Raw genomic sequence first — 67,249 nt, forward strand, 5'->3', positions numbered from 1 at the left:
AACTTTGTCCTGAGCTGCTGGATATACTCAGAGCCGAGAGGCAGCCCAAGAAAGTCTCCTTTTCTACAAGAACCTGCTTGAACTGTTTTCACTGCTGTTTCTATAACCTGGAGGACAAACTTTTTTGCCTTTGTCCATAGGTAGGATAAGGTTTCTTCTGGTACTAAAAATGGAAGCCTAGTGTTGGGAGTGTATGTATACTTTGGACATCCTTGATTGCCTATAATAAAATGTGCTGAGTTTTATGGGTTGCTAGTGTGTTTTCATCGGAGTGCACAGCCCACTTATTTCCAGCATTTCAATATCTGTTTCTTTCCCCATCGCCATATCCAAGTCATGGCATGTGACAGACATGTCTCTCATCAAGGGGTTCTATAGCTTATGGCTTCACAGTGCTTAATATATTGGAAAGAAAATGGAGTGCAAAGGGTTCAGATCACAGGGACTCGGGTTGACATGAAGAACAATGGGATGAATGGACAGGAGACTGGTAGAGTCAGAGAGAAAATTATATGCATTTCTAAGTGATGATTTGGCATCAGAGAAATAATTAATACTTGTAAATGTTGTTCTGGTAGCTTTTAAAGGTAGTGTGGGACCCAGTAACCTGGAGGAGTATTGTCTGGTGTTCTTCACAGTTAGTGATTTTTCAGGACACAGTGCATTAAGAATACCAGGAATTTTTTTTTTCCATGACAGGGTTTCTCTGTGTAGCTTTGAGCCTTTCCTGGAACTCTGTAGTCTAGGCTGGCCTCTAACTCACAGATATCTGCCTGCCTCTGCCTCCCGAGTGCTGGGATTAAAGGTGTGCACCACCACTGCCCGGCAAATACCAGGAATTTTAATCATGCAGGGATGTCTCCTCAGTGGGGATAAAAAAATCAATACCTACATTCCATCTTGAAAACCCAGAGTGGATTTTGTTGAGGACCTAGAGAGCTTTAGCTATAGAGGCAGACTTCACCCAAATTCCCCAGAATGATTATCCCAGACTACAGGTCACATATACTTTACGGCCTGCTAACCTCTATGCTATTGGTCCAAGATCACACCAGATATGGGCCTTTTAGCTATAGAACCCATCATCATGGTCATGTGTACTTTGTAAGAAAGTTTCTATGTAGTCACACCCTAAGCTTTATTTTGCATCTGGAATTGGACAGATTGGACTGGTTGCTGTCTGGAACAGTTGCCTAAATTGTACTATGTTTTCAATGGGCTGCCAGTGAACAGTCTGGCAATAGACTCCCCAAAGTCTGATCCAGGTTGACAAAGTCAAATATGCACTGAGTTTTCATTCTTTGCAGATTATGATATCCACTGAGACTTGAGTGGGGCCCTTACAAGGGACCACCTTCAAACAAAACCCTCCAATAGTTGAACAAATGTCATACTCTTGACCTCAAAACTTAGTTCTGTATCTTAAACCTGTAATTGTGATTTCTGTCTGTATTTTGGTGTGGCTGTCCCTGAAGCTGTGACATATGTTCTCTCTCTCTCTCTCTCTCTCTCTCTCTCTCTCTCTCTCTCTCTCTCTCTCAAGATTAATTTATTTATTATGTATACAGTATTCTGCCTGCATGCATCCCTGCAGGCCAGAAGAGAGCACTAGATCTCATTACAGATGGTTGTGAGCCACCATGTGGTTGCTGGGAATTAAACTCAGGACCTTTGGAAGAGCAGCCAGTGCTCTTAACCTCTAGGCCATTTTTCCAACCAACATATGTTCTCTTTTGCCTGTACATTTAGATAACAATAAGAGAATTGGTATCCAAATATTTCTTCCTCAAATTGTTTATTCAAAATAGAGACAAGAGAGTTTCCATTGCACTAGGTTTCTAGCTCTTCCCAGAAATGTTTCTCCCAGTACTCTTTCCCTCCATCCCCGCCATCCTCATGACCCTCCTGTTCTCATCCCCACACCCCTATCCAGATGTCTCACCCTGTTCACTGGTGTTGTCTTTTCTATTTCTCCTTCACAGTGAGATCCATGCATTGCCCCTTGATCCTTTCTTCTTATTTAGTTTCTCTGGGTCTATATTTAGCGTGCTTACATACCATGTTTGTCTTTCTGGGTCTGAGTTATCTCTCTCAGGATGATCTTTTCTAGTTTCATCCATTTGTTTTTAACAGCTGAGTAATACTCTATTGGGTAAATGTACCACATTTTCTTTATTCATTCTTCAGTTGAGGCACATCTAGGTTGTTTCCAGTTTCTGGCTATTACAAATAAAAATGCTGTGAACATAGTTGAACAAATGTCCTTGTGGTAGGATGGAGCATTCTTTGGGTATATGCCCAGTAGTAGTATAACTGGGTCTTGAGATAGATCAATTTCCATTTTTCTGAGAAACTACCATATTGATACCAAAATGGCTTTACAATTTTATATTCCCAGCATCAGTTGAGGAGTGTTCCCCTTGCTCCACATACTCACCAGCATGAGCTGTCACTTGTGATTTTTTTTTTTATCTATGCCAGTCCTACAGGTATAAGATAGTTTGGACCCTTTTCTCCTGCTTTGTCTCTCAGCCTTAATAAGAGAAGAGGTGCCTAGTCTCACTGCTACTTGATATAGCATGGATATTAGAGATCCATGGGAGGCATCTCTTTTTCTGAAGAGAAATGGAGAAGTGGGTATTTGGGTGCTAGGAAGAGAAGTGAAAGGAAAAATGAAGTTGGGTTACAAAATCAATAAAATAAGAAGTAGAGATCAGAAGTCTTGTACTTGATAATCATCATTGTGGTTGTGTGCAGACTGTCATGATTTCTAAGACAAGGACATTTCAGACACAATGCCAATGTAAGCAGCCCTTGATGGAAGTAGGACTTGGCAGTTATCAACACTCAAACCTAATATCACAGTAAGAAGGGCACAGTAGGACCATGAGCTGTCTCTTCCCAGTGTGTCGTCACTTATTACTCTCAAAGTTTGCCTCTTAGTTTGGTGGTACTTACCCACTGCACCATTTAAAGCCTGAGGAAGCAAAACTGTCAGCTTAAGACAACAGGGTTGAAGTCACTGTCTCAAAGCCAGTGTGCAAAGAACATAAACTTTCATACATGATAGAGCCACACAAGTACACTCAGAACACCTAGAAAGCTTGAACTCTGAGACAGGGTCATTCCTGTGACACTGGATACTTCTAGCTTTAAATCTACTTCTAATAAGTAAACTTATCAAATCTGTTTATTTATATTCCAGATAAAGGCCAATACTCTTACATTATCCTGGGTGTATTTCTCCCAAACCAAAGATGTACATGAGAGTGGTTCATGCTAAGATGTTCAGTTGGATCATAAAGTTGGCTGAAGGAAAATTAAAACATAGAACAAAGGGAATGGGGTCTCTCCACACTACTCTTTTTTTCTTTCATTTTTCTTTTTCTTAATAGCCTCATAACCCATACTTTCCTTTGAACTTCTGACCTTTAATTCTGGTCCTCCTGAATGCTGAGATCACTAATATATATATATATAATATATATATTTGGTTTTTTGAGACATTTGGAGCCTGTCTTGGAACTTGCTCTGTAGACCATGCTGGCCTCGAACTCACAGAGATCCACCTGGCTCTGCCTCCTGAGTGTTGGAATTAAAGGTGTGCACCACCACCACCCAGCTTCATGTCTACTTTTTTTTTTTTAATTTATTATGTATACAGTGCACATATCCCTGCAGGCCAGAAGAGGGCTCTAGAGGCCATTAAGACTAGTGGGAGACTTTTGCCGGACATAAGACAGTCAACTTGGTTTACTACATATTTAATTTGTATGTGTAGGCAAGGAGACAACTTGTGTGAGCTGACACTCTCTCTCCTTCCACCAACTGTATTGGTCCTAAAAGTTTAACTCAGTTTTTTTCTGCAGGGCAGCAGGCACCTTTATCAGGAGCCATCCTTGCTGGCTGAGGTGATTTAGTTTAAGTAAATTAAGATTCAGAATACTGTTTGTCTATTCATTTTTTCTGATAATCTTAAATGGGATAAAGGCAAAATTAGTATTACAGCTTTGCAAAAGCTCATTTCAGATATGTGTGTGCTCCAGGTATGCCCCCCCCCCCCAGAAGAACAGAGGTAGACAGATCTCTGTTCTCTTTTCCTCCTACCAAGTGGTTCCCCAAGGGACACTCTTTCCTTTACCTGTTTAAAGATTAACCAGTTCCTTAAATTGTTTCTATTGCTATTGTAGCACCAGGCTTTCTACAGAGGATAGTCTAAGTCATTTCAAGAAGCTGCAAGCTGCCACCTGAGAGATCGGATCCCTGGCCCTTTGACTGAGTTAATTGCTTTAAATGAGATCCACCTTCATGGGCTCCATGTTCCAACAGGTGTTCCACAGACTTAAGACGTTAAATAATCTCTGGATGTATGTGTCTGAAAAGCTAGAAATTAGCTTACTATTTCAGTTTCTCTCTGTGTGTATTCTTTTGTCGATAGTTATTTATTTTATTTAGCTTGTTTATGGGGTGGGGAGGGAGGTTGTTCTGGAACTGTTTATGAACACCTGGTTTATCTAGAACTCACAGAGATCCACCTTCCAGAGGCCTTAGGACACCATGCCTGATTGTCAATGCCAGGATTAAAGGCTTCGGCTACCAAGCCTCCTTTGTTTTGGTTTGGTTTCTGGAAGTTTCTCTATGCTTTGTTTAATGTGTGTATTTGTTTTTGTTTTATTTGCTTAATAATCTTACTATGTAGCCCTGGCTGTCCTGGCACTCACAAAGATCTACATCTCTGTGCTGAGATAAAAGAGCTTACCCATCTCCTTTGGCTATTTTTACTTAATTGATTTTTTAAAGTTATGGTCTGGTCTCAAGCTCTCAGTGTTATAGAGAATGTTCTTGAATTTCTGATTTTCCTGCTTCCACCTCCTGAGGATTGAGACTACAGGAGTGTAGTCAATCCATATAGATTTGTCAGTCAAAGAAAACACTAAAGGCAAAAAAGTCTACTGAATCTACCAGGCTGAGCTGAATCCCCAGGGAGACCTTGCTTTGAATGAGGTAGGAATGGGAGGAGGATTGGGGAGGAAGGCTGGCAGGTGGGAGGAGGGAGGACAGGGGGATATGTGGCTGATATGTAAAGTTAAATTAACTATAAAATTTTAAAAAGTGGACAAAAAATATCCAGGAAATTTGAAACACCATGAAAAGACCAAATGTATGAATAATAAGGATAGAAGAAGGAGAAGAATACCAACTCAATGGCACAGAAAATATATTCAACAAAATCATAGAAAACTTTCCCAATATAAAGAAAGAAATACCTATGAAGATAAAAGAAGCTTACCGAACAACAAATAGGTTGGATCCAAATAAATAAAAAAATGTCCCCTAACCATGTAATAATCAAACCACTAAACATACAGAAAAAAGAAAAAAATATTAAGAGATGCAAAGAAAAAAGGCCAAGGAACATATAAAGGCAGACCCATCAGAGTAACACCAGACATCTCAGTGAAGACTAGGAAGGTCCTGGACAAATGTTATGCAGACACTATAGACCACGGTTGACAACCCAGTCTATTTTACCCAGCAAAACTCTCAATCACCATAGACTGAGTAGCAAAATATTCCATGATAAAACCAGATTTAAATAATACCTACCCACGAATCCAACCCTATAGAAAGCACTAGAAGGAAAAATCCAACCTAAGGAAATTTATCACACCCATGAAAACTCAGGCAATAGATAATCCCCACACCAAAAAAAATACCAAAGAAGGGAAACAAAATATTACCACCAAAAAATAACAGGAATTAACTAACAATCACTGGTCATTAATATCCATCAATATCAATGGTCTCAACTCACCTACAAAAATACACAGGCTAACAGAATGAATACAAAAGCAGAATCTATCCTTCTACTGCATACAAGAAACACACCTAAACTTCAAAGAAAGACACTACTTGGGAAAAGAATTTCCAATCAAATGGACTTAAAAAACAAGCTGGTGTAGCTATCCTAATATCTAGTAAAATAGATTTCAAACTAAAATCAATCCAAAGAGATCAGGAAGGACATTACCTATTTATCACAGGGAAAATCCACCAAGATGAAGTTTCAATTCTAAACATTTATGCCGCAAATACAAGGGCACACACATTTGTAAAAGAAATATTATTAAAGCTTAAATCACATATCAAACCCCACACATTAGTAGTGGGAGTTTTCAACACCCCACTCTCACCAATGGACAGATCAACCAGACTGAAACTTAACAGAGAAATAAAGGACCTACTAGATATTATTACTCAAATGGACTTAATAGATATCTACAGAACATTCCACCCTAACACAAAAGTTTACACCTTCTTCTCAGCACCCCATGGAACATTTCAACCACATGCTTGGTCACAAAGCAAATCTCAACAGATACAAAAACATTGGAATAACCTCCTGTATTTTATCAGACCACCATGGCTTAATGTTAGATTTCAACAACAAAAACTACGGAAAGTCTACAATCTCCTGGAAACTGAATAATGCTCAACTGAAGAACCAATGGGTCAAGGAAGAAATAAAGAAATCAAAGTTTTCCTAGAATTCAATGACAATGAAAGTACAACATACCCAAACTAATGGGACACTATGAAAGCAGTGCTAAGAGGAAAACACATAGCACTAAATGCACACATAAAGAAGTAGGAGAAATCTCACACTAATGACTTAACAGCACACCTCAAAGCTCTAGAACAAAAAGAAACAAACTCACCCAGGAGGAATAGATGCCAGGAAAAAAATTGAGAGCTGAAATCAATGAAACAGAAACAAAGAGAACAATATAAAGAATCAATGAAACAAAGAGTTGGTTCTTTGAAAAAAATCAACAAGATAGACAAACCCCTAGCCAAATTAATCAAAAGGCAGAGAGAGAGCACCCAAATTTAGCAAAATCAGAAATGAAAAGGGAGACATAACAACAGCAACAGGAGGAAATCCAGAGAATCATCAGGTCATACTTCAAAAACCTGTAGTCCACAAAAATGGAAAATCTGGAAGAAATGGACAGTTTTCTGGATAGGTACCACATGCCAAAGTTAAATCAAGACCAGATAAACAATTTAAATAGACCAATAAACCCCTGAGGAAACAGAAACAGTCATTAAAAGTCTCTCATCCAAAGAAAGCCCAGGACCAGATGGTTTCAGCGCAGAATTCTACCAGAATTACAAAGAAGAGCTAATTTCAATACTCTTCACATTGTTCCACACAATAGAAACAGAAGGAACATTACCAAGCTCTTCTTATGAGGCTACAGTTACCCTGATTCCCAAACCACACACAGACCAATCTCCCTCATGAACATTGATGCAAAAATGCTCAACAAAATATTGGCAAACTGAATCCAAGAACATATCAAAAAAAAATTTCCAACATGATCAAGTAGGCTTCATCCCAGGGATGCAAGAATGGTTCAACATAAGAAAGTCTGTCAATGTAATACACCACATAAACAAACTGAAAAAAAAAGTATGATTTTTTCATTGGATGCTGAAACAGCCCTTGACAAAATCTAACAACCCTTCATGAAAAAAGTCCTAGAGAGATGAGGAATATAAGGAACATACCTAAACAAAATAAAGCGAATTTCCAGCAAGCCAACAGCCAACATCAAATTAAATGGAGAGAAACTCAAAGCGATTCTACTAAAAACAGGAACAAGACAAGGCTGTCCACTTTAGTGGGTATCCATTCCAGCTTTGATCTGGAAGTTCCAACCCGCATTGAGGCTTGGTAACAGTCACGCCTTCATGGCAGAGCCAAGAGAGACCCTTGAAGACCCAGGATCCAGATGGGCTGCCTCTCTTGGTTCCTGGACCCTGGATGCTGGAGGTAGACCTGAGCAGAGTTCTCCAGAGAACACCACCGGACTGTACTACACCTTTCCCAGACCCTATTACCTATCCCTTCATTTGTGAGTTACCCCACAAAATAAACCTCCCTTTTAACTACATGGAGTTGCCTTAATAATTTCGCCAATAGTTCACTCTCCCCATATTTATTCAATATAGTACTTGAAGGTCTACATAGAGCAATAAAACAACAACAGGAGATCAAAGGAATAGAAATTGGAAAGGAAGCAGTCAATCTTTCACTAAATTCTATCAGGGAACACCTCCAGCTGATAAACTCCTTCAGGAAAGTGGCCGGATACAAGATCGACTAAAAAAAAAAAATCAGTAGCCCTCCTATACACAAATGATAAAAGGGCTGAGAAAGAAATCATGATACATCACAACAGCCACAAATGGTATAAAATAACTTGGGGGTAACACTAACTAAGCAAGTGAAAGACCTGTAAGACAAGAACTGTAAGTCTCTGAAGAAAGAAAATTGGAGAAGATATCAGAAAATGGAAAGAACTCCCATGCTCATGAATAGGTAGAATTAAGAAAGTTAAAAAAAAAAAAAAAAGGCAATCTTACTTCAAAAGCAATCTACAGGTACAATGTAATCCCCATCAAAATTCCAACAAAATTCTTCACAGACCTCAAAAGAACAATACTCTACTTTATGTGGAAAACAGAAAACCCAGGATAGCTAAAAGAATTCTGTACAATAAAGTTACCCCTGGAAGCATCACCATCCCTGACCTCAAGATGTACTATAGACCTATAGTAATAAAAACAGCTTGGTACTGGCATAAAAACTGACATATGGACCAATGGAATTGAATTGAAGATTCTGACATTAATCCACACACATGTGAAATCCTGATTTTGGACAGAGAAGCTAAAACTATACAATGGAAAAAAAGTATCTTCAACAAAAGGTGTTGGCATAACTGGATGTCAACATAGTAAAATATGGCGAAAAATCTATATCTGTTACCATGAACAAAACTCAAGTCGAAGTGCATCAAAGACCTCAACATAAATCCAGTTACACTGAATTTGATAGAAGAGAAAGTAGGAAGTACTCTTGAATGCATTGGCACAGGAGACCACTTCCTAAATATAACACCAGTAGCACAGACACTGAGAGCAACAATTAATAAATGGGACCTCTCGAAACTGAGACTCTTTTGTAGGGCAAAGACACGGTCAATAAGACAAAAAGACAGTCTACAGAATGGGAAAATATGGTGATATTTTATTTGTACTGAAATGTGATTTTAATTTTATGTTAATAAATAAAGTTGCCCTGGGGTCAGAGCTATTAGAGCCATAGCAAGAACGTGGTGGTTAGAAGAGCTAGGTAGATTTCTGTGTGTTCAGGGATACAGCTAGTATTGGAGACATACGCCTTTAAGACCTGGAGGGCGGTACTTACAGGCAGTGACAAGGCAGTCATGTGGTTGGGTTTACAACCAATGAGAAGGCAGAACAGAAAGACTATTTAAAGACAGACAAACAGGAAGAAGCTCTCTCTCGGGGAAGTTAGGAGCACTGCAGGAGGTAAAATTTTATCTCTGAGCTCTGACCTCTCGGCTTTCTCTTTTACATTGGCTCTGTGTTTCTTATTTTAATAAGAAGATTGGTTACATCTACATCTGGCGCCCAACGTGGGGCATCTGTATAAAATGTACGAACTCCAGATATGGGTTTTTGCCATACACTCTCTAGCCGTTTTTAATGGATTCTTGTCACGTTGGGCGCCCAATGTGGGGCACGAACCCATGACCCTGGGATTAAGAGTCCCAAGAGGTGTGAGGAGCTAGAGCGAATATTGGTGTACCTGGTGCAGGAAATTACCAGAGCTGATATTCCCCTGCCTGAGGGAGAGCCCAGTCCCCCCACACCACCTCTTAAACACGTTCTAGAAATGCAGGAACAGCTTTAGAAAAACTTGTTAAACCTGTAAAAATTCAGACAGAAGAAATTAAAAGTGAAGTTTGTTCATGTTTGGATCATAAGGTTACAGAAAGAAAGCCTGTTTTCACACAGTCACCCTTAATTTATCCTGTAACCGTACAGCAGATGCCTGATCAAATGGCTACACAAAATATTTGGGCTCCAATTGAACTGATGGATTTTAAAAGGTTTAAGGAGGCAATAGTATCTTATGGCATGCATTCCCCATATGTAAAGCAAATGTTAAACTCTTGGTCAACATATAATAGGATTGTACCGCAGGACTGGCAGGACCTTGCACAAGCTGTTCTGGAACCCAGCCAGAGACTTCAGTTTCTAACATGGTTTAAGGAGGAAGCTAGAAACGTAGAAAAACAATGGAGGGATAAAGGAATACAAGTTTGTCAGGATCAGCTTATTGGAGAAGGCCAATATGCTTCGGTACAAACACAATGTTTATATGATGTCCAAACCCTAATTTTATGTTGAATGGCAGCCTTGAATGCATGGGACATTCTGTTGCCATTGTTCCTAGAAGCAATGTTTCTTCAAGGAACAATGGCAACAGGAAAAGATCTTCACCAACCCCCCATCTGACAGAGGACTGATCTCCAAAGTATATAAAGAATTCAAGAAACTAGATATCAAAATAACAAACAATCCAATTTAAAAATGAGCTACAGAGCCAAACAGAGAATTCCCAAAAGAAGAATCTCACATGGCTGAAAGACATTTAAAGAAATGCTCAACATGCTTATTCATCAGAGAAATGTAAATCAAGACGACTCTGGGATACCACCTTACACCTGTCAGAATGGCTATGATCAAAAACACTAATGACAGTCTTGGTTGGAGAGGATATGGAGCAAAGGGAACACTCCTCCACTGTTGGTGGGAGTGCAAACTTGCACAACCACAGTGGAAATCAGTATGGTGGTTTCTCAGAAAACTCGGAATCAATCTACCTCAAGACCAAGCCATATCACGCTTATATCCAAGGAACACTCTAACATACCACAATGACACATGCTCAACTCTGTTCATAGCAGCATTATTCATAATAGCCAGAACCTGGAAACAACCTAGATGACTGTCACCTGAAGAATGGATTAAGAAAATGTATATATACACAATGGAGTACTACTCCACAGAGAAAAACAATGACATCATAAAATTTGCAGGCAAATGGATGGAACTAGAAAATATCCTTCTGAGTGAGGTAACCCAGACTCAGAAGGACAAACATGGTATGTACTCACTCATAAGTGGATAATAGATATAAAACAAAGGACAATCAGACTGCAACCCACAAATCCAGGGAGGCTACCTAGCAGGGAGGACCGTAGGATGACTGTGGCTTATAATAAGCTTTGATTTTGCCTAATCACTGGGCAAGCTTTAGTGAGACAGTTCATTATTAGGATAAGAATTTGTACCTTATGAATCTGATGAAAGAATATGCGGGCTGTACAGGAGGGGAGGCTAAAATCTTTTCAGATTATGGATTAGCCTATAGAAAAATGTCTGCCGTAAATCAAACAGTGAAAGGGAAGATGAATAGAAATCTCATTTATACAACTTAAGTAAAACATAGCTCTTTGAACAGATGAAGATATTCCAGAATCTAATCAATATTTATATGTATAATTCAGTTTTTATTTGGCTTAAATGGGCTTATTGGGAAATGTTATCATTTTTACTATTTTCTACAGAGAAAATGTGTTCCAGTTTCAAATAACCCTGGACTCTTGAATAACAACCAGTTTTTATATTCAATCTATCTGTGCATTATTTCTCCTGCAGTTGTACATAAAATGTTTTTACATTTAAAAAAGGACAAATACTATAGAATTGTATTACATGAAATATATAGAATATATAAATTCATAGAGACAGAAGGATTAGATGTTATCTCGAGATGGATAAGAAAGGAATATAGAGCCATGATTTTCTGGATAGGTATTGTTTAAATCTGGCTTTGTCTTCGAATGTCTTGTTCCTTCTGTCTATGATGATTGAAAGTTTTGCTGGGTATATTAGTCTAGGCTGACATCCATGGTCTCTTAGTGTCTGCATTACATCTGTCCAGGTCCTTCTGGCTTTCAAAGTCTCCATTGAGAAATCGGGTGTTATTCTGATGGGTTTACCTTTATAGGTCACTTGGCCTTTTTCCTTTGCTGCTCTTAATATTCTTTCTTTATTCTGTACATTTAGTTGTTTAATTATTATGTGTTGAGGGGACTTTTTTGGTGGGTCTAGTCTGTTTGGTGTTCTATAGGCTTCTTGTATCTTCATAGGCATTTCCTTCTTTAAGTTGGGAAAGTTTTCTTCTATAATTTGTTGAATATATTTTCTGTGCCTTTGAGTTGGTATTCTTCACCTTCTTCTATCCCTATAATTCATAGGTTTGGTCTTTTCATGGTGTCCCAAATTTCTTGGACATTTTGGTTTATGACTTTGTTGGCTTTAGTGTTTCCTTCGACTGATGAAACTATTTCTTCTACTGTATCTTCAATGCCAGAGATCCTCTCTTCCATCTCTTGCATTCTGTTGGTTATACTTGCATCTGAAGTTCCCGATCTTTTACTCAGGTTTTCTATTTCCAGCATTCCCTCTGTTTGTGTCTTCTTTATTTTTTCAATTTCCCTTTTCAGGTCTTGGACTGTTTTCTTTATTTGTTTCATTGCTTTTTCATGATTTTCTTTCAGTACTTTATTGTTTTCTTCTAATTTGTTTGCCCTTTCCTCTAGTTGTTTACAGCATTCTTCCCATTTTTTTTGTCTTTTTCTCTACACAAGCCTCTACCTTCTTCATGATGTTACTCATAAGGCTATTTTCTTCTGCTTCTTCCAATTTTTGATGTTCAGGTCTAGATGCTGGAGGCGGGCTAGGTTCTGGTGATGCTGTATTGCTTTTCATTTTGTTGTATGTACTTCTGCCTTGATGTCTGCCCATCTCCTTGTGGTTCCTTCTTGGTCTTATCAGTGTACTTGGATCAGAAAGAGCTGACAGATTCAGGAAGTCTCTCTCTCTTGTCCAGATGGGAGTTCTCTTGTCCAAATGGGAACTCTGGGGCAGGATGGAAGCTCTTATCTGGACCCGAAGTCTCTGGTCCAGAAGGGAAGTTGGGGGCTGAGCCATGATTTTCTAAGTACAGAGTTTGTGTGATGGAAAAGCCCCACAAATGGACAATAGTATCAGGACATAATATCATGAATATAATAAATCAATACAATTAATGTAATTAATGAATATCATAAATATAGCTTTGAATGAAACTGCGAATCTAATCAATGAATACTGTAAATGTAATTAATATCATGAGTGTAATTAATGAATATCATGAGTGTGATTAATATCTTGAATGTAATTCCTGCCACTGAATTGTGAACTTAAAAGTGGTTACAATTGCAAATACAATGTTCATTAAAAAATAAGATGGAATGTAATCACCATACATTATATGTGTGTATGAAATTGAAGACAGAGATGTTCTAAAATAGAAAGTGGTTATGGAGTCATGGGCCTATGAGGATGCTAGACTAAAGTCTATTAAATTGTGCAAACAGCCAAATTTTATACTATGTGAATTATTTGTCAATAAAGATTTTATAAAACGTTAAAAAAAAGAACTTGGCAATGCTTATAGCAAAAACAGCCATGTTTGCCTTTTGACCTTCACATCACTTCCAGGAGCCCATCCTAAAGATCCACTGCAAACAATACCAAAAGTCTGGAGACAAGGTCATTTACCGAAGTTCTCTGTGACAGCCAAGGCCTGGGAAGAAGCCAAGTCCAGGATAAGAGAGTGGATATAACAAGCACATCACACAGCAGACTGCTCTGTGGCCATGGAAGGAACAAGGAAGATCGCTACAAACAAATACAAGTCGGGCCGGCACCTTGTTAAAGGGAAAAACGTGATGGAGAAAAGTGGGAGAGAGGCACCCAGAAACAAGTGTTTGTCTAGACAGGAAGAAGACAAAAAGCAAATTTGAAAATGTAGATACATACATCTTCATAAACATGGGTGGCTTAAATAGAGTAGTGTAAAGAGACCCTAGAATTCTTAAATATACCTTATTTTTGTATGTGGCATGATTCTATTTGTTTTACCTAATCATAAAATTATATTAGGTGCTGGAGAAAAACAAATAAAGAGCAACAACTTCTGTAAAATATTTTACATTGCTATAGATTTCAGTTTATTGATACAATTTAAAGTTAATTTTGAATACTCTATGTATATTTCTACTCTCTGTGTACCCATGGCTGTCCTGGAACTCACTTTATAGTCCAGGCTCAGAGATTCACCTGCCTCTGCTCCCAAGTGCTGGGACTAAAGGTGTGAACCTCCACCACCTGGCAGGATTGGATGTTTTGTTTTGTTTTTTAAGTAATTTTCCCATTTTTGGTTTTCAAGACAGTTTTTCTTCATAGCCCTGGCTGTCCTGGAACTTACTCTAATGTAGTCCAGGCTGGCCTTGAACTCAACAGTGAGACCCTGTTTTAGTAGTAGTAGTAGTAGTAGTAGTAGTAGTAGTAGTAGTAGTAGTCGTAGTCGTAGTCGTAGTCGTAGTCGTAGTAGTAAATCAACAAGTAAAGCATGTAGCTTAAAGTGTGTGTGTTTATGGTTGGGAGCTGGAGAGATGGCTCAGCAGTTAAGAGTAGTGGGTGTTCTTCCAGAGGTCCTGAGTGCAATTCCCAGCAACCACATGGTGGCTCACAACCATCTATAATGAGATCTGGTGCCCTCTTAATTAGTCCAATTAAAAAATGGGCTAAAGAGCTAAACAGAGAATTCACAAAACAAGAACTACAAATGGCTGAAAGACATTTAAAGAAATGCTCAACATCCTTAATCATCAGAGAAATGCAAATCAAAACGACTCTGAGATACCACCTTACACCTGTCAGAATGGCTACGATCAAAAACACAAATGACAGCCAATGTTGGAGAGGATGTGGAGCAAAGGGAACACTCCTCCACTGTTGGTGGGAATGTAAACTTGTACAACCACTGTGGAAATCAGTATGGCGGTTTCTCAGAAAATTAGGAATCGAACTACCTCAAGACCCAGCCATCCCACTCTTGGGCATATACCCAAGGAATGCTGATTCATACCATAAAGATACATGCTCAGCTATGTTCATAGCAGCACTATTTGTAATAGCCAGAACCTGGAAACAACCTAGATGACCGTCACCTGAAGAATGGATGGAAAAAATGTGGTACATATACACAATGGAGTATTACTCAGCAGAGAAAAACAATGAAAGCATGAAATTTGCAGGCAAATGGATGGAACTAGAAAAAATCATCCTGAGTGAGGTAACCCAAACCCAGAAAGACAGTCATGGTATGTACTCACTCATAAGTGGATTCTAGATATAAAATAAAGAAAAATCAGACCACAGCCCATAGAACCATAGAGGCTATATATATAATATGGAGGTTCCTAGGACGACTATGGCTTATAATAAATTTCGGTTCTACTCAATTATTGAAAAAAAAAATAGCCAAATGAATGGAAACACATGAACTATGAACCAAAGGCTGAAGGGCCCCCAGCTGGATCAGGCCCTCTGAATAGGTGAGACAGTTGAATGGCTTGATTAGTTTGGGAGGCAACTAGGCAGTGGGACCGAGTCCTGTGCTTGTTGCATGAGTTGGCTGTTTGAAACCTGGAGCTTATGCAGGGACACTTGGCTCAGTCTGGGAGGAAGGGACTGGACCTGCCTGGACTGAGTCTACCAGGTTGATTGCAGTCCTCGGGGGAGGATTTGCCCTGGAGGAGGTGGGAATGGGGGGTAGGCTGGGGGTAAGGGGAGAGTGTGGGAGGGGGGAGAATAGGGGAACCCGTGGCTAATATGTAGAACTGAATGGTAATAAACAAACAAACAAACAAAAAGACACTACCAGTTAAAAAGGAAAGAAAAAAAAAAAAAAAAAAAGAGTAGTGGCTGTTCTTCCAGAGGTTCTGGTGCCCTCTTCTGGCCTACAGGCATACATGAACACAGAACACTATACACAATAAATAAATAAATCGTAAAATTTTTCTTAATTATTACATTTATTTAGTGTGTGTGTGTGTGTGTGTGTGTGTGTGTGTGTGTGTGTATGTGTTTGTGAGTGTGTGCATGCTGAGGCACAGGTATGGATGTCAGAGAACTATGAGAATTCTCCACACCACGTGGGTCTTGGTGATTGAACCCAGGTCCTCAGGCTTGGTGGCAAGTGCCTTTACCTGCTGAGCCACCTCACCTGCCAAAACAATTATTTTTTAATTTTAATAAAAGTGGTGGTGTGAAGCTTGCTAGTGCAGTATTGCATTCTAAGCACAAAAAAGAAGACATTGGAAATGTCTGCTTCAGGTCTGCTGTAAATTTTTATTTTATTTTTTAGAAAGGGACTCTCCTTGGCAGCCCTGGCCTGGCCTCCAACTTAGAGATCCTTCTGCTTCTGCCTCCCAGGGGCTGAGATTAAAGACCATCGTCACACCTTGGCAGTTTTCTGTAATTTTTTTTCTTAGAGACAGGGTTTCTCTGTAGCTTTGGAGACTATTCTGGAACTCATTCTGTAGACTAGGCTGTCCTCGAACTCACAGAGATCTGCCTGCCTCAGCCTCCCCAGTGCTGGGATTAAAGGCCTGGGCCACCATCTCCCAGCAAGTTTTCTATAAATTTAAAAATTTGCACCTTAGCTGGTGCTGCTTGTCTGTAATACCAGTTCATGAGGCTGAGGCAGGAGGATTTCCCTGAGTTTGAGACTAGCCTGAACTACATAGTGAGTTTCATGTAGGCTATAAAGTGAAACCGCTTCTATCTAAAAAACAAAGTTCAGAGTTCCAAGTTGTAAGCCTCCCAGTGACTTGGTTTCTGTCCATGCTGAACTTTCAAGACCATGGCTCCACCCACCCCCATACTGGACATAGCATTTAAACAGCTTCCTGTTCCATACTTTCAAAGTCATTATCTCCCTTCATGTCTAGCTTCTCATTCTTGAAAATAAGTGTTATCAAGTGATGTAATGTTGTCATCAGAAATCTACCAAAGATCAACAGAATGCTACCCCGACTAACCAAAATGTTCCAAGCCTTGGAAGAACATTGTTCGTAGAGGATCTATGTTCGATTCCCAACACCTACATACCTCTGCTATCTGTAACTGCAGTTCCAATGGATGCAAAACCCCCTTCTGGCATCTTTGGGCTGTAGATGTAACCAATCGTATTATTAAAATAAGAAACACAGAGCCAAGGTAAAAGAGAAAAGCCGAGAGGTCAGAGCTCAGAGATAAAATCTTACCTCCTGCCTTGCTCCTAGCTTCCCCGAGAGAGGGAGGTACTTCCTGTGTCCCTGTTTAAATAATCTTTCTGTTCTGCCTTCTCATTGGTTGTAAACCCAACCACATGACTGCCTCATCACTGCCTGTAAGTACCGCCCTCCAGGTCTTAAAGGCGTATGTCTCCAATACTGGCTGTATCCCTGAACACACAGAAATCTACCTAGCTCTTCTAACCACCATGCTCTTACTATGGCTCTAATAGCTCTGACCCCAGGGCAACTTTATTTATTAACATAAAATTAAAATAACATTTCAATACAAATAAAATATCACCACATTTCCCCTTTTCTATTTTAATAAAAAGAAAAAAGGCAAAAGGTTATAACTAACAAAAGAAAAACTATATACAAAAGTACAATAACTATATACAATATATACAAGTAACAAATACCTAAACGATGTCTAGTCCATTTGTATTTGACAAATCAGAGAAAATAATTCCCTTATCTATCCTATTTTAGTAAGTCCAAAATGTATCTAATTCACTTTCTATCCTAATTAATCTTCAACTATAACTAACTAATCTTCAACTCCCTCAGAGACCCAAGAAGGAAATAATATTAGCTAACAAAAATAAAAACAGGAAGTGCACAAAAGCAACTTCCAAAAATTTTGTGAGTTGACAGAAACAGCCAGCTGCCTGGACAGTCACCTGAGGTTTCTCCACAGTGTTGGGGCATCATCTTCAGCCTATAGGCTTATCGTATCTGACAGACTCATTTGTGAAGTAGGTTGTACACAAGGTCAACAGTTCAACCTCACACTGGGTGAGAGCAGTCCATGTACCAGAAACACCTGAATTCCACTAGTGTCATGTCATGATTCAGGATTTTAAATTCTGGAAATTGTTGATGGTTTTTGAATTCAGCTGTCCATTCTTCTTGGCTATGTATATATGGCTTCATCTAAGCATGCCCTTCTCCACATACCTCTATTAAATGCCAGTCTACTATTGAGAGGCGTGAGCTTTCAGTTGCTGTTCCATTGCACAACAGAAGCCATCGGCCCACTGCCTGTTCAGCTGCCTTCAAAGAAAAGGGCACTGTACCTTTTCCAGATTGTGAAGGCCACTTCAGGGATGGTGCCATATTGTCCTGGCCTCAGAAGATGCCGTCTGATAAAGCCATAACCACACTTGTTTTGGCAGGAATCGGTAGTCCTTTGTTTCGTGTTCTGTCTGTCCATTTTGTCCTGTTGATACGAGGATAATTTGTTGTCCAGTGGCTAACTTTTGCCACAATGAAAATTAACTCCATATGCAGTTTCTTCAATGCCCATATTTTCTCTGAAGTAAATTGGTACTGCCAGGAGCCGACATGTCTCAAAAAAGAAAAATTTCTAAGTTATTAAAACATTTTAAATGCCATATTCTGTAGATCTCTGAAGGGTTTGAAGATGACCTGTCTAAAATATATCTGCTCAATTTTTAAAACATATCTAATATGACTACAATTTCTATTGTAATGTCTAACTACTAACTTTCATTTCTTTATATCCTAATAGTTGGTAATAATGTAAAGTATTTAAAACTAGTAATTGTCTTTTTCTTTTCTTTCTTTCTTTCTTTCTTTTTTTTTTTTTTTAAACAAGAACCTTAAATCTAATCTCCTTTGCTTAGCCTTTTTCCTAACCCTTGACAACAACTTGTAACCAACCCCCCTAAACAATGAAAATTATCCCAGACCCAAAACCCATTAAAAGAACCAAAAAACCACCCGCCCCACACCACTTCTTTGGCAATGTGGGTGTCATATTCTTAAAATTGCTTCCTGCTGGGTATGGGTGAAGTTATCTTTATCCTGAAAGAAAAATTTAGTTTAATTGTCAAATTCTAGGAAAGGTAACTATATCCTTCATTATTATCCAGTCTGTGTATAAAGCCAAAGTTCAGGGTTTATCTCAAGTCCTTATTCAAGTAGTCTTTGAGACTGGATCATCTCAGCTAGTCATCTCAAAATTGTTCTGAGCACCTTGTAGTTCAAAGCTGATCTGTAGATGATGTTTGTCATCTTAGTGATATTATTATTGTCCATGTGGAATTGTTGTTGTTGTTGTTGTTGTGGGGCCCCATCTTCTTTCCGGAGACTTCAGTTGATGTTAGGCCTGGCCGTGATTTCCTGCAGAAAACTGATAAGAGACTCGAACACAAAGACATATATATGCAGCTAACTGAAGCCTTTTTTCTAGAATTAGTTAGTACTCTATATGACCATTCATATCTTAACAAAGTTTAAAATGTATATATATATTAATCTTGTAAATTTTGATATAAAATTTATACTTTAAGAAAAGTTTAAAGAATCAGAATAGAATCAAAGAGTTGAGATTAGTAATAGAATAGTCCCTTAATTAATTTGGCTTTTGTCCTGTCCCATAGCAGAAAATGGCTCTTTTATTCTGTCATGATACAGGGAGTTTGTATTTTCATTTTAACAACATGCTTGAGTTTAAAGAAGGAGAGAGCCATTCTCCAACTCCAAAGTCAGCTTTAAATTTTAATTGAACTGGGACTATTAGAAAACCAATAGTGTTAAATCTTTAGAGAAAAGCAGAAACAAACATTTAAGAAGACATAAAATTTTTTAGATAATATATACCCATATGCCATATACTCCAATATACTCTGTTTCCTGGGATAGATGATTTGTCCCTTTTCTTCAGTTGTCTCATTTGTCTTGTGTCCTTCAGATTCCTTAACCTTCATTCTCCTAAAAGACAAAAACAAAAACCTTCCCCCAAGACTAATTTTGGGGATGTTCCTTTTTGGCAAGTTATTATCTGATTAAATGAAAAGACATGTGTTACAGGTACAAGTTAGTTTAAATTGGATGTTCATGCTGATTGATGAACTATCACCTCCTCTAATTAAGAGGTTTCTCTTGTTCAAATCGAACCTTTATCAATTTTGATGGTACCCACAGCTTATCTTCTCCTATAGAAACAAAAGCAAAACCTCGTCCCCAACGTAATATATACCCTGGCTTCCATTCTGAGGTCAGCACATCCTTAAAGTATATAGGCTGATTTAATTCTGTAGTTTTTTCTATTACCCAATGTCTCTCTGCAGCTGTTGTTCCTTTCTCATTGGCATTGAGAAAATTCAAAGTTAATAGAGCATTATGCAGTCTATTTCTGGGGGTTTTTGTTACTCCTTTCTGTTTATTTAGCAAATCCTTTAGAGTTCTGTTTGACCTTTCTATAACTGCTTGACCTGTAGGATTATGTGGTATACCTGTAATATGCTTTATATTGTAATAAGCAAAAAACTGTTTCATTTTAACAGAGACATATGATGGAGCATTGTCAGTTTTGATTTGTGCAGGTATACCCATGATGGCCATAACTTCTAGCAAATGAGTGATTACAGAATCAGCTTTTTCAGAACTCAAAGCAGTTGCCCATTGAAATCCTGAATAAGTATCGATAGTGTGGTGTACATATTTCAGTTTTCCAAATTCTGCAAAGTGAAACACATCCATCTGCCAGATTTCATTTCTCTGAGTACCCTTTGGGTTACATCCTGCTGGTAATGGCGTTTGATTATAGAAGGAACAAGTAGGACATTTCTTTACTATTTCTTTGGCTTGTTGCCAGGTTATGGAAAAATCTTTTTTTAAACCTTTACTGTTGACATGATGTTTTTTATGAAATTCTGAGGCCTCCAGCACATTTCCTACCAATAATTTATCAATCTCATCATTGCCTTGTGCTAGAGGGCCTGGCAGACCAGTATGAGATCGGATGTGAGTTATATATAAAGGATGACTCCTTTTCCTGATTGTATCTTGTAATTGAATAAATAGTGAAGTTAATTCTGAAGCATCAGGGATAAATTCTGCAGTCTCAATATGTAATACCACTCTTTCAGCATACTGAGAGTCAGTTACTATGTTGAGAGGTTCTGAAAAATCCATTAATACCAACAGAATAGCATACAATTCTGATTTTTGCACTGAATTATAAGGACTTTGTACCACTTTACTTAAATTTTCTGATTTGTAACCTGCCTTTCCTTGTTTGTTGGCATCTGTATAAAATGTACGAACTCCAGATATGGGTTTTTGCCGTACAATTCGAGGCAAGATCCAATCAGCTCTCTTTATAAAATCAATTCTGTTGCTTTTGGGATATTTGCTGTTAATTTCTCCCAAAAAATTACTGCAAGCTCTTTGCCAAGGTTCACTTTCTGTCCATAATTTTTCAATGTCCTCCTTAGTTAAAGGTACGACAATTTCTGCTGGGTCTATTCCTGCTAATTGACGAAGTCTCAATTTTCCTTTCCAAATCAAGTCTGAGATTTTTTCCCCATAAGTTTTTAATTTTTTATTTGGTTTATTTGGTAAAAATATCCATTCCAATATAATATCTTCCCTCTGCATTAATATTCCAGTAGGGGAATGCCTAGAAGGTAAAATAACCAAAATGCAATCCAGCTTTGGATCAATACGATCCACGTGCCCTTCATGTACTTTCTTTTCTACCAAGGCCAATTCTTTCTCAGCTTCAGGTGATAATTCTCTTGGACTATTTAAGTCCTTGTCACCTTCTAAGGTTTTGAACAAATTAGTCAGTTCATCATTTTTTACCCCAACAATAGTTCGTAGATGAGAAATATCTCCAAATAATCTTTGAAAGTCATTAAGAGTCTGTAGTCTATCTCTCCTAATTTGCACCTTTTGGGGTCTAATTTTTTGTAGCTCTATTTTATATCCTAAATAATTAATAGAATCTCCTCTTTGTATTTTTTCAGGAGCAATTTGTAATCCCCAGCAAGGCAAAATTTTCTTTACTTCTTCAAACATTCTTTCTAAAGTATCTGCATTTGAGTCAGCTAGTAAAATATCATCCATATAATGATAAATTATAGATTTAGGAAATTTTTTACGTATCACTTCCAATGGCTGTTGTACAAAATATTGGCACAGAGTTGGGCTATTTAACATTCCCTGTGGGAGGACCCTCCATTGAAATCTTTTAACCGGTTGAGAATTATTATAAGTAGGCACTGTAAAAGCAAATCTTTCTTTGTCTTTTTCTTGTAAGGGTATTGAAAAGAAACAGTCTTTTAAATCAATAACTATGAGAGGCCATCCTTTTGGTAACAGAGTAGGCAAAGGAATTCCAGATTGTAGAGAGCCCATCGGCTGAATTACTTTGTTAATTGCTCTAAGGTCTGTTACCATTCTCCATTTACCAGATTTCTTTTTAATAACAAATACAGGAGAATTCCAAGGGCTGGTTGACTGTTCAATATGCTGAGCATTTAGCTGTTCTTCTACCAGCTCTTCTAAAGCCTGGAGTTTCTCTGTTGTTAAAGGCCATTGCTGAACCCATACAGGCTTGTCTGTTAACCATTTTAAAGGTAGAGCTGTTGGTATTTTTGGAAGATTATCAGTTGTTGTGCCCTGTTCCTGTATAATATGGATGGCTGGTGACCACTCAAAATAATGCCTTCTAATATTTCTCTCAGAAACATGTGCTAGTTTATGATTTGTTTCTGAGATTGGAGGGATTTTAATCTGAGTATTCCATTGTTGCAACAAGTCTCGACCCCACAGGTTCATAGCTATGTTAGCGACATATGGTTTTAATTTTCCTCTCTGTCCTTCTGGACCTATACATTCCAGCCATCTTGCACTCTGTTTCACTCCAGATAATGTCCCAATTCCTAACAGTTGAACGTTTACCTCCTGAAGAGGCCAAGCTGGATGCCAAAATTCTGGTGCAATTATGGTAATGTCCGCACCTGTGTCTACCAGACCAGACAACAAAACACCATTTATTTTTATCGTTAATTTTGGTCTCTGTTCATTAATAGAAGTTTGCCAAAAAATTTTGTTTATGTTTTCTCCTGAATTTTCTATTCTCTCTTTTTCATCATCCTGACCAGCCTGATTTATTCCAATAGTCATTTGGTTATTTAATCGCTCAGAGCAGGGATTTCCTCTACAGCTGCAGGAAAGGTTTGAACTGGTTTTGCTATGGGGGCCTGCATGAGGCCCCTCCGGGAGTTTCCCGAAAACTGAGGCAAAGGATTACCCTGTCTGTCCTTTGTTGATCTACATTCATTGGTCCAGTGTTTTCCCTTACCACACCTTCTGCATACTCCAGAAGGAAGGGGCATTCTGTTGCCATTGTTCCTTGAAGAAACATTGCTTCTAGGATTGACCTGTTTACAGTCCCTTTTAAAATGTCCTTGCTTTCCACACCCAAAACATCTAACACTCCTCAAACCTTTTGAAATTACTTCTCCTACCCACGTATCATGCTCATCAACCTCAACATTGTTTCTCTAATCCAATCTTCCAAAGGTGCAGATCTTGCCCTTAACGGCCTGATTATTCTTTTGCATGCTGCATTCGCATTCTCAAATGCCAAAGCTTCAATTATTGCCTTACTAGCTTCTGATCCTGAGACCATTCTGTTTACTGCTGAAGCCAGTCTTTCTAAAAAATCTGTGAAAGATTCTTTAGGGCCTTGCATAACCTTTGTGAATGACTCATGTTTTTTTCCTGGTTCATCAACTCTGTCCCATGCATTCAAGGCTGCCATTCGACATAAAATTACGGTTTGAACATCATATAAACATTGTGTTTGTATTGAAGCATATTGGCCTTCTCCAATAAGCTGATCCTGACAAACTTGTATTCCTTTATCCCTCCATTGTGTTTCTACGTTTCTAGCTTCCTCCTTAAACCAAGTCAGAAATTGAATTCTCTGGCTGGGTTCCAGAACAGCTTGTGCAAGGTCCCGCCAGTCCTGTGGTATAATCCTATTATATGTTGACCAAGAGTTTAACATTTGCTTTACATATGGGGAATGCATGCCATAAGATACTATTGCCTCCTTAAACCTTTTAAAATCCATCAGTTCAATTGGAGCCCAGATATTTTGTGTAGCCATTTGATCAGGCATCTGCTGTACGGTTACAGGATAAATTAAGGATGACTGTGTGAAAACAGGCTTTCTTTCTGTAACCTTATGATCCAAACTTGAACCAACTTCACTGTTAAAATTAACAGGTTTTTCTAAAGCTGTTATCCTGGCACTTAAATCGACTATCTTTTTAAATAGTAAAATGAGAATAAGCATGGTGATTAACTGCATAATTCCCATAATACTAATCTTTTCATATAGTTGTTCCATTGTCAGACTGCCTAAAATTTCAAACAAAACCCAATTTTCTTCCAATGTACACAGGAAACCCATTTTTTTAAATGTGGAAAAAATTTGTCTTTTAAATAGTTTCCTTTATGACTTACCAAATCTGCGTAGAACAGTAGAAATCCGAGCGAATTTCAAAACAGCCACCTAGAGTCCTAGGTGTAAATCCAGAGAGAGAGAGAGAGAGAGAGAGAGAGAGAGAGAGAGAGAGAGAGAGAGAGAAACAGAGAGACAGAGAGAAAGCAAGAGAGAAAGCAAAAGCGAAAGTGAAAGTGAAAGTGAAAGTGAAAGCGAAGGGGTAGCCGGCTAAAGCTTAAAGCCAGCCACTTGTTCCCTCTGAGCCGAGTCAAGGCTTGGCTTTACAGCCAGGGGCCCTGTTTAGCAGGGCAGGCCTGAGCTGTTTGTAGCACTGGCTTTAAGCAAGCAGCTCACAGTCCAGCCTGAGCCCAAGCAGACCTGGGCTGGGGCTAGGGAGCCGGCTGCTCCGGCTAGGGAGCCGGCCCCAAGCAGTTTTTAATGGATTCTTGTCACGTTGGGCGCCAGATGTAGATGTAACCAATCGTATTATTAAAATAAGAAACACAGAGCCAAGGTAAAAGAGAAAAGCCGAGAGGTCAGAGCTCAGAGATAAAATCTTACCTCCTGCCTTGCTCCTAGCTTCCCCGAGAGAGGGAGGTACTTCCTGTGTCCCTGTTTAAATAATCTTTCTGTTCTGCCTTCTCATTGGTTGTAAACCCAACCACATGACTGCCTCATCACTGCCTGTAAGTACCGCCCTCCAGGTCTTAAAGGCGTATGTCTCCAATACTGGCTGTATCCCTGAACACACAGAAATCTACCTAGCTCTTCTAACCACCATGCTCTTACTATGGCTCTAATAGCTCTGACCCCAGGGCAACTTTATTTATTAACATAAAATTAAAATAACATTTCAATACAAATAAAATATCACCACATTGGGCAGTACATGAACATCATGCACAGAGACACACTCAGTCAAAACACTCAAACACATAATAAAAACAAGTATTTAAAATGCCTTAATTTAGACAAGTCTTCAATCTCAACACTGGTAGGACAGAAGCAGGGATTAAAGTTACCTTTGAGTTGTGGTCAGCCTGGTCTACAGAGTGAGTTCCAGGACAGCCAGGGCTACAAAGAGAAACCCTGTCTTGAAAAACCAACCAAACAAAAAAATCAGTAAAGTAAAAATCTTCTACACACAGTAGAAGAAACATCTTTGTTAGTCTTAAGGTGCCCATGTCAAAGCTAACCACTGCAAACAGACCGTATTCATCATATGACCTCTGTTGGGTCTATAGAGGTTACAGGCCTCTTGATTTAAGTGACTGGTTCTATTGCACTGGGGGTGGGTGGCTATCAGTAATACTACTGCAGGATTAAATGTAGGACTTTGTGCATGTTAGGCAAATGCTCTACCATTATGAACCCTTAAAGCATTATTACACTGCTCTGTGTGTATATTGGATTTAGGGGAATTTTCATTGTTTAAATAAATGTGTGACAAAGAATTATTTGTGTTTTGGTTATTTGGGTTTTTTTGTGTTTGTTTGTTTGTTTGTTTGTTTTGAGACAGAGTCTCTCTACATAGCCTAGGCTGTCCTGGAACTCAGTATGTAGATCAGGCTGGCATCCGAATCCTAGAGATCTGCTTGCCTCTGTCTCCCAAGAACTAGGATTAAAAGCTGCACCACTAGCAGTAAGAAGTCTTGGTATGTGTGGACCATACTGGACTTGAACTCAGGGTACTGATAGACATCAGACCCAGGGTACTACCTTCTCGGTTGGGTGTCCCAAGAACCTAGACTCCGGTGCTGTTGATGCAAACAGCAAGAGGTTTATTGATGCCACTGTACAGTGGCTCCTCTTGTCCTGAGAGCAAGAGTCGTGCCTACTGCAGCCACATGGGTACTTTTAAAGGAAAAAACCCACAAAGGCCATAAGATTACAATTTCCATACAATTTCCTTTCAACTGATTTATGTCTAGAGGATAATTTCACAAGATCATGGCCTGATAGCAGGGTGGGTACAATCATGTCTGCTTGCACATTCTTCCCAAAACCTCAAGGTGGGTATGAGGGTGGGAATGAAGGTTACACAAAGGTTACAGTGGTCTTTCCTGGAACACTTGCAATTATCCCAGTCACAGTTGAGCCCATCTCTTAACAGAAATCTCTTTACATTGTTACATTGTGGCAGGGGTGGGTGAGTAATGGATGAGTCAGTTTGCCCTTGGAACTAGCTCTTTAGTTCCTCTCTCTCCTGGGGTTTGAGGGGTGTAAGAATGAAGGATTAGGGTCTTTCAGGACTACTCCTGCCTTAGCCCCCACCAAGATCACCACAGTGTTTGGATTAGGAAAGTGACCCACCACACCTGACTTGGAATGTTGTGGTTTCAGTAATTCTCTCCCATTGTCAACTTCTCTCTTGGCTATCCATGGCCGTCCTTTGAGTTCATACACACATGTACAATTGAAGATCTACTCTCCAGAGTAGTTTGTTTGGGAAACACAGAGGATTGCAGCCTGAGATGTGCATACTTGGCTAACATGGGTGTATCTAAGGAGGTAAAGGGGTGTTTTGAAAGGGAAGAGAAATGCAAGTTACCCACTGTGAGGGACAGCTCACTAGTTCCATGGATTTGTGGCAGTGTTGGTGCTAATTCTTTGGTGATGGTGTCTGTTGTCAGGCATGCTACCCCACTGAAGGCAGCTTATTTGGGACAGGGTCGCTATGAGGAATTCTCACAGGCACAGGGCTCTATCTTTATATCCTGGTTCCATGCTGGTAGGGCTTGATGTAAATTAATCCATGTGAATTCAGGTAATTTACACTAGGGCACACACAAAACCTTCCCACTCGTGTTGTAGACTCCCAGCTAGCTAGAGCCTCTAGACCTCTGCAAACCATGCCTCTGGTCCTACCAGGTTGCAACCTTTCTTGGCCTACACTAGTTATGGCTGGTAAAATTAACCAGATTCCCTTTGAATCAAATACTAACATTACATAAGCATGGACACTTTATTAAGAGATCTATCTTATTAAAATATTGTATCCTTTTGGGATTCTATCATATCAACAAAAAAAATCTTTCTACATAAAGTGTTTTTCTACTTCCTATCAAGAAAAACAAGCCATTACTTTATTACTACTGACAAGATCTCAAGTAGAACTCATGTAGCCAAAGATGACCTTGAACTTCTGACATCCTTTGACCTCTACCTCCCAAGTGCTGGGATTACAGGCATGTGCCACCACACCGAGATTATGCAGTGCAGAGGACTGAACCTAGGCATTCACACATCAAATGAGCTGCAAATCTAGCCCCAGAGCAAGTTGGGTTGTTTTTTTTTTAAAGATTTATTTATTTCATTTTACATGTATAATCGGTTTGCCTGCATGTGCACCATGTTTATGCAGTGCCCACAGTGGACAGAAGAGGGGATCAGATCCCTTGGAACTAAAGTTATAAACAGTTATGACCTGCCATGTGGATTCTGGGAACTGAACCTTGGACCCCACCAAGAGCAGCAAGTGCTCCTATCCACAGAACCATCTCTCCAGCCCCCTGGAGCTAGTTTTGAGATGACACAGTATCCAAGGATGACTAATAACAAGGTGCCTGTGGTCAATTGTGGCTCTAAATAAAGGATTCCTGCTGAGTTCCCCAGCTGAGGCCTGATGGTGATGGGCAGGGGACCTGAAGTAAGAGCCTCAGTAACTCAACATCAGATGAGGATATTGAGCCACACCTAGATGATGGGGCCCTTCTAGGAACCAATGTACTGATGCAGGTTTAGGGCTTGGTGTACACTGAAAGCTCAAGAAATGCATCTCTTTCTTCCTTTATCCCTTCTCCATGCTTCAGTTTACTGTTTCTGAGAAACAAAAAGAAGGCAGAGACATGAGAACAGAATGGAACTGAGCTTTGACATGTGGCCTCCCTTAAATCACTCCTCACCCCAAAAGCAGAACAGCTCCTTCTTCAGTGAGTTTGAGAAAAATTGACAAGTTGTGCCGTTTGAACACCATCGTCTGATAGGTCAAAGCAAATGGCATAAATTAACATTAGAAGGACTGCATGGTAATTAAAAACACTGTTACTGAGTAGCACATGGTGGCCTAGACCTTTAATTTCAGCACTCAGGAGGCAGAGGCAGGCTGATTTCTGTGAGTTCCAGACCAGCCTGGTCCAAATAGTGAGTTCTAGGCAAGCCAGGGCTATAGCAACACATTTCTGTGTCTGTCTGTCTGACAGAATGGAAGGCCAACTTCAGGACTGGAATAAAACACGGGCAAGATATTGTGTCCTGGCTCAGCTGCTGAGGCTCTTTTCTGTTTTCCCCACAGGCAGGACAAACTGGAAGTGCTGGATCTACGGTCTGTGTGTCAGAACTACTTGGATATGTGGCTTTGGTCCATGGATAACTGGTTACCACAGACCTCAAGTGAGACTCAAGCACTGGCAGGCCATTCGAAGGCGGGAGTGAAGAAGCCCTTGAAGGTGGTGGTGGACTCCTTTTTCATGGAAGGCCCCCTTACCCAGATCTAAGGGTACCTCCTTGAGTGGAGTGATAAGAGGAAAGGCTTGTTACAGCTGTACTGTAATGAGCTTCAGATTGGTCAGCATCCCGTTTTAAACACAAGAAGCTCTCAGAAAAGGTGAACCTGGAGTATGTAGAAACACTGGGCCTGCATGATGCTTTCTGCAATCCAGTTTTCTTGATTAACTTGGCTTCTTACCTGGGCTGCATGAGGAACCTGCACAAGCTCTCTCTCACCAACACCCAAGGAGATAACTTTATTTCCCCAGAGGAGAAGAGCTATATCATTATCCAGTTCACCTCGCAGTTCCTCAAGCTGGAGTGTCTCCAGAAGATGCATCTGGAAACTGTTCCCTTCCTTGAGGGCCACCTGCACCAGCTACTTGGGTAAAGACAGATGCTCTGTAGAGCAGAACAAAGTCCTGTACCTTTATATTAGTGGGCACCTGCTCCCTGTGCCCACTAGTGGATTGACAGTGCTGAGGCATTAGAAATGTCAAGGCAGGCTGGAGAGGTGGCTCAGAGGTTAAGAGCACTGCTTGCTCTTCCAAAGATCCTGAGTTCAATTCCCAGCAATGACATGGTGGCTCACAACCATCTGTAATGAGATCTGGTGCCCTCTTCTGGCCTGCAGAGATACGTGCAGACAGAACACTGTATACATAATAAATAAATAAATCTTAAAAAAAAAAAAAAGAAAGAAAGAAAAGAAATGTCAAGGCATTGTTTCCTGTCTGCTCTGGCCTGGAGAGAGCTCTCACATAACCAGTGGTGCAAAGGATCAAGGTTAAGCTGGGGTTGATGGTCTGGAAAGGCACCCATGTTGTTTAGCCAGTTATGAAGCAATGAGATCTAGTGAGTGGATTCTAGTTTCTTCCTTAGCTGGTGTGTTCAAGAAAGCTGAAGACACAGGAGGGCATTGATGAAAGCATGTCACACCTGCATTAGTTCCCAATCTGTGCTCTATTCAGCCCCCATGTATATGGACACAGCAGGCTGCCTACTATTTCCCATTAAGGAAAGGCTGGGGTTTTTCTTTTTCTTAACTGAAAAGATGCTTTTTACTTTAAGTTAAACTATAGAAATGGATGAAAACTTAAAATAGTGCTTACCAGACATTTCCCTTGGAGCCAAGCTGAAGTAAGTTCATATTGCCTGACTTGATTCCAGGCAAGTTAGCTGGCCTAAATATTTTCCTTTTCTTAATAAGTAGATTTATATAATTATACAATTAAGTCAAATAGTGAAGTAATGACAATCAAGTAACTTTTGCATCTGAAAAGTACAGATTTAGAATTGATGGTAATATCTGAATTTTTTGAGCAGAAATTAGCAGTTTGCCTTCTTTGAAGAAATAAGGAAATTTTGCCCTATAGATCTCCTGAAGTTTCATATGTATATGTTTGTGGGCCTGAGCCAATGTTTGCATACCATGTGTTAGGTGCCTGTGGAGATCAGAAGAGGGCATCAGTTTGCTCCCTGGGTACTGTTTCAGGGGATTTTGAGCCACCATGTTGGGAACAGAATCCATATCCTTTATAAGAACAACAAACGTTCTTAACTACTGAGCAGTATCTCTAACCTCACTTTTTTTTTTTTTTTTTGAAAAACAGTGTTTCTCTGTATAGCCCCACCTGTCTCTGAACTTGCTCTGAAAACCAGGTTGGCCTTGAACTCATGGACTTCAGCTTGTCCCTGCCTCCAGAGAGGCTGGGATTAAAGGCATGAGCCACCTTCATTCTATTTTAATTTATTTGTGTTATGTGTTTCAGTGGGGTGGGGAGGGAGATCCATGGCATACTTGTGGAGGTCAGAGGATAACTTGCATCAGTTTCCTCCTTCAACCATGTTGGATCCCAAGGATCCAAATCAGATTGTCAGCCTTGGTGACAGGTGCTTTCATCTGCTAAGCACTCTCACTCTGAATGGACTGGTTTTGTTTGTTTGTTTGTTTTCTGAAAGAGTTTCTCTGTATCCTTGGCTGTCCTGGGACTTGTGTAGTCAGAAGTTTTCCTGTGTCCCACCTGGTCCCACAGCCACTCAGTCCCAAGTAAACATACAGAGACTTATTAATTAGAAACTGTATGGTCTATGCCTCAGGCTTTCTGTTAGCTAGTTCTTATAACTTAACCTAGTCCTGTTAATCTGTTTTGCCACGTTGCTCATGGCTGTGCCGTTACTGGTCTGCTGAAATGTTGTTGCTCCTTCCATGGCCGGCTTGCATCTCCCTCATCCCACCTTTCTCTTTCCTGTATCTCTGCTTGGATTTTCTGCCTGCCTCTCAGCTACCTTGCCATAGGTCAAAGCAGCTTATTTATTAACTAACGGGAATAGAAATACATCCCATAGTAGACTTTGTTCTGTAAACCAGGGTGGCCTTGAACTCTGCCTCCCAAGTGCTAGGATTAAAGGCATGTGCTACCACCACCCATCAGGAATGGTCTGTTTCTAAGATTACTTCTTTTTTTTTTTTTTTAAAAAAAGATTGCGTCTTACTATGTTGCCTAGATTGACCTTGAACTCATTGGTTGTATAGCCTCAGCTTCCAGGTATCAATATTATAGGTGTGTACCCCAATACTCAGCTTGCTACCCTGCTTCCTACCAAGGCAGGACCTAGCTATGTAACTCTGGCTGTCTTGGAATGTATACCAGGCTGGCCTCCTACTCGAGGAGATCCACTCGTCTCTGCCTCCCAAGTGCTAGGATTAAAGATGGACACCACTATGCCCAGTTACCATACCCAGTTTTGATGGTTTTAAGCCTGTGTAGGTGATGGGTAGTTGGGAAAAGTGTGGCACTGAAGTTAATTGAAGGAAGGGTGCACAGGTAAGCACAGAGAAAGGAACGGAGAAGATGTGCTTGAGGGGTGGTGACATTGGATTGTTCCCAGATCTTGCCTGGGTTGGTCCTCCTTGGTCTTTGCTGTATGTGCCCTGTTAGTCTAGCCAGCATTTGGGTCTTGCTTGATAGTGAGGGGAGGATGTGTAGTTAAGGATGGTGCCAGGCCTCAGTACAGATTTTAGTGTGTAGACAGTCATGCAGCATCATGGGCACTGATCTGCCATACAATTAGAAATATTTTGACCCACACTGTCCTCTTCTGTGTTATTACTGGTCATCTTCTATATTAGCCATCATTTCTAAGAACTGTCTGTTTTCCTAATTAGGTCCTTGAAGACCCCCTTGGATGACCTGGATGTGACTCACTGTACACTCTCAGCATCAGAATGGGACAGTCTTTCTGAGTTCCCATGTGTCAGTCAATTGCAACAACTGAACTTGCAAAATGTCAGATTGACGGATCTAAGTCCTGAACCCCTCCAAGTTCTATTAGTAAAAGCTGGAGCCACCCTGGTGACCCTGGACTTAGAGGACTGTCAAATTGAGGATCAATATCTCCATGACATCTTACCTGCACTGAGCAGCTGTCTTCAGCTCACCAAGTTCAGCTTTTATGGGAACCAAATCTCCTTGCATGCCCTGAGGGACCTACTACACCATACTGCCAGGTTGAAAAAGCTAAGGATGGAGTGGAGCTGTACCCTGTTCCTCAGGAGAGCTATGACAACAGTGGTACTCTCCACATGCAACTCACAAGAGAACATTGTGATGAGCTTATGGATATTCTGAAAGCCATTAGGGAGTCAGGGAAGGTTGTCTTTGGTACTAAACGCTGCTGAGATTGTGACGATCGATAGATCTACAACAAAACCCCATTGTGTGAGTGTCGGTGTTATTACTAGTTGTGTGTAAATATCAACCTTCCTGTGGAAGCTGGGAGACGAAAAACAAGGCACACGTGTCTGGTTAGAGTACACACAACACATGGTTTTAGACTGATGTTCCTGGGTGGGAGGGAAAAGTTAGATGATGCTGGAGGGAATTTTTCAAGAGGAGGGAAAAATTTGACTTGGGCATGTTGACAGGTGTCATGGGAGTAGATTCTGGCAGGTTGGATATATAAGGATGTTACCCCAGCATGGAGATTATAAAGTCATGTTCGGAATTTTGAAATGTGTGTCTTCCTATCTTGATGATTAGCATGGTTTACAGTTTTAAATCTAAAAAGTCCTGTGAACATCCCCATAAAATGAAGTAGAGTTACTCTAACATTCTCTCTCATGCTTTCTGAGACTGTCACATCTCAAATGTGTGGCTAGTTATGGCAGATCCATGCATCCAAGGTTGTCATCTAGAGATGGTGGTAATCTCTAGTGTGTTGCAGATGTAATCCAGGATGCTCAGGGTTATGAGGGACCCATAGGCACACTGAAGAGTTTGACACATGAGGAAAAGGAATTGAGGTTTAAGCCACAGTTCCATAGGGTTATATTTTTGGGGCCCTACAAAATAAGTATTTTAACAATTTTTGTGAGGACTTATTTTATAGTATGTGTGTCTTACTTGCGTGCATGCGTGCGTGCGTGCGTGCATCTGTGTGTGTCTGTGTTTCCTGAATATGCCTGGTGCTTATGGAGGCTGGAAGAGGGGATCAGATCCCATGGAACTGGAGTTACATGTATACCATGTGGGTACTGGGAACAATGCCCATGTGCTCTGCAGAGGCAGAAAATGCTCTTAACCACTGAGTCATTTCTCTAGTCCCTTAAAAATTTTCAGGTTTTTTTTTTTGTTTTGTTTTTATGCTGGGTGTGGTGGTAAATGCCTACATATGGCTCTTTGAATTACTGGCCAGTCATTGCTATAAAGTGAGACTCTACCTAATTATATATAAAATTTGTGGGACATGAATGCAGGTTCTAAAAGAGGCCAGAAAAAGGGTATGGCTTGTAGCTGGAGTTATAGTTATACTGTGAGGAGTCTGAGGATACTAGGAATGGGTTGGGGTCCTCTAGAAGAACAGCAATGGCTCTTAACCCCTAAGCCACCTCCAACCCCCCAAATTTTATTTTTCAGTCACATTTCTTTGGAGTATGTGCTACAGTACTTGTGGAACTCAGAACAAATGCGGTTCTCTTATTCAATTATCTGGTTCTTTGGTTAAAGTCAAGTCTCAGCCTTGATGGTAAGTTCCTTTACCAGATGAGCCACCTCACCAGACCTGGTTTGAGTTTTGTGTTATATTATATTTTATTTTTTTTGTGGGGTGTGTATTTTTGAAGCAAGTCTCTCCTTTTAGCCCCTGCTGACCTGGAACATGCTATGTAGCTCAGACTGGTCTCAAACTCCAGCAATCCTTGTCTCAGCTTTCCAAGGTCCAGGAGGCAACAGCTGCTTTACACTTTGGATTTCTCATTCTGATACAATCCAACTCTGTTAGCATCATAATCCTGCCTCGTCATCTTGGATGAGTGCACCATCACATGAAGTTACACCTTTTAGTTTCTTTCTTTCTTTCATTCTTTTTTAACCTTTTAGTGTCTTAAAATTTATAATTTTATTTGGGGAGGGCAGGAGGAGTGATGGTGTGAGTGTGCCTGTGAGTGTCGGTGCCCTGGAGCCCCAGAAGAAGACATTTCTTGGAACTAGAGCTGGCCTTGCAGACCTTTGTGAGGGACCTGCATGGAAGTTGGGAGCCAAACTCTAGTCCTCTGCCAGAGCAACACATGCTTGAACAGCTGAGCCATCTCTCCAGTCCCTCCCCTTCCCCCTTTAGTTTCTCAACTCCACTCAGGAGACTTTATTCCCTTGTTTATATGTGGGTACTTGGTGCCATGGTATGTGTGTGGAGGTCAGAGGACAACTAGGTGTTTTTTTTCCCATCATATGTGTCATGGGGATTGAAACAAGTTATTAGTATAAACAAGTATTTTGTATTGTGCCATCTCCCTGGCCCACAAATGCTTTAAAAAAATTCTCGTATATAGTGTGTGTTTGTGTGTGTGTGTGTGTGTGTGTGTGTGTATGTGAATATGTGTATTAAATGATATATAAAAATGTATATTCAGATAGTCCCTTGAGAGTTCCATGCATGAATGTAATGTCCTTTGATCATCATTCTCATCCATTCCCTCCTGACTTTCCTGGAGACTTTTTCCAACACATCTTCAAAGCTTTTCTTAACTCCATGTCCTTGGATGGAGAGCTAGCTCAGAGGTTAAGAGCACTTGTTGTTCATGCAGAGTACCCAGGTTCAGTCCCTAACACCTTTCACAATCAACTGACTAAGTTCCACCGTATGTGATGTCATCTTCTAAACTCCATGAGCTCTAGGCACACGTGAGAAGCACACATTTTGGGCAGAGAAAACACTTATGCACAAACTATGAGTTCAATTAGTGTGATCTATATGAGCTGTTGTGTGGGGCCATCCATTTGATCATGGGCAACCAGACTCCAAGAAAATGAGTCTCCTTTCTCCTGCAAGAATCATACCAGCAGTTCCTCAGCTAAGGGTGGGACTTACAAGCTCCTCCCCTACGTATAAGGACTTTTCACTGGCTTGGTCTTGTGTAACTGCTCATAAGTATGACAGTCATGAGATTGCATTTCACAGCACAGCTTCCACCTGGGTCTGACATTCGTTTTGGCTCTCCTGTGATGTTCTTGACACAGCTCTGCCATGCAGGGATAAGCTATTGGATCAGTTGGGTCTCATATTAAGTGTACCCATTGCAAAGAGAAGGTTCTCTGATCAAGGTTGGGAGCAGCACTAATCTATGGGTATAAAAATGTTTAGGATAGTAGTTCTCAATGTTCATAATGCTGTGACCCTTAAAACAGTTCCTCATGTTGCGGTGATCCCCAATCATAAAATTATTTTTGTTGCTACTTCATAACAGTAATTTTGCTACCGTTATGAATTGTAATGTGAATACCAGTGTTTTCCTATGGTCTTAGGCAACTCCCATGAAAGGGTCCTCCAATCCTCCCAAAGGTGGCAAGACCCACAGGTTGAGAAACACTGGTTTAGGGGCTGAGGGAATTTTTCAGTGGTTAGAGCATAGTCATTTCTTATAGAGAACCCATGTTTGGTTCCCAGCACCCACATCAGGTGGTTCACAGCTGCCTATAACTACAGTTACAGGAGATCAGATGTCCCTTCTGTCCTCAGTAGATACCCACACCCATGAATAAATGAATCTTCAAAAATTTGCCATTTGACCAAAGGACCATTTACTAAAACAGTAACTACCCCTGCCTGTGACCTCCGTAGCTATGGGCTTTTGACTGGCTGTACAGTATCCAGCATACATTTGCTCTGGAGCAGGCCTCAAGTCCAATCACAATGGAGACAATGCCCCCATAATGATCATGCCGCTGTTGCACCAGTGTGTCCATCTTCCCAGGCAGGATTGCAGTATTTGTGATTTAGGGATGGATAATACTACTGATGTCTTTTGCATCAGGCTGACCCAGACCCTGACTGATTTCTCTCTGTCCTGTAACCAATGTTGTGTTGTCTTCTGTAATCAATGTCAGAAGATTTCAGAATATCTAGTTATGATGGACACTTGGCTTGCTGTAGCTATTTTACTCTGGTGCTTTGGACATCAGTCTGTGCCCTGTTATTTGTTGTAGAGTTATGATGGACACCCAAGGGCAGTGGCAATGACCTATGTTGTTTTGGGGACCTCCCTGACCAATACTTTGGGAAGCTACTCAATGTCTGACACTGAGATTTTCAGTATTTTGTGTTTTTTGCTGTTGGTATTGTTTACCCAGGTAAGATACATCAGCTATTTATTTATTCACTTATTTATTTATTCATTCATTTATTTGAGAAAAGATGTGATGGCTATTCTTGGTAGTTGACTTAACTACATACATCTGGAATTAACTAAAACTCAAATGGTTGGGCATAACTTTCTTTCTTTCATCTTTTTTTCAACATCTTTTTTTACCCAACATTTTGGGTAGCCCTGGATCTAGTTTTATAGACCAGGCAGAACTTGAACTCACAGAGATGCCCCCCCCCACCTCTGCCCCCTGAGTGTTGGGATTAAAGCCATATGCTACCACTGCCAGGCTGAGGGATTTTTTCTTAAATCATTTGAAGTGGGAAAACCCACTTCTCTCTTTTCTTTAACTTTTTGTTTATTCTTCTCTCATAGAATATATCCAGACCACAGCCTCCTCTCCCTTCCTCCCTCCATCCCTCCCAACCCTCCTCAGATCAACTGTTCCTCTATTTACCTTCGGGAGAGAGCGGTTTTCCCAGTGATATCACTGAACATGGCATAACAGATGCAGTTAGACTAGGCATAAACTCTCATTTTCAAGGCTGGATAAGGCAACACAGGAGCAGGAAAAGGGTCCCGAGAGAAGGAAAAGTCAGAGACACTCCCACTCCCACTGCTAAGAGTCTCACAAAAGCCCCAAGCTAAACAACCACAGCATGTGTGCAGAGGACCTAGCAAAGACTAATACAGTTTCCATGATTACCACATCAGCCTCTGTAAGCTCCTGCAAGTTCTGCTTAATTGATTTTTGTTGACTATGTTCTTCGGATGTCCTCAACAACTCTGACTCCTACAATCCTTCCTCCCCCTTTTCTGAGGGGTTCCTTGAGTTCTGCCTAATGTTTGGATGTAGGTCTCTGTATCTGCTCCCATCAGTTGCCTGAGGAATAGAGCCTCTCTGATGATAATTGGGTTAGACCCTGATCCAAGATCTCTGAGCACTGCTGCTTCCCATTCCTGGCCATCCAGGCAGTGTTGGGCATGGGCTCCCTCTTGTGGCTCTGGTCTCAAGTTAGACCAGCCATTGGTTGGTCACACCCATGTTCTCTGAGCCACCATTGCTCCAGCATGTCTTGTAGGTAGGACAAGTGTGGGTTGAAGGTTCTGTGGCTGGATTGGTTCCTAGTTTTACCACTGGGAGCCTTGCTAGTTTACAGAAGATGGCAGGTTTGGGCTCCATATCCTCCATTACTACAAGTCCTCCATAGGGTCACGCTCACAGGTTTTAGGAAGATTTCACTGCTCTAGGTTTCCACATTGCCCCCTAAATGATGCCTTTTCATATTCCAGTCCTCTTTCCCATACTTTCTCTTCCTCCTTCCCTCCCTCCATCCCCCTCCTGATCACACCCTGTTCTCATTCCCACAAGCTCCCAGTCCACCCAAAAAGTCTATTTCCTCTTCCCAGGCAGATCCATGTGTTCCCTTCCCAACCTAATCCACAGAGCCTAGCTATTTACCTCTCTGGGTGTGTGAATTATAGTGTGATAATGCTTTCCTTAACAGCAAATATCCACTCTAAGTGAGTATGTATCACGTTTGTCATTCTGGGTCTGGGTTGTTTTGCTCAGGATGATTTTTTTCTAGCTTCATCTATTTGCCTGATAATTTCATGATGTCCTAAATTTTTTATGATGTCATATTTTCTTTATTTCTTTTTCTTTCCTCTTTTTTTTTTGGCTTGATTTGGTTTGTTTTTTTGAGAAGGCATTCCCATGCCTGTGGGAAGAGGGAAAGGTTCCTTTAATCATTGCTGCATGCATACCCCAGGAGCAGTCCCACACACCGGAAACCCTCTTCCAGAGAGGCTCAGCATTGATCTAAGATTCTCTAGCTGGAATTCTCTTATTACAGAAGCTGTTGTCCTGCCCTTTGACACCATTCTCACTATAGCCCAAACTTGCCTGGACCTCCCAATTTTGTCACAGCTGGCCTGGAGTACCTGATCCAGTTGGCTTCACCTTACAAGCCTACACAATCATACTCATCTCAAATCCAAATGTCAACATTGCTTTTATTTCCATTTTTCCGTATCTCACCCAAACAAATAGTTAATAGTTTTCATCTAGAAAATATAAAGGAATGTTTATTGTGTCACCTGGGCTGGTCTTAGCCCTGGATATTAGCAGAGGATGGACTAGATTCCTTAGGGGTCACTGAATCACCATCTATGGACCAGAGGGCAGGACACTGAATCCAGCAAGTCAGTACAACCTCCATCACTGTAGAGGGCTTCAGTGACTCCTTTGAGACTCTGACTCAAATGGACTATTTGAGTCACAGGTCCTCTAATCCACCACTGACTTCCAGTCCCAGGGAGGAGTGATCAGTGTTCTCAATCCCCACGATGCTCATCCACATGGAGTTCCAGATGGTCCATGGAATGGATAATAGTAAATGTGCCATTATTAAGCGATGAATGTCAGGGATATAGTAAATCCAGGAGTATGTTGATGACCCACTCTATGAGGTGGGACTGAGTATTACTGACATGTGGCCACAGCATTCAGATTGTTGGCTGGGAAAGGTTCACTTAATCTTGAGCTTAGACAGACAGACAGGTTGTGGAACACTGCGGTGGCTCAATGCATGAGAGTTTGCTACATCAACCGAAAACCTTAGTGTGATGCCCAGAATCTCCTGTGGAAAAAGAATCGGACCATTGAAAGTCATCCTCTGAAGGCAGGCATGGTGACAAGTGTCTTTAATCCCAGCACATGGGGGGCAGGGACATGTGGATTTCTGGGAGTTTGTAGCTGGCCAGGTGTACATAATGAGTTCTAGGATGGCCAGAGATGTGTATGAGACCACATCTCAGAGTGGGGAGAGAGAGAGAGAGAGAGAGAGAGAGAGAGAGAGAGAGAGAGAGAGAGAGAGAGAGAGAGAGAGAGAGAGAGACACTGAGGGAGGGAGGGAGTATCTTCTGACCTCCACATTGTTACAATGGCACAGATGGGCCTACATACAGACTCCCATACACACTCAATGATAATAAATCAAAGGCATATCCAGATTACATGTGGGGTGTGTATGTAGATGTAAAAGCCAGCAAGTGCTCCCAGAATACAGAAAAAGAAAGGGTGGTGTCAGGATAATCTGGAACTGTTCCAAGAGTTTCAGGGTGCTGAAATCAAACGCTGGTCCCTAGAAAGAACAGCAAGCCCCGTTATCACCTGAGCCATCTCTCCAAGAGAATCTCTCTCTAGCACTTTGACTGGGGGTTCATGAAGCTGAAGTGTATAAAATGCCCAAGAACAGGGAATTTGGGGTCATTTTTTACTGTGAAAGTTCTAGGATGCAGAAGGTGTGAAACAAGAGGGGCGGGAGAATATGCAAAGCTGATTAGCATAATGAACAACTATGAAACTGTCCATGAAAGCTACACAGTAAATTAAAAGAATACAATGCCCTCTCATGCAAAAGCGTTTTCTGGAATCCTATGGGAAACTGTAATGCTAAGGGTGGTGGGGGAAATAATATCCAGCTCCTCAAGCCTTCCAAAGCAAGAAAAAGACAGATCACAGCTCAATGGTGAGAATGCTGTATGCCCAACACCTGTTCAGAGCTCCAAAAACTTACAGTTCAAGAAAGGAACGTATATCCGTAAATTACAAATCTTTATGTAGGATGGACAATCAAAAGACAGAGGCCAAACCAAGACAGAGGCATGGAGCCTGCCTCATCCATTCCATTATGCTCCTTGTAGCATCCTCTCTCTTTATCTCCTTTCCTGTGTCTATGGTCTCTCAGACACTGATGGTGCTGGGATGAAATCCCTACCATTTTCCTATCTCTCTTCCTGTCTGAAATTGTGTCTGCACTGTTGACCTTCATTAGAAAATGAGCCCCTGCTTCTCCCTGTCAAAGCTTCACTCCCTCTAATCTGAACTAATGGAGCAGTCTTGTTTCCCAAGTACATCCAAAATCCCTTGAATACACATGATCTGTGTCTCCGATGAGTCACTTGAATCCTGGCTTTCATTTTTCAGAGCCCAGCTGTGACCTCTCCTTATTGACTGCAAACAGGAGCATAGTTTGAACTTCAGGTTGTAGACACAGAATCCATGAAAATCCAGACACCTCTTAGCAACAAAGTAGATCAATTTGGGCTGCCTTATAGCCCCGAGTGTTTCCATGAGCTTAGAGCAATGTGGCAGGTCTGTCTGGCAGGACGTCACCAATGTTATCATAGATGTCCTCAGAGGCAGGGTACATCTCTAGGGTCTGATGTCTCAGGTCACAAGTGTGCTGCTGTAGCTTCTTCAGGTTTCACAGGACAGGAAGTTCTTCATGAATTTGACCTAGGAGCCTTCTCAGGGAGGAGGACACTGATTTGGAAGTGTCTGTGATCATAGAGCCCTTCAAGTCTAAGCTCAGCAGTGTAGCTGTCAGTCTTTCTGTCTGTCTTCCAGAGTGAATGGCTTAAATGTCAAATACTGACACCCTCTCGACCTGTATTCCCCCTCTTATGGGATGATGCACTGGAGGTTGGGTCTCGCTAATGACATCTGGAGAGCAGACAGACACCATCCTGTCTTCCAGCCCGTATGTTGTAGAAATTGTGGTGGGCATCCCAGAAATGGAGCACTTGTAGTGTCCAGTTCTTGTGGGTTAAACAGAAAGATTCCAGTGTCTGGAACTAAATTTATAATCTCATTTGACCCCTGCCTTAGTTAGGGTTTCTCTTGCTGCAACAAAACACCATGGCCAAAGAGCAAGTTGGGGAGGAAAAAACGTTTATTTGACTTACCCTTCAGCATTACTGTTCATCACTGAAGGAAGTCAGGACAGGAACTCAAAACAAGGCAGCATCCTGGAAGCAGGAGTCGATTCAGAGGCCATGGAGGGGAGCTGCTCACTGGCTTGCTTCTGCTGGCTTGTTCAGCCCATCTTCTTATAGAATTCAGGACCAGCAGCCCAGGGGTGCCACCATCCACCATTGGGCTGAGGCCTCCCCCATTGATCACTAATTGAGAAAATGCCTTTCAGTTGGATCTCATAGAGGCATTTCCTCCACTGAGGCTCCTTCCTCAGAAGATTCTAACTTGAGCCAAATTGACACACAAAACCAGCCTGTACAACCCCACATCTCGTTTTCCCTTCATTCCATTATTTGAACCCAGTCTGTTTCCATTTCTAGTGACTGGGGAAAGAGGAACAGCCTCATCACATATGGACTGCGTCTGTTTGTTCTGTCCAGAAAAGAACACCAAGGAGTCTGAATCCATAAGCAAAAGCAGAGAGCCTGTATTCAAGCAAGCTGGAGCTAGGACCCTCTTTGTGTAGGATACAGCAGTACTATCAAAGAGTGCCGAGCCTGGGCGGGACCACCTTTTGTTTTTGTTTTGATGATGGTAGAGGTTGGGGGTGAGATGATTTCCAAGGTTCAGGACCCCAATTGGCTGACAGTTGTCTAGGGGTTCAGGTGTGTGCTGGGAATGTTTGGACGGTCAGGTATTTCCCCTTAGCTGTTGGCCCTCCCTAGGTAGGATCAGCTTATTGCTTTTTCTGGGGACTGGGTAGTACCTGCCAGCAAGTCTGTCATGGCAGCTGTGTCATGGCCCCTAAGCATGTGTTCAACGTGTCTGGGTCCTCCCACACTGTTCTCGTCTGTCTTGTTCTTTCTATTGTCTCCCCTCTCCAAGATGGAGGTCTCAGAAACCTCTGATTCACTTTGGAGCACATTCTGAACTCTGTAGTCACTTCTTTCCATCCACATGATTTCTTCCCCTCCATACCTTGGTCTTACTGACCTGCGTCAAGCTTTCTGTTGAATTCAAAAATCTAGCCCACCCAGCACATTGTGAAGGGGTTAAACTCTCCCACTCTCACAACTGAATTTAGATTTCAGTTCTCTGAGAGGGGGAAAACAGGTGCCTCTCTCAAAAAAGGGCCTTTGATTCACAGACAAGGGAGAGAAGAAACACAGGCCTAAGTCAGCTTCACCATGTGTCAAGGACAAATCCTGCAGCTCCCCTTCCAGCTCCCCTTCCGAGTCACGGGCAGACTTGCCCAAGCTTGTGCAAGTGTGTCCAAAAAGGAGAAGACTAAATCTCAGCCAGTTAAAAGTTACCAGTGTAACTCCTGCTTGCTTAACCAATTATGTATGAGATGACCTAACTGTCCCTGAAACTCCCCCTAGCTGTGCTTCAAAGGACTCTCCTCAGGGTCAACCTCACATGCATGCTGGAATATTCATTAAGACACGGTCTTGGCTTTTAGGTACCATTCGAGTCTGGGGTCCTAAAGACCATTTTGCCTTGCAAAGTTCAGTGGTCACCTTCCAATGAGTCCTACATGTCCAGTCGACACAACATTTTTTTTAAAGCAGTCCAGGCAAGAACAGTTTATTGCCCAAATGGCTATTTTTGCCAAGAAGAAGATCAACTCCACATGGAGTGTCTTTGACGCCCATCCTCTCTTTGAAGTAAATTGGTGCTGACAGGAGCAGACATCTCACTGTCCAGAAAGTCCAAGTTTTTAAAACATTTTAAATGCCTTATTCTGTAGGTCTTTGAAGGGTTTGAGGATTACCTACCTGATTGAATTATGTCTATGTATACCCTGAAAACTTAACATGCCCGTAAGTTTGACTCTCATAGAAGACTAATTATTCATCTGTAGTTCTCAATTATCCATTACAATTTAAATGAGATACATAAACTAAATACCTCAAAAGAGAGCAGAAATGTACATACAGTATAACAAAATTAACTTTAAATTTGTATCAATAAACTAAAATCTATAGCAGTGGAAAAGATTTTACACTAATTGTTGCTCTTTAAAAGCAGATACATTAATCTACTCTTTCATCCAAGCATATCTATATCCTATAATTCCATATCATATCCCCCTTTATTTGTTTTTGAATCTTTTCCTTTTCTGTTTCATTAAAAGGAAAGTTTTAACTTGTTTATTGCTTGTATATAGTGTATATAGTTATTGTATTTATTGTATATAGTTTTTCTTATATTAGTTTTAACTTTTTAAATTATTTTTTTATTTTCATTAGACAAAACAGGGGAAATGTGGTGATACTCTGTTTTTGCCAAAATGGGGTGATATTTTATTTGTACGTTAATCAATAAGGCAAGTCTGGAGATCAAGGGGAAAAAGGCCAGCCATTTTTAAGGAAACACAGAAGTCAAGCGGTGGTAGCACACGCCCTTAATCCCGATCACGTGTCAGGCAGAGTCTCTGTGTGTTCAAGGACACACCAGGGAACGCCCAAGTGTAGTGAGACACGCCTTTAATCCCGGGACCCACCACAGAGACCTGAGGTCTGTGCAGACAGGCGGTGACAAGGAAGTGAGGTAGCTGGGCTAATAGCCAATGAGAGGGCAGAACAGCAAGGCAATCCAAACCTAGGCAATAAAAACCTAGGTAGACGGGAAGTCAGGGCATTTTGGAAGGTGCAGAGCTGGTGAGGTAAGGTAGCTGGTGGCTCCCTGCATTTCCCTGGTCTCTAAGGCTCTCATCCGTATATTTGGCTCTTTTTTTTTTTTTTAAATTAATAAGACCGTTTAGAAATTCGTTTCCAGGGCCAGGTGTGACTCTAAGCTCCTGGACAGAGTCTTCTCTGCTTCCTCTGAAGCTTTTACAACCCGTTACTGCTCACCAGGCTGGTCTCAAACTCAGAGATCCTCTTGCCTCTGCCTTCCGAGTGCTGGGATTAAAGGCATGGGCCTCTGTTGGGGGATCTAGTTTGTCCCGGGCCGGCTCTCTGGTGTTGGCTGGTTTTTGAAGCCCATTTCTGAGGTCCAGCGGTGTGGTGTGTGTGCGTGTTTGTGTCGGGGTTACTCCGGTTCAGCGGCCCCAGACATGGCGTCCTCTACAGCGGCGGGGAAACAGAGGATTCCCAAAGTGGCCAAGGTGAAAAACAAAGCGCCAGCTGAGGTTCAGCTAACTGCAGAGCAGCTCTTAAGAGAGGCTAAAGAGAGAGAACTCGAGCTCCTTCCACCCTCGCCTCAGCAGAAGATCACAGATGAAGAGGAGCTCAATGATTACAAACTTGGGAAGAGGAAGACTTTTGAAGAGAACATAAGAAAAAACAGGACTGTGATTAGTAACTGGATCAAATATGCCCAGTGGGAAGAAAGTCTCAAGGAAATCCCAAGGGCTCGGTCCATATACGAGCGTGCCTTGGATGTAGACTATGGGAGTATTCCACTCTGGCTGAGGTATGGAGAAATGGAAATGAAGAACCGCCAGGTGAACCACGCCCGAAATATCTGGGAGCGAGCCCTAACAACTCTGCACGGAGTCAGTGAGTTCTGGCACAGGTACACATCCATGGAGGAGATGTTGGGCAATGTCGCCGGTGCCCGTCAAGTGTTTGAGTGCTGGATGGAATGGCGGCCTGAGGAGCAGGCCTGGCACTCCTACATCAGCTTCGAGCTGAGACACAAAGAGGTGGAGCGGGCCCGTACCCTTTACGAACGCTTTGTGCTCGTGCACCCTGCTGTGAAGAACTGGGTCAAGTATGCCCGATTCGAAGAGAAGCATGCTTCTTTTGCCCATGCGCGGCAAGTCTACGAGAGAGCAGTGGAGTTCTTTGGAGAGGAGCATGTGGACGCACACCTGTATGCGGCCTTTGCCAAATTCGAGGAAAACCAGAAAGAATTGGAAAGGGTACGAGTTATCTACAAATATGCCCTGGCTAGAATTTCAAAACCAGGGGCGCAAGAACTCTGGAAAAACTATACCGTCTTTGAGAAGAAGTTTGGGGACCGCAGGGCTGTTGAAGATATCATCGTGAGCAAACGGAGATGCCAATATGAAGAAGAAGTGAAGGCTAATCCATACAATTACGATGCCTGGTTTGATTACTTGCGCTTGGAGGAAAGTGAGGCGGAGGCCGACACAGTGCGGGAAGTCTATGAGAGGGCCATTGCCAACGTGCCGCCCATCCAGGAGAAGAGGCATTGGAAGCGCTACATCTACCTCTGGATCAACTATGCATTCTACGAAGAGCTGGAAGCCAAGGATCCTGAGAGGACAAGACAGGTCTATCAAGCCTCTTTGGCACTAATTCCTCACAAAAAGTTCACCTTTGCCAAAATGGGGTTATATTACGCACAGTTTGAAATACGGCACAAAAAACTGCCACTGGCCAGAAGAGCTTTGGGGACTTCCATAGGCAAATGCCCAAAGAACAAGTTATTCAAAGGCTATATAGAACTGGAACTACAGCTTGGAGAATTTGACAGATGCCGAAAGATTTATGAGAAGTTCTTGGAATTTGGACCTGAAAGTTGTACCTCATGGATTAAGTTTGCAGAATTAGAGACAATCCTTGGTGATATCGATAGAGCCCGGGCCATCTACGAATTAGCCATCAGCCAGCCAAGCTTAGACATGCCAGAGGTCCTTTGGACATCCTATATCGATTTTGAGACTGAGCAGGAAGAAACGGAAAGGGTACGAAAACTTTACCGAAAACTGCTTCAGCGAACACAGGATGTCAAGGTATGGATCAGTTTGGATCGCTTTGAGTTATCCTCAGGCAAAGAAGCAGGTGTGACTAAATGCAGACAGGTTTATCAAGAGGCGAACAGAACCATGAGAAAGCGTGAAGAGAAAGAAGAGAGACTTAAGTTGCTGGAATCCTGGCGAGGGTTTGAAGATGAATTTGGAACAGTATCAGACAAGGAAAGAGTAGACAAACTCATGCCAGAAAAGGTCAAGAAGAGGAGAAAGGTCCAGGCCCAAGATGGGTCTGATGCCGGCTGGGAAGAATACCATGATTACATCTTTCCAGAGGATGCTACCAACCAGCCGAACCTCAAGTTTCTGGCAATGGCCAAGCTTTGGAAGAAACGGCAACAAGAAAAAGAAGCTGCCCAATAGGATCCAGATAAGGACATTGGTGAGAGTGAATCCTCATCTTTGTAAATGTTGGAATTTTTTTTTTAATAGAAATGAATCATTTAGAACTTTGATTTCTGAACTTTTTTATATATTTACACAGTAAGGAGTGATCTTTGATAGCTACCTTTCTAATTATTTTTTTAAACACTATGTCGACAAGTGTTTAAATGTCGATATAACACCTTAGATTCTTGTGTTCACCCCTCCTGCTCCTACCCTACATGAAAATGAGTTTTCTATGGCCTGTGGACTCACATGCCCATCAGTGTATGACAGATAATTTATAAGCCATGACATTTCCCTACAATGAGACAATGTTTAGACATCAAAGTGAAGTGATGATACACACTGGTACAAGGCTAAACTCTGATTACAGTATAGAAAGCGAGAGAAACAGATCGACCAAGTTGTGCATTGTGATTCCGTGTACAGTAACTGTCCAGAAGAGGCAGATCCCAAGAGAGTGGATTATGCTTGTCAGGACTAGGGAGTGAGGGGAGAGGGAAAGAGTGCTTCGAGGAAGATCCCTTTTCGGGAAGATGACCGACCATATTTTACAACTGGAGGGAGGCGATTGTACACTATCATGAATGTACAGGATGTGACTGACTGTTTACGTTTAAAATGCTATGTGGTTATTTTGTATTTAAAAAATAAATTTTATCCTGTTAATACAATGGCTTGTGTAATATATGCTCACTCCTTTGGCTTCTGTGGATTTTCCAGACACTGGGTTCGTTTCCTTTTTCTTTGACTTTTGATTTTAGGTTTGACCATGGAGCCCTGGCTAAGGTTGAATTCTAGTACTCCTAGCTGAGGAGGGTTGGTGGTGCTCTCCCAAGTCCAGCTCCACCCAGACATTCTGATGCATGTTCCCCCAGTCAGCTCCTGTAGTTCCCACACTGTCTGAGATTAGAGAGGAGCTCCCAGCACTCAGACTATTCTTATTCAGTACTTCAGACACCACCTTGGCTTTTGTCTTGGGATCTTTTTTTCCATCCTTTCTTTGGGTACCATTCCATGGTGCTAAGGACAGCATCAAGGGCTTCCCATGTGCTTGGCAGGAGCTCTTCTGTCACCTGTGGTCATGCACACCATTCATTACAGCACTCAGGAGACCCAGTACCGAGATGTCCTGTGGTTGAGGTCATCTAGTCTATATAAAGAGTATCATATTAAACAAAAACAAGCCGGGCGGTGGTGGCGCACGCCTTTAATCCCAGCACTCGGGAGGCAGAGCCAGGCGGATCTCTGTGAGTTCGAGGCCAGCCTGGGCTACCAAGTGAGTTCCAGGAAAGGCGCAAAGCTACACAGAGAAACCCTGTCTCGAAAAACCAAAAAAAAAAAAAAAAAAAAAAAAAAAAACAAAAAAAATAAAACACAGGCACACACAAAACATGAGAACTTCCACTTCCTCAGAGAGACAGCCACAAAGCTCACTTTTACTCCTTAGCATCCTTCACCCTGAGATACAGATTGGACTTTCTTCCCATGCCTGTGGGAAGAGGTAAAGATTCCTTTAGCGATTGCTGCATGCATGCCCCAGGAGCAGTTCCACACACCTGGAAGCCCTCTTCCAGAGAGGCTCAGCATTGATCCAAAATTCTCTAGCTGGAATTCTCTTATTCCAGAAGCTGCTGTCCTGCCCTTTGACACCATTCTCACTAAAGTCCAAACTTGCCTGGACATCCCCATTTTATCCCAGCTGTCCTGGAGTACCTGATCTGGTTGGCTTCACCTTACAAGCCTACACAATCATACTCATCTCAAATCCAAATGTCAACATTGCTTTTATTTCCATTTTTCCGTATCTCACCCAAACAAATAGTTAATAGTTTTCATCTAGAGAATATAAAGGAATGTTTATTGTGTCACCTGGGCTGGTCTTAGTCCTGGATATTAGCAGAGGATGGACTAGATTCCTTAGGGGTCACTGAATCACCATCTATGGACCAGATGGCAGGACACTGAATCCAGCAAGTGAGTGCAGCCTCCATCACTGTAGAGGGCTTCAAAGACTCCTCTGAGACTCTGCCTCAAATGGACCATTTGAATCACAGGTCCTCTAATCCACCACTGACTTCCAGTCCCAGGGAGGAGGGATCAGTGTTCTCAATCCCCACGATGCTCATCCACATGGAGTTCCAGATGGCCCATGGAATGGATAGCATCAAATGTGCCATCATTAAGTGATGAATGTCAGGGATATAGTAAGTCCAGGAGTATGTTGATGAACCACTCCATGAGCTGGGACTGAGTATTACTGACATATGGCCACAGCATTCAGAGTGTTGGCTGGGAAAGACTTCATTTAATCTTGAGCTTAGACAGACAGTCAGTTTGTGGAACACTGTGGTGGCTCAATGCATGAGAGTTTGCTACATCAACCGAAAGACCTTAGTGTGATGCCCAGAATCTCCCGTGGAAAAAGAAACTGACCATTGAAAGTCATCCTCTGAAGGCAGGCATGGTGACAAGTGTCTTTAATCCCAGCACATGGGAGGCAGGGGCATGTGGATTTCTGGGAGTTCTTAGCTGGCCTGGTGTACATAATGAGTTCTAGGATGGCCAGAGCTGTGTATGAGACCACATCTCACAGGGGTGGGATAGACAGAGGAAGAGAGAGAGAGAGAGAGAGAGAGAGAGAGAGAGAGAGAGAGAGAGAGAGAGAGAGAGAGAGAGAGAGAGAAATCTTCTGACCTCCACATTGTTACAATGGCACAGAAGGGCATACAGACTCCCATACACACTCAATGATAATAAATCAAAGGCATATCCAGATTACATGTGGGGTGTATATGTAGATGTAAAAGACAGCAAGTGCTCCCAGAATACAGAAAAAGAAAGGGTGGTGTCAGGATAATCTGGAACTGTTCCAAGAGTTTCAGGGTGCTGAAATCAAACCCTGGTCCCCAGAAAGAACAGCAAGCCCTGTTAACATCTGAGCCATCTCTCCAAGAGAATCTCTCTCTAGCTCTTTGACTGGGGTTTCATGAACTGAAGTGTATAAAATGCCCAAGAACAGGGAATTTTGGGTCATTTTTCACTGTGAAAGTTCTAGGATGCAGAAGGTGTGAAACAAGGGGGGCGGGGGAATATGCAAACCCGATTAGCATAGTGAACAACTATGAAACTGTCCATGAAAGCGACTCAGTAAATTAAAAGAATACAATGCCCTCTCATGCAAAAGGGTTTTCTGGAATCCTATGGGAAACTGTAATGCTAAGGGTGGTGGGGGAAATAATATCCAGCTCCTCAAGCCTTCCAAAGCAAGAAAAAGACAGATCACAGCTCAATGGTGAGAATGCTGTATGCCCAACACCTGTTCATAGTTCAAACAACTTACTGTTCAAGAAAGAAACGTATGTCCAAAAATTATAAATCTTTTTGTAGGATGGACAACCAAAAGGCAGAAGCCAACCAAAGACAGAGGTGTTCTCTGGATGACCTGAGTTTTGGTTTCAGCACTCAAGTTAGGTGGTGGCTCTTGTAACTGCAGTCTCAGAGGACCCAACGCCCTCTTCAGATGCTTTAAAGGAACCATATGTATATACACACATGTATATACATAAAGCAAAATAAATTATTTTAAAACCTGGGACCAGATCCTTAAGGCTTCTGAAAGGATGAGTGTTATCCTGTGGAGATAGTGTATCCATTAGCAATCAGGACACCTGGCCTGCACTCAGGGTCCTGACAGGATATATCTCAGCTGCTGCCACTAAGAGGATCCCCTGTGGGCATTAGCTAAGTTTCCTTATAAAAGGCTGTCCTTGCATACCTGCCATCTCTTTCTCTTTCTTCACTTTCATCCCCAGAGACCAGTCTCTGCCTCTTCTCCCCCTTCCCTCAATAATCCTGCAAGGTAGGCCTGTTGTATGCTGTGACTCCTTCCTGCTCCCTCACCATTATAAAATACAACAGTGTCTGTGGTCCAAGCTTGTTTGAACTTTAAGCAATCCTCCAGCCTCTGCCTCCCTAGTGCTAAGTATAGGCACAAGCCAAGACAGCCCTTTAATTCCATTATTAAGTTTGTGACTTCCTGTCTTAACTTTTAAATTCTTTTAATTATCACTCTGGTAAATGAAAAGTCTTTCTTCCTTTTTTCTTTCTTTCCTTCTCCCTCCCTTCCTTCCTTCCTTCCTTCCTTCCTTCCTTCCTTCCTTCCTTCCTTCCTTCCTTCCTTCCTTTCCTTCTTTTTTTGTTTTTTTCTTTCTTTCTGTTTTTCACAATAAAGATTATTATGGAAACAGACTGGTGCAGGGACAGAGGAAAAGACAAATAGGTCTGGCTTAGTTGGCTCAGGTGAAGTAGTGGGGCTTCTTCTCATGGATACCACATTCGCTGAGGGCAGGGGAAAGTCCTCCATGGGAAGGGTCTACTTGCGGTCCTTGCTCTTGGTCAGGGAGCTGCCAGAGGCTGTGCCCTTCATTTTGCAGTGTTGTAGGGCATTGTTGGCAATATCTGAGATGAACTTCTGGGCAGCTAGCGAGATGAGCCAATGTATGCGTGGGTCTGAAGCTTCAATGACAGCAGGGTTCAGGTAATAAGCAGTCACTGTATCTGGGACCCTAGGAGTGTAATCCTCCAACTGCATCAAGAAATTTGCAGAAGTGCTGAACACTACGGGCTTCCCTTCTGTGTTGGCCTTGCTTGGCAGGGCATACAGGCCCTCAGACATTGCCCTTCAAGGGGAGCCAAGCCAGCTGCTGCCACCTAGACTGTCCTGCACTGGAGCCCGACATGGGGCAGGTCCCCCTGGCCCTGCAGTCCCCGCTTGGTTGGTCTTGCGCTCAGAGCATGTGCTGGTGGGTAGGGCAGTAGGAGCCCATACCTGGGGCACCCGACCTGTGACCAAGGCTGCACAGGCTGCTGCTGCCAGAGTGTTACTGCCTGAGCCGATGCAGCTCATGGTGCTGGTGGCAAAGGCGGCGAACCAGGCTTTTCTTTCATCATGATCTAGATCTAATTTTATTAAGGGATTTAATCCTTTTTTTTTTTTTTTTGATTTTTCAAGACAGGGTTTCTCTGTGTTGCTTTGTGCCTTTCCTGGAACTTGCTTTAGAGACCAGGCTGGCCTACATCGCCTGTAGGATTTGCAGAAGGAGGCAGAGGCAGGAGGATCACAAGTTCGAGGCCAGCCTGGGTTACACATTTCCTTTTGACATTTTTGACAAACATTCCCAAGATCATCCCCTCTGTCTAAAATCCCTTTGAGGCAGGGCGTTGAGGGCACTCGCTTTTAATACCACCAGTGGGAGGCAGAGGCAGGAGGATCTCTGAGTTTGAGGCCAGCCTGGTGAGTAGTAATGAAAGACCCTAACCCTTCAGGCTTACACCCCACCCCCAAGCCCCAGGAGAATGAGGAACTAAAGAGCTAGTTCCAGGGAAAAATTGACTCAGCCATTACTCAACCACCCTCACCACAATGTATGGAGATTTCTGTTAAGAGATGCACTCAACTGTGACTGGGATAATTCCAAGTGTTCCAGGAAAGACCACTGTAACCTTTGTGTAACCTTCACTCCACTTCTGCCCTAATACCCCCACCCCAATATTCCGGAAAAAATGTGCACATGGACGTGATTGTACCTACCCTGTGATTAGGCCATGATCTTCTGAAATTAGCCCCTAGACATGAACCAATCGGAACGAAATTGCATGGGAATTGTAATCTTATGGATTTTATGGGTTTTTTTTTCCTTTAAAAGTACCTATGTGACTGCAGTAGGGTGCAACTCTTGCTCTTGGGAGGAGAGGAGCCCAACTGTACAGCTGCATCAATAAACCTCTTGCTGTTTGCATCAACAAGACTGGAGTCTGGGTTCTTGGGGCACCCAACTGAGAAGGTAGTACCCTGGGTCTGGGGTCTATCAGTAACACGGTATAAAAGCTTACATATAGAGGTGTAATTTAAGTCTGGGCTTAATGAAATTTTCTCCTTCACAGTAGCCACACCAACCAAGAAAAAAAAGATGAAATGAGAGACAGGCTAGCCTGGGTGAGATGGGGCATCCTGATGGGGGTGAATGACTTGTCTGATTGGGAAACTGATTACAGGTCTTCCAATCCCAGCAGGGTAAGTCAGTCACTACAGGTTCTAAAGGTCACAGGATCTTGCCTAGCCATTCTGACCTTTATATCCACTTCCCCCTTGCTTTCCCTTTGAAGCACCACCTCTTAGACACAAGCTGCCACTTGATTAAATGAGGAAGTTCTCACCCATTTAATCTTACTATTTGGGACTTTGCATTTGTAATTTGAGTGAATCAGACCTTATTTTGGTAATGGATGAAATCTGAGATGATGGTCAAGGTCCCAGGTTCATTCATAACACTCCTCCTCAAACTCTGAGCTCTGGGATTCATTGTCTAATTTACATTATTACTTTGGTAGATTTTTTTTCCAGTTGATGTTTCACACTATATCTTAGGCCTATCTGGAACTCTTACTGTACTCTGAGCCCACTTATGTGTCTCAGTAATCCTCCTGTCTCAGTAGACCACATATAATAAGGTGTGTCAAGATTGATTAGATTTCCATGCAGAATAGAGAATGAATTGACACCACTTTGAAGACAACGTCCCAAATGCAGAGTCACTGTACAAACACTAGGGCTTGCTTCTTCCTCCCTTCCTCCCTCCCTCCCTCTCTTTCTCCACCCCTCTCTTCCTCCCTCCCTTCCTGTCTTCATTCCTTCCCTCCTACCTAGAGTAGGATGTAGCGGTAATGCCCGCATTACCAATACCCGTTCACCATGTCTGAGCGAAGGGCTGCGGATTAAAAAATAGAGACAAGAGACAGCGAGTCATTCGTACGTTTGGATGTCGAATGCCGTTTATTGAAAGAGGGAAGAAACCTTAAATACGTACAGGCTTACAGCACAAATGGAGGAACCCCTGGAGGGCAGAAGTTCGCTACCAATGGTCTACATTCCAGACTCAATGTTCTACATTCTTGCATCTAAGTTGTTAACGCCCAATATGCAGGATACACAAACAAGGAACTTCCCTAAGCATTCGGAAGGGTGGATACCGGCAGGGAATCTGAATAGGGAGGACATCTGATCAAGGTCAAGCAAGCAAGGCTGCAGCCACTCCCAGTCGGGGGCCAGGGCCCATGGCGCCCACAGTAGGATACACCCAGGACCTGTCTAGACAACAGCATCAAAAAGCCTCAGAGGAGCAGCCAAGATGAGGTCTGTGGGGGGCCCAAAACAGCCTGATCACAGAGCTGCCATGACAGGCTTAGAGGCCCACACATAGCTTCTGGCAGGAAACCACTGGACCCAGGAAAAGCCATAAGCTGACTTCACCCAATGGTGCTGCATCTAAGGGGAAATACCTGAGGCCCAGACACAGCTTCTGGCAGGCAATCTCTGAACCCAGAGAAGCTATAAGCTGACCCCACCCAGTGGGGCCTGCAACTAAGAGGAAATGCCTGATATTCCAAATATTCCCTATACCTAGACAAATGTCAGCCAGTCAGGACCCTGAACCCTGGACATCCCCTACCCCACACTGCCTGGGCTCTGGGCTTCTGCCCTCCCTGCTGAATTGGAGAGAGGTTCTAAGTTGTGAGCTTGAAATAATAAAGGCTCTTTGGTTTTACATAAGGGATTCTCCATGGTGGTCTTTTGGGGGTCCCTGCAATCTGGGCATAACAAGGTCCAGTGTCCTGAAGCTGGGGTGGGGGAGACAGGGAGCACTGCTTGACCTCCTGTGGATCTCATAGCTCTATGAAACTGGTCTACATCTTCAGTCAGTGACCAGAGGGAGATGTCACTCAATATGCCCTCAGGCACTCAAGCAGCCCTAGGTGGGTCATAGATATTTCTTCTTGATTTCTCAGATGAACGTATTTGAGATCTGGTGCCAAGCCATCTTGAGTTGTACACCAGAGAGGCCAAAGCAGGAGGATTGCAAGATGATGGCCTAGCCTTGTGTTTTATGCCCAGAGCTCTAGTACTAACTTTGCCTTTATCCCATTCAACATTATTAGAAAAATTGAATAGACAAACAGTATTCTGAATCTTAATTTACATAAACTAAATCAGCTTAGCCAGCAAGATGGCTCCTGATAAAGGTGCCTGCTGCCCTCCAGAAAGACCTGAGTTAAACTTTTAGGACCAATACAGTTGGTGGAATGAGAGAGAGAGTCAGTTCACACAAGTTGTCTCCTTGCCTACACATACAAATTAAATATGTAGTAAACCAAGTTGACTGTCTTATGTCAGGCAAAAGTCCTCCACTAGTCTTAATGGCCTCTAGAGCCACTTCTGTATGAACACCAAAACTGGTCAATTCTAGTAGCTCAGGCCTTTAATCCCATCATGTGAGACAGAAACAGGTGGATCTCAGTGAGTTTGAGGCCATCCTGGTCTTGGTAGTTACTTCAGGCCAGCTGGTGGTGAAGCAAATATCTAAGTGGATTCCTCTTGAAGACTGGTGAATTTGATGATGGACGTAGTGTATCCTTTGCCCTTCCTGGCTCTAATACTAATCTTCAAGGTTTGGTACACTCCTCAGGAACAGATTTCAACCAGCATAACGACCTACCAACAAATGTGAGACAATCTGCGACCTAGAGCCTGAATCAAACATTTCTTTACTTCTTTGGGGCTGAGGAGCCAACCCAGGTCTTTGAATATACTGAGTTTGTTCATCATCACTCAGCTATATCCAAAGCCACTTTTCTCAAGCTACCTTGTGCAGTACCATGCCAGCTGTTATAAAATGGGCAATATATAACAGTAAGCCTACCTCTAGATACAGGTCACATCATTTGGGGTTGGGGACTTAGCTCAGTGGTACAGTGCTTGCCTGGCAAGGACAAGGGCCTGGGTTTGATCCTCAGCTCAAAAAAACAAACAAAAACAGGTCACATCATTCAGTAGACACTTCCTTAAGATGCTCAAACAAGACTCCATCTCACATAGGTTTTGTTTTACTTGTATTTTTAGACAGGCTCTCACTATATGGACCAAGCTGGTCTAGAACTCACAGCGAGCGACCTACTTGGTCCTGCCTTCCAGGGTTTAAAGGCCAGCACCACAACACCAGGCCCAAGAATTGGTTTTGTTTTGCACTAAAGTATTCAAACTTATGCTTTTATTTCTGTTCAACTGAACACCCCATATCCCACTATAAGTTATAGTCACTCAGTAACCCAAGCAACACGAAGTATGGTCTCCATATGTCTTAAGATGAATGAACTGGCTCTGGTAGCACAGGGTGGCAGGATGTGCTTGAAGATCTGGAGGCAGGAGTTGGGGTTGGTGAGAGACTGCTCCATGGGGGAAGGTCTTGCCATCAAGCCTGAGTTCAATCCCTAGGACCCGAATGCTGAAAGGAGGAACCAGGCCCTGCAAGTTCCATGTGCACATTATGCAGACACAGAGTCCCTACCCCCCCAAAAAATGAACCCAATAATCTTTTATCAAAAGATGAATGGGAAGAATAGAATCAGAAGTAGCTCTCACACACATTTGGAGAACAATTCAGGAAGCTGGGTTGAGAAAAGGCTTGGGTCCTTGACAGGACACTTGGCACTGGGAGGGAGCTAGAGGAGCAGAGGGTGGCCTCTGATGAACCTTGGTTCATTTCAGGCCATTTACCTTTGTGCATGGAGAACCTTAAGACTGAGGTGGAATCCTGGGTAACGTTCTGGCTTGCTCTGTCAGACTCTTTGTATTGTCGTTAGGAATAAGATTATAGCAAATTCAGCATACCAGTGAATCTGTCTTCCACATACAGAAGCTGTGGTCCACACATGCCCCCACTCATACAGATAGGCACACAGAATAATCAAATATAACCAAAAATAAACAGAGAGGACAAGGCATGGTGACTCATGCCTTTTTGATTTGTTTTGTTTTGAGACAAGGTTTCTCTATGGAGCCTGTCTTGGAACTCACTCTGTAGATCAGAATGGATTAGAACTCATAGAGATCCACCTGCCTCTGCCTCCCTACTGCTGGGATTAAAGGTGTGTACCACCATGTCTAGGCAGGAAAATCTCTGTATGGTTGATCCCAGTCTGGTCTACATAGTGAGGTCCAGGACTGTCAGGGCCATATAGAGAGATCCTGTCTCAAAAAAGCTAACTAAAGAAATGAAAGACTTCAAAGCTGGCCTTTCTTAGGTAGTGAGTCTGAGTCCAGGCTGGGCTGCATTGCCCATCCCCCAAAACAAAGGAAAGGACCCTTAAATCAGACATAGTGGTGAAAACGTATGGTGAGGCAAGTTCCTGCCTGGCCTTGAACTCAAAGGGAACCACCTGCTTCTTCATAGTGCATGCTGAGATTAAAGGTGTGCACCACCATGCCTGCAGGAATATCTTTGTTTGTTATTGTTTTATGAACATCTTCTGAGGCAGGAATTCCAGTGGTGGATGTGGGTTTACTAATTCAAAACTGCCAGGATCAGCAGGGCATAGTGGCACACACCTTTAATCCCAGCACTGTGCAGGTAGAGGCTGGCAGATCTCTGTGAGTTCTCAGCCAGCCTAACATCGTCACCAACATATACTAGGGACATGAGTCTCTGAATGTAAGGTTTCCTTGTGAGCATAAACTGGTCAGAGACAGGCAAAATTACCTCCAAAACCTGCTGGGCTGAAGAAAATCCCAGGGGACAAAGAAGACTAGATGAAAGGCCACATACCAAGTAAAGTAAATATTCCGTCCATTCAGGCCCACTCTCAACTCTAGCAGTGGTCTCAAAATTATGGCATTCCCAAGACTCAAGGGATTTCATCTTTTGCTCTCAAGACATTAATAAAGCTCAACTCATATGGCATGCAGGAACTCTAGCTAGCTATATGATGGTCTATTATGATGTATATGTTAAGATTTGGGGGTAAATTATACTGTAGGTTATGTCTAAATGAAATAGCCTTCTCGAAGTTCCAGGTTACCAGATCCTAAGTAAGAGCTATGGTTAAGAATTATAATTAAGATGGGATGGGACCAGACCTGTAGAGACAATCCTAGATCCAATGTCCCCATCCCCAGTCTGGTCCCCAAGAGGCAGCAAGTCTTCTGCCCGCATTACCACCTCCTTCTCCTTCTTTTGGATTTTCTTTTCGCCTGGTTTCTTTGAAGGTCACCATCTCTTCGGGACTTAGGTACTCAGAGGCAAGCCGGGGCCCTACAGAGCTCAGAGACTGAGCCTGCAGCACTAGCTTGGCCTGGATCTCTTCTAGCTCGCGCTCCCTCACTCCATCAGCCATGCCACCCTGCTCCTAAGGGAAGGAATGTGATCGCTCGCCCTCCAGCTCCTCATCATATTTGGCCAGGACAGAGCGGGGTGTTTGCTGTGCCAAATCATCAACACTCTCGTCTTCCGCATAGGGCAGGTAGTTGGGTTTCTTCTTCCGAAGCTCTGCATTCTTGTCTGCCCGCTCCTTGTCCACCAGGTTCACATTCACCAGCACATCCTCCCGCTCCTGTAGTACTCCCTTGTCCTTGAGCTTGAGAACCACAGCCTCCCCTTCTCGAAAGGAATCGATGGCATGTTCCACAGTGAGACCTTGCAAGTCCGTGGCACTATATAAGTCCTGTCTCCTCTGTTCAAACTCCTCCTCCACCAGAGTGCTCATGCCAAACTCTTGGTCCATCTCCTCTAGTAGCTTGACCCGCTTCTCTGCCAGGTCCTTCTCTTTCTGCAGCTGCTGGCTCCTCTCAATCCAGGATGCAGTGTCATCCAGGCAGGGGTCATCCCCTCCCAAATTCTTTATTTTCCCCAATTTTTGCTTCAGCAAATGCTTTTTTGTTTGTTTGTTTGTTTGTTTTTCGAGACAGGGTTTCTCTGTGTAGCTTTGCACCTTTCTTGGAACTCAGTAGCACAGGATGGCCTCGAACTCACAGAGATCATCCTGGCTCTGCCTCCTGAGTGCTGGAATTAAAGACGTGTGCCACCACCGCCTGGCCAGCAAATGCTTTTTGCAGCTGAGATATATCCTCTCAGGACCCTAAGCGCAGGCCAGGTGTCCTAAATGCTGATGCACACCCTGTCTCCACAAAGAACATTCATCCTTTCAGAGGCTTTCAGGATCTGGTTACAGGTTTTAAAATAATTTACTTTGCTTTTATGTATGTCCATGTGTGTATGTACATATGGTTCCCATAGAGGTCTAAAGAGGGCATTGGGTCCTCTGGGACTGCAGTTACAAGAGTCACCACCTAATGTGAGTGCTGAAACCCAAACTCAGGTCCTCCAGAGAACAGCATGCTCTCTTAATCTCTGAGCCCTCTGTCTCTCCAGGTCTGGTCCCTTCCCATTTTCATTATATATATATGTATATTTTTTGGTTTTTCGAGACAGGGTTTCTCTGTGTAGCTTTGTGCCTTTTCTGGGACTCACTTGGTAGCCCAGGCTGGCCTCCTACTCACAGAGATCCGCATGGCTCTGCCTCCCAAGTGCTGGGATTAAAGGCGTGCACCACCACCGCCCGGCTCATTATACTTCTTAACCATAGCTCTTAGAAGCTGGTGACCTGGAACTTCCAGAAGGCTACTACATTTTGAAATAACCTATGTTATAATTTACCCCAAATCTAAACATATACACAATAGACTATTATATTGCTAGCAAGAGTGTCCTGCATGCCATATGAGTTGAGCTTTATTAATGTCTTGAGAGTGAGAGATGGAAATCCCTTGAGTCTTGGGAATGCCATAATTTTGGGACCAGTGCTAGAGTTGAGGGTGGGCCTGAATAGGTGGCATATGTACTTTACTTGGTATGTGGCCTTTCATCTAGTCTTCATTGTCCCCTGGGATTTTCTTCAGCCCAGCAGGTTTTGGAGGTAATTTTGCCTGTCTGTGACCAGTTTATGCTCACAAGGAAACCTTACATTCAGAGACTCATGTCCCTGTAAATGAGAAAGAAAATAAAATAAATAATCAAAAACCACAAACAAGAGCCTTGCTTGCCTGAGAGCCTCTAGAAACAAGGTAGGTCATTTAGTTAGTCCTCTGCCATCCTGCATTAGGGGAGACCATGCCCCAGATAAACAGACTGTTAAATGGAAGTAAACAAAGTAAACAGGCTATCAAAGATGTCTCAGTAGCTCACACTGAGAGTTTCAGCTCTTGGGAATCTGAGCAGGAAAAATGGTCTGCAGAATGAGTGAGAGGTTAATTTGGACAACGTAGCAAGTCCCTGACTCAAAAAGAAATGAGAAGACTTTGTGTACTGCAGACTTCTAATCCCAATATATTAAAAAATTCTTCAGTAGCTGGGCAGTGGTGACACATACCTTTAATCCCAGCACTCGGGAGGCAGAGGTAGGCAGTTCTCTGTGAGTTTGTGGCCAGCCTGGGGTACAGAGTGAGTTCCAGGACAGCTGGAATGCTTCATAGAAAAACCCTGTCTGAGCTTAGATGCAAGATGGTAAAACATAGGTAGCAAACTTCTGCCCTCTGGGGTTCTCTCATTGTGCTGTAAGCCTGTATTTAAGACCTCCTCCCTCTTTCAATAAACGGCATTCGATAAAAAGAAAAAAAGAAAAGAAAAGAAAAGAAAAGAAAAGAAAAGAAAAGAAAAGAAAAGAAGAGAAAGAAAAGAAAAACCCGGTATGGACAAACAAGAAATAAAACATTCTCCAGTCAAAAAGGGCTACACATTTGACTGCAGGCGAGCCTCAGAAAACCAAAATGACATAAATATTACATAAACAAACAATCCAATAGCTTGTTAATAACTTAAAATACCTGGATACAAAACTTAGTGGCTTCTATCTTCAGAAAGTGGCATGATTATAGATATCTTACACAGCCATACCTAGGATTTCAACCCCTTCAACAAAAATGCTGGGATGTGCCTCAACTGGTGGTGTGCTTGACTCTCATGTATGAAGCCTGGGTTCAATTTCAGAACTCCACTAATGAGGCTCAGAATTGTATAGCTGTAATGTCACTGTTCTAGTGGAAGTTCCACCTCAGTCCCTGTCACCCTGGCATCAAAGCACCTAAAGAATCTGGAATGTTCTTGTGGACGCACCACCTCTCTGCCTAGACCCAGTCACTCCGAAAGTCCCTTTAAATCTGACTCCTTCCCCAGAGATCTCAAGACGACTCATGGTGATATTTTATTTGGGCTAAAATATGATTTTATTTTTATGTTAATAAATAAAATTGCCTGGGGGTCAGAGCTCATAGCAAGGCATTTAGCATAAGTCTGGCAGTGGTAGCACATGCCCTTAATCCAATCACATGGCAGGCAGAGCCTATGTGTTCATGTACACAGCTAGCTTGGTTACACACACCTTTAATCCAAGTACCAACCATAGAGACCTGGAGGTCTGTATAGACAGGCTGTGATGAAGAAGTCATGCGGCTGTGTTTAGAACCAATGAGAAGGTAGAAGAGAAAGTCCACAAAAAGACAGACACACAGGAAGTAGCTCTGTTTTCTGAGCAGAAGGACGGCAGCAGCTGGTAAGTTAAGGCTACTCGCCAGTACTCTGGACTCTTAGGCTTTTAACTCTTAATTTGGCTCTTTCTTTCTTTCTTTCTTTCTTTCTTTCTTTCTTTCTTTCTTTCTTTCTTTCTTTCTTTCTTTCTTTCTTTCTTTCTTTCTTTCTTTCTTTCTTTTTTTAAATTTGGCTGTTTCTTATTTAGTAAGATCTATACATCTACAACCACTCCCACAGGTTATTTAACTGCACCACAAGGAAACAGACATGTGTCTTCCCTGAATCTTCTCTGGGTGGCTAGAAAACCACCTGGGAGCACTTTACCCCTTTAAACGGGGATTTTTCTAGTTTGGCCTGACTTGAAGCTGCATCTACAGAGAGGCTTATGGAGTGTAAAACCTTTCAGCCACCACTCCTAAGAGAAACATGGAAGAACAGAGACTCAGGTTCCATCTGTGGAAAGCAGAGCCAGGGTGGTTTGGACACATAACATTGGCACTGTCTCTTTTGAGGGCCTTAAAAGGTGATCAGTGTCTTTGCCCTGACAAGAAGCTGGTCACATTGCATTTTCCTGAGTAACCGTTCCAAGGAAGAATAAGATTCAGAGGAGCAGGGATTGGTACCTGGTGGACAAAGGTTAATTATGTCTTTATCAGTTCTTGTGGGAGACCCCACATACTTAGTCTGATAACAGTCTGGCTTTGAGACTGCTAATGAGTACTAAGGGCACACTGAGTTCTCTCATTTGATTGAGGGGTGTTAACCAGAAACAACACTGCTCAGGCATGGGTTTAAGCCAATAGAAAGTCTTTATCTGCCAGGCGGTGGTTGTGCGTGCCTTTAATTCCAGCACTCGGGAGGCAGAGGCAGGTGGATCTCTGTGAGTTCGAGGCCAGCCTGGTCTACAAAGTGAGTTCCAGGAAAGGCGCAAAACTACACAGAGAAACACTGTCTCAGTCCCTCCCCCCCCCCAAAAAAAAGTCATTATCAATGGACCCGTGTCTACATTGAGAGCTCAGGCTCTCTGTGTAGAACTGAGCCTTTCCCAGGATGAGCTTTTAAGCATGAAAACCATGTTCTGGGTTGACATAATTTAGTTAAATAGTTAGCCAGAAATCAAATTATAGAAGCTAAAACAAAGCAAGGTTGGTCCATTTGAGACTTTCCTAGAACTATGAATTTTGAGTCATTAGGTTTTGTTTTTGTATTGGGTTGTGGTGCTTACTTTCTGCCTGCTGAGTTTTATAGCCTGACCGGTTCTTCCATCATGGAGTCAGTTATGCTAAGGTCTGGAGGCCTGCTAAGGTCTGTGGCCCTGTTAGATTAACCAATGTGCCATCCCCTTGGTGTCAGCTTTTCATTGTTTATTTAAAAGTTTTAACATTTGCTTTCTGGCAACAGTAGATATTGGGTGGGGAATGGTGATCCTAGCCAAGTGGATTCTTGCAAAAGGTTTCCCATGCTTCCTTGAGTGGATGGAGGTTTTACGAGCATAAGATGGGGAGTCATGGTATAGAATTCTTGATTCTTCAGGTCTTTCTGCCAAGCTGTTCTTTGAGACTGTCCCACAGCTCTCGGTGTTGCTGGTTCAGACAGGATTTCATTATGTAGCTCAGGCAAGACTCAAACTTTGACTCTCCTCTTGTCTTGTCTCCTGTAATATGTATGCATGCTACAGACACTTTATCAGCTAAGCTGCTGCATCCTCAGTACCAATATCACAAAATGAATCCAATACAGCTATAAAATTCCAGAAGTGATTCATGACCAGGCCAAAAGGCCTTTAACAGTGACATGGTCAGCTTTATAGTTCAGGTCTCTCATGAGGAACAGTCCTGTAAATTCTGAGCTGACTCACTGTCAGAACTGTTGTAGGTATATGAACAAAACTCAGAAATGGCAGCTCACACCATATCACAGGGCAATATGATACAGGAGGGTTGCTGAGAGTTGGAGCCCAATCTAGGCACCAATCAAGCTAACCTTAGGTAGTATACTGTGAAAACCCATCTCAAAGATTCAGAAGCCGGGTGGTGGTGGTGCACGCCTTTAATCCCAGCACTCGGGAGGCAGAGGCAAGAGGATCTTTGTGAGTTCGAGGCCAGCCTGGTCTACAGAGTGAGATCCAGGAAAGGTGCAAAGCTACACAGAGAAACCCTGTCTCAAAAAACCAAAAAAAAAAAAAAACAAAAAAAAAAAAGATTCAGAAACGAAGTCCATCAATCCATAACTAACAAGTCACTGTGCCTTAGTTGTGGGAGTCTGTTCTCCGGTTCCTCGTGGCTTTACCCAGCAGGTCCGCATAGACGATGATTAGGACCACGGGCCTGAGTGCAGGGGTCTGAGATGGTCTGCCCTTGACTGTGCTGGGGGAGGAGGTCTTTTGCTCCACCCCTTGGCGTCTTTATAAAAATCCTTGGGCAGAGACAGTCGGGGGCCCGTTGGAATAGGTTCCAGGCCCTCTCGAGGCTATCCTTTATTTTCTATCTGTTTATCTCCTCGATATTCTCCAAAATAAATCCTTCTATCTAATATTTCCTGCTGCTCACACTCAAGAAAACTCTGGGGAGCTGTGGGGTTGGTGAGTAAGTGCCCCACACTTAGTTGGGTCAATGAATTGGTTAGTAACTATTGCTTTAGTTAGTCTAAGATCTTTTCATAGGTAAAGATCTGATCCACTCCACATAGACAACGTCAGAATTACAAAAGAATTGGGTGGAGCCTCAGTCATTCAATCAGGCTTCAGATTTCATCTGGGAGGTGTGTGGAGAAGTATATAACGGTCAGAACAATCAGAAATTCTCAGTCTTGGAGCCTGGAGCCTCTTGGAGCCACCGTCTCCCCAGACTGGGATCCGGACATCTGTTATCAGTGTTTGGATTAGGTAAGTAAGTCCCTTACCTCCATCAAGTCACCCTGTCTCACCCAGAGTCTAGCCTTGGGTTCACCTCAATCTATCATTTCTATTCTTTTAGTTGCTATTTTTTTGGTTCTTTTTTTATTTTGTTTTGTTTGTTTGTTTGTTTGGTTTTTCAAGATAGGGTTTCTCTGTGTTGCTGTGGAGCCTGTCTTGGAATTCACTCTGTAGCCCAGGCTGGCCTCGAACTCACACTGATACCCTGCCTCTGCCACCACTGTCCGGCTAATTTTTTGGTTTTTGACAAGAACCTCCTACATAACTCTGCCTGGCCTCAAGTTCTTAACGAGGACTATGGGGGTCCAGCCCCTCGATAGTCCCCTCCCAGTGTCCACGGAAGGCTCTATCAACCAGCAGAGAATCTTTAAGGTCGGTAAATCAGTCTACGCACACAGAGTTCTTTGGTCCATTTGCTTTAATTCCTCTGGCATAACATCCTTTATACACAGCTTCAGTTCTGTTCTTATGTCTAGCTCCTTTCTTGTCTGATTTCTCTCTATATTTATCTACTGTCCCCTCTAGGTTCTATCTTAGTTCCTACATCTAGTTCTGCCCCTTCTAGGTTCTCATCCATCTTGTTCCTTCCCATATCATCTCCTCTCCCGTCTCCTTCTCCCTCATCTGGCTCTTCCTCATCTTCCATCTCGTTCCTGTCGTACTCTCCTGTAGCCCTTCAATCTACTTCTTCCCCATCTCAGTTCGTTCCTCTCCAGTTCTTACCCATCTCGTTCTTCCATTTTCTTCTCTCTTCCTCTCCTCCTGTCCTCTGCTTTACAGTTATATATCTCCCCAAAATCACAATCCTCCCCTCCACCCAGGACACTCAGCCTGAACTTCCTCAGGCAGTGATTGTCCGCTATCAGGATCAAATGGAGGGTTGATAAGAATTACAAAGAGGGGCACTAGTTGTTAATTACCATTTGTGACCCAAAGGGGAAGTGACTAATGAATTAACTAAAGGCTAAATATGGGTAACATCTAAGAAGAGGGATCTTATGTGCACAACTATAACCTTAAATGTGTTTGGTAAAGGATGTTAAAAATCTATAAGTTGCTAGGTCAATGGGAGAAAATAAAACTGTCTTCTTTTTTCCTGTGGCTCCTATCTGTTCAAGCTGTCTGCTGTTTACTGCAGGGTGGGGAAAAGTGTGCTCAATCTCTAGGCAACCTGTGTACAGCTAGATGCCTCTGGTGATAGCTAAAGGGAGATCTGGAACTGGAGGTAAGGTTTGGGAAAAGAGGAAGTAAGGCTTAATTTGCACATCCGCCAGGCCTTCTCAAACAGGTAGCCTGGATGCTTAAGTCTGTTCTTAGAGAGTACAGAGGTATCTCTGATAAGGTACTTTCCTCCATCCGGTGATGGACCTGGCCAGATGCTACCAATAATGATAATTACAGGGAGGCTTGAACTGGGAGTTCTGGCTGAGCATAGCTGTTAGCACAGAAGTTTATCTAAATATTCCTAGAAGTGGTTAGGTAAGTAGTTAGAGGTCTATAAAGTTAGTAAGGCTGTAAGAAAGGAGGGCCTAAGCTAAATTGTGTAAAACTATTACTTAGTGTCCACCTGGCCTAGGCGGCGTCCTCTTGTGAATTTACTGTAAGTCAGGAGACTTGTACGTGGGCTGCTATCACTTGTTAGTCCTTGGAAGTTGGGCGCCCCCCTGGGTGGTGTCTCCTTGTGGAATTTAAGTCAGGAGACTTTCAGGTGGGCTGTTATCATTGTTAGTCTTTGGCAGTTGGGCGTCCACCTGGGTGGTGTTTCCTGTAGTCCTTGAAAGTGGCTAAGGGAGATAACTGGTTCCAGAGAAAGCCTTTCCTGAGGCTGTTCTCCAAATACCTGGAATGTGTATGTCCAGAGAGTGATCAGTCTACACTGTTAGTCCTTCTTAGGGGAAAGTCAATTGGGAAAACTATGAAGGCACACATGATTTTCATAACAGAAGACAGCTGATATATAACAAGCCAAGTAACACCAAAAACTCCTTGGGATTTGGCTTCCTCTGGAGGAATTCCCTGATCCCTCCAGGTAGTGACTTTGCCATAACCAGCTGAGTTCTTAGGATATATTTCTGCGGCCCGCAAGAAGTTCTCAGACATTTTGCTGGATCATAATCAGAGCCAGCAAGTTTTGTTTATGTCAAAGTCATTGTTTCTTCCTTTCTTCTTACTTCCTTTCTTTCTTTCTTCCTTCCTTTCTTTTTTTGGTGTTTTGGCATGACACAGAATCTGTCTGTAGAACAGGCTGACTTGAACTCATAGAAATTGTCTCCAAGTGATGAGATTAAAGGCATGTGCTGCTAACACCCAGCTTGTACTGATGTTTAGGTCAATTTAAACCAGAAATGGTTGTGTATACCCTTAATCCAAGCATTTGGGAGGCAGAGGCATGCAGATCTCTGGGCTACAGAGTGTGTTCCAGGACTGCCCTGGCTGAGATCCCACAACAACAATCACAATAGCAAGAAGTCCTTTTTCTTTGCTTGCTGGTTTATACATGGTTGTATCATGAAGACTAGGAAGTTCTGAAACTTGCAGGAAGCAGCCTGCTTCCCTGGTCTCAGTGTTCAAATTAAAAATGTGAAACATCATTCTATACTCAATTGGAAATATCATACTTTTTTATTTTTAGTCTTCCATTAGGTTTTGGAGACCTGAAGGAGGATGTTCTAGAACTGTAGGAGTAACTAACCATGACACTGGCCTAGTGAGTTTCTTGACTGTAACATGTAAATTATCATCTCCATCCCAGAGTCCTGTTTTTCCAGATGCTTTACAAACATTACAGACCATGGCAGTACCTACTGAAGGTTTACTGACTGAATTTTTAGTCTGTCTTTCTTTCTTTCTTTCTTTCTTTCTTTCTTTCTTTCTTTCTTTCTTTCTTTCTTTCTTTCTTTCTTTCTTTCTTTCTTTCCTTCCTTCCTTCCTTCCTTCCTTCCTTCCTTCCTTCCTTCCTTCCTTCCTTCCTTCCTTCCTTCTTTCTTTCTTTCTTTCTTTCTTTCTTTCTTTCTTTCTTTCTTTCTTTCTTTCTTTCTTTCTTTCTTTCTTTTTTGGTTTTTGAAGACAGGGTTTCTCTGTGTAGCTTTGGAGCCTGTCCTGGAAGTTGCTGTGTAGACTAGGCTAGCCTCAATCTCACAGAGATCAACCTGGCTCTGCCTCCAGAATGCTAGGAATAAAGACCTGGGCCACCACCGCCTGGCTGTTTCTTTGCTACCTTGCCCAGCTCTGTAACACAGAATACATGCTTACAGCCCTCCTGCCTCTTTCCCTGAAACATCAGGACAAGTGATAACCAACAAGTGAAGTCAATAACTAATGATGTCAATCTCACAGATTCCCTCAATTGTTCCAGGCTGAGTCAGCCAGGTGAACAGAGACTGAAAAGGTTGGAAATGGGATGTTTCCTTTGCCTTCTTTGAGGTCCTGGAGAACTGACCACATGGGTGAGCCTTCAGGCTTCCTGGAGAGCCCTTAGTGGAAATGGACTCACCTGAACTGTGGTTGGAATAGGATGGGGTGT

At 42.4% G+C, this 67,249-nt stretch overlaps 1 protein-coding gene and 4 pseudogenes across 2 annotated transcripts in view; 3 read left to right on the forward strand and 2 right to left on the reverse strand.

Moving 5' to 3' along the window:
• LOC143272057 (oogenesin-3-like) overlaps positions 1-245 on the forward strand; it is a 14,834-nt gene extending 14,589 nt beyond the window's left edge. For both annotated transcript variants that reach the window (XM_076565627.1, XM_076565628.1), the window contains exon 4: positions 1-245. This exon is cut by the window's left edge and continues 425 nt beyond it. In XM_076565627.1, coding sequence (XP_076421742.1) covers positions 1-140 — 140 coding nt within the window. In that variant the 3' untranslated portion in view covers positions 141-245.
• A 13,407-nt stretch (positions 246-13,652) lies between these two features.
• Positions 13,653-33,218, forward strand: LOC102918446 (preferentially expressed antigen in melanoma-like protein 1; annotated as a pseudogene).
• An 11,125-nt stretch (positions 33,219-44,343) lies between these two features.
• On the forward strand, positions 44,344-46,371 carry LOC143271701 (crooked neck-like protein 1 pseudogene; annotated as a pseudogene).
• A 4,322-nt stretch (positions 46,372-50,693) lies between these two features.
• On the reverse strand, positions 50,694-51,304 carry LOC143271702 (transcription initiation factor TFIID subunit 10 pseudogene; annotated as a pseudogene).
• A 6,028-nt stretch (positions 51,305-57,332) lies between these two features.
• On the reverse strand, positions 57,333-63,719 carry LOC143271748 (U4/U6.U5 tri-snRNP-associated protein 1 pseudogene; annotated as a pseudogene).
• Positions 63,720-67,249: the final 3,530 nt, after the last annotated feature.

This window comes from Peromyscus maniculatus, chromosome 2, assembly GCF_049852395.1.
Source record: "Peromyscus maniculatus bairdii isolate BWxNUB_F1_BW_parent chromosome 2, HU_Pman_BW_mat_3.1, whole genome shotgun sequence".
In the NCBI taxonomy this organism is placed as follows: Eukaryota; Metazoa; Chordata; class Mammalia; order Rodentia; family Cricetidae; genus Peromyscus; species Peromyscus maniculatus.